The following is a 72,089-nucleotide window of genomic DNA, read 5'->3' as shown; positions in this document are numbered from 1 at the left end:
AGACTGTGCCACCTTCAGAGACCTGTGCCCTAGATAACAGCAGCACTTGCAAACCTATAGTTACGGCCCTTTGCAAATGCACCTGAATTCCTCTGATACTCTTCACAAACTGCAATGGTCTACAAATATATCTGCAACTCAAAAATACTGAATTGAATTGTGTGCATGGCAAATTTTATGTATATGCAAATACAATTGCCCCCTACCCTAATCAGGTCCTATGTGATGTTTTACTAAACCATGCTATCATGTGCAGAATGTGTATTTGGGGAACGGAAGGATAGGCACTGATTTATGCTGTCCTCCAGGAACAAGAAGAAAGGTTACCATAAATGTGTGAACTGGAGAATGTTATGGAATAGTAAAGAATTGTTGTGCTTTCAAGTATAAAAAGAGGAAATTGTGGAATACATTTGTAAATCAACATAGATGTGTAAGTGATCATAGTTTTTTGTGTGCTTGTAGTGTGCTTACATGGTTAAATGTGTATATCCTTCATCAAGACAAACATACGTATACCCTATCTTTATAAAAATGTCTGCTTATTGACAAATGGGAGAGCAATTGACCACTTACTCTATATGGCTTACTTATGCTAGTATGTTTTCTATATTAATCTGGAGTAGATAAAAGGGAACCTCTGATAAGTCAACAATAAACTCTCCTCTTGAGTGATATTAACCTGACAGTTTTAGGAAGTCAAGTCTTAATAATCACATTACATACTATAATGTTATTTTTCCTTTGCTAGTATAGTAGGAGCAGCTTATGGAAAATCACACATCTCTGCCCGGTTTCCACATTGTTTCATTTTCTTCTACATCAACCTATAAATCATATTTCTTCACAGTGTTTCTCCTGTTATATCTGATTGGATGGTTAGCAAACGCTATTATAATTATAGTCATATACATTGATGAGCACTTACACACCCCAATGTAACTATTTCTCAGCAATTTGTCCTTACTAGATCTTTGTTACACAACAGTCACTGTCCCTAAACTGCTGTACATGTTACTGTCTGAGAATTACACAACGTCCTTCATGCAGTGCTTTACCCAGATGTATTTTGTTTATGGATTTGGTAGCACGGAAATTATTCTTTTATCCTCAATGGCCTATGACCGGTATGTTGCTATCTGTAACCCCTTACACTATCACCGAATCTTCAGCTGGAAATTCTGCATGCAACTCATGGCTGCCATATGGCTATCTGGATTTTTAAATTCTTTGCTAATTACATTATCAGCCTCAAATATGTCTCTTTGTTATTCACACATAATCCACCAATACTTCTGTGATATTAAATCTCTTATGAAGATTGCCTGCACCAGTAAGGAAGTGCTTTTTATTGTGGTTTATGTAGAGTTACTCTTGTTTGGATTCTGCCCGTTCTTTTCCAGTTTGATGTCTTATCTAAAGATAATAAGCGCCATCTTGAAGATGAAATCCAGAGATGGCAGGAAGAAAGCCTTCTCCACTTGCTCATCTCACCTCACGGTTATCACCATATTTTATGGGACAGCTACATCCGTGTTCATGATACCATCTAATGGCCACTACAAATTCCTGGTGCTGATCTTCACTGCACTGTACACTGTAGTTACCCCCATGCTAAACCCGTTGATATACAGTCTACAGAATAAAGATGTAAAAAGAGCAATAAAGAAATCCATTCGGATAAAATCATTTTAAAATGAAAATAAGGGAAATTATTTTGATTAAGTAAAAATACTCTAAAAACTTTTATCTTAAAAGATATTGATTGGAAAGCACAGAAAGGGGAATGGCTACCATTTGCATTATTGCACATAGGTCTTTGGTTCAATTCCTACCATAGCCCTAACTGTGTGGAGTTTGTCTATTCTTCCCATGCATGGTTTTCCACCAGGCACTATGGTTTCCTACCATACTGGTAGGTTATTTTACTGCTGATAAAAAATGATCATGTATGTGTGCGTTTATATGTCGTAGGTAATATAGATTGTAAACTCCACAGGGCAACAACTGATATGAATGGGAAAATACTCAAAATGTGAAAATACTCAAAAATACTGTAAAATGTTGTATAATATTATATATTTCATTATTATAGAATGTCATTATACAGATGTATCCTCATACATCATTGCCTGCAAGCAAATAATCCTGGCACAGTGTGGAATTTGCTGGTGCGAGCGTATGCATGCACCCACTATAATATGCACAAAGTCACTATGCGATCATATGCAGTGGGAATAGGATGCACCTGCTGATATACACAGAGAGAGGGAGACAGTTGTATTGTATGGGCATCGGTTGATATACTACCACTGAAAAATAATTAATCCTGGAATTCCCGGGATTGGATTGATGGTTTTAAATTAATTAAATTATTCAATGTCCCCCACTCCCACCCCTTCCACACAACATCTCACCTTCTTCTGTGAGGATGGTAGAAGGGTCCATTTGCAGTGAGGTGTGGGAGGTCTGGGTGGCGTGCATGTCTGGTGTCAGGCATGACCTCTGACATCACGTCACAGTGCAGTGCGTTCAGCTGGGAGCATGGGGAGCCAGGCAGCATCTGAGCCTGCTGAAGATGCTTAAAGCTGCCTGGTGATCAGCACTGCTTGCTCGTCACAGCAGTGGGTTTGTGACACCGTAATTCTGGTGGATGCGGCAGCGTAATCGTAGTGGGTGGACTGACCAGCTGAATATCCCGGCAGTGGTGCTACAGTGCAGTCGCTATCGTGAGCGCATTGTCAATGTGTTTCATCCCAAAATGTCTTGGGACTTCCTCAAGACTGCCACTCATTGTACACTCTCTTCTTTTAAAGCTGACAATGCACATGCACTTTAAATATATTACAATACACATAAAAAATGTGTATGCTAATATATTGAAAATGCATGTGTAGATCCAAAGCATAAGAGCACAGATATACTGAAAGAGTTAAATTAACTATACACAGCTGCAGCTAATTAATCAGCATTGTCAGATTTAAAAGAAGAAAGAGCACAATGAGTGTCAGTCTTCAGGAAGTCCCAAGGCATTGTGGGATGAAACGCGTTGATGATACACTCACGATAGCAATTTCGCTGTACAACCACTACCGGGAGATTCAGCTGGTCAGACCACCCACAACGATTACGCTGCCACATCCACCAGAATTACGGTGTTGAACTCCCGCTGTTGTGATGAGTTAGAGATAGACTATTACAATTTAAAGATATGGCTACATTCAAAGAGAGAAATGAACAAATAAATCTAGAAAGATTTGAAAGAGAATTGGTGTTAAACAAAAAAAGAAAATTATATAGAGATCAGGACGATTATAAAAATAACCAAATTAGATCCTATAATAAACCATTAAGAAGAGACCCCAGCCAGCAAAACAGAAATCTGGAATCTAGGACCCCCAGAAATATAAATAGAGAAAGGGGACATTCATATAGGAGGTACTGTATGTTCATCCTAGAGACACAACTTATAGATATAAAGACCCAGAACATAACAGAACTCAAACCAACAGAGTGAAAGTAAGATGCCCACAGTTACCCTCCCCCAGAAAACAGGAAGGGAGAGAAAGGAGGGATTCCAAGAGGGATTTTTTTCAGAGGGAGAAATACTTCCACCAGAATCCTTATGAAAAATTAACCAATCACACCCCAAAGAGACCAAGAGAAGGAGAGGAAGAAGGGGGAGAGGCAAAAATACCAAGATGGAGCAGGTACAAGTAGATGCAGGTATTTACAACCTGTCTTCATACACGTTAACTATTGAGCAGACGAAACTTCTCCAAAAGGGTTTACATTTTGCCCCTAGTAAGGAACCCAATTTATTTGAGTTATTTTTGGATCTTAAAAAAGTAACACAAGATTTATGCAGAAAGAGATATTTTGCATCTAATTGTTTGGATAAACAGAATGAAGAAGGAATTCCTATTATCCTGGATGAAACAGACCAGGAAGGGTTACAAACAATAGAACAATTACTAAAGGAATATACAGGAGAAGTTCTTCAATATCACCAAACCATTAACCAGTCTACAGAGAAAATACCCAAATTTAAAAGGAAGTCCCAATTTTTTTTCCTATTGATCAGAAGAGTTCAGCAATAACATTATTTTATTACAAAAGATTAACTGATTTTAAATCACTATGTAAAAAGAAGGGGAAAAGTAAGAGCAAAAATAAAAAGAAGTACTGTACTACAGGTTGAGTATCCCATATCCAAATATTCCGAAATACGGAATATTCCGAAATACGGACTTTTTTGAGTGAGACTGAGATAGTGAAACCTTTGTTTTTTGATGGCTCAATGTACACAAACTTGTTTAATACTCAAAGTTATTAAAAATCTTGTATTAAATTACCTTCAGGCTGGGTGTATAAGGTGTATATGTGACATAAATGCATTCTGTGCTTAGATTTAGGTCCCATCACCATAATATCTCATTATAATATGCAATTATTCCAAAATACGGAAAAATCCGATATCCAAAATTTCTCTGGTCCCAAGCATTTTGGATAAGGGATACTCAACCTGTATATCCTTTAAACAAAATCTATCAAGACAAGACAGACCTGCACTCAAAGAGCTGAAGGATATCAACTCTTTGGTCACAAAACCAGCGGATAGGGGGGGGGGGTCATCATACAAGATCGCTCGAATTAATATTCTAGAGGCAGAAAGGCAGCTTTATAATGAGGAGCATTATAAACGGTTACCTAGAGATCCCACCTCCATTTACCAAACTGAATATGGAAGCTTGCTTTTTATGGCTTGGGCAGAGGGTGCGATTACAGAGGATGAATATTAATTTTAAGTGCATTGCCATCCTCTCACTCCCATTTTTAATCATTTATCTAAAATTCACAAATCACTTAGTGCACCTCCTGGACGTCCTATTACTTCTGGTATTGGGTCCCTCACTTCTAATTTATTAATGCCCACTTACAGAGCCATGTCAAAAAATGTAATTCCCATATTAAGGATACAAAACATTTTCTACAGAAAGTCTCTGAGAATTGCTGGATAGAAGGTTCGGCATTCTTAACACTTGATGTTCAAGCATTATATACCAACATTCCGCATGAGGCAGGAATAGAAGCGAATAGTGTTATTTGAATGGAGACATAAATACAACAAAAGAAAGACATTAGTTTGTAACAGAGGCAATATGATTTATATTAACACATCATTATTTTTTGTTTAATGACACGTATAATTTACAGACACTGGGGATGGCCATGCGGACCAGATTCGCACCAAGTTTTGCAAATCTCTATATGGGCCAAGAAAAAAATTCCTCCTATGGCGCTGCAATATGGAGCAGCAACAGATGGTACTAAATAGGTCACCAACCTATAATGCAATGGAATACAAAAGCAAATGTACAATCTCACTTTGCGCTCCAAATGTCCAAGCAATACAAAAAAGTCCTCAAAGACGGGTACAGATGATATTCAAATCAACATGTAACATAAAAACAAAAAACACAACATAGTGTAATACTGTAAAATTGATGAAGTTCTTCCCAACTGTGCAAAGAAAAAATAAGATTTTACTTACCGGTTAATCTATTTCTCGCAGTCCGTAGTGGATACTGGGGACTCCGTAAGGACCATGGGGAATAGACGGGCTCCGCAGGAGACATGGGCACTTTAAGAAAGAATTTAGATTCTGGTGTGCTCTTGCTCCTCCCTCTAGGTCCCTCCTCCAGACCTCAGTTAGAGAAACTGTGCTCGGAAGAGCTGACAGTACAAGGAAAGGATTTTGGAAATCCAGGGCAAGACTCATACCAGCCACACCAATCATACCGTATAACTTGTGATAAACTTACCCAGTCAACAGTATGAACAACAACAGAGCATCAGTTCAACCCTGATGCAACAATAACATAGCCCTTACTGCAGCAATAACTATATACAAGTATTGCAAAAGAAGTCCGCACTTGGGATGGGCGCCCAGCATCCACTACGGACTACGAGAAATAGATTTACCGGTAAGTAAAATCTTATTTTCTCTAACATCCTAGTGGATGCTGGGGACTCCGTAAGGACCATGGGGATTATACCGAAGCTCCCAAATGGGCGGGAGAGAGCGGATGACTCTGCAGCACCGATTGAGCAAACAATAGGTCCTCATCAGCCAGGGTATCAAACTTGTAGAACTTCGCAAAAGTGTTTGAACCTGACCAAGTAGCAACTCGGCATAGTTGTAATGCCGAGACCCCTCGGGCAGCCGCCCAAGAAGAGCCCACCTTCCTAGTGGAATGGGCTTTAACTGATTTAGGCAGCGGCAATCCAGCCGCAGAATGAGCCTGCTGAATCGTGTTACAGATCCAGCAAGCAATAGTTTGCTTTGAAGCAGGACCACCCAGCTTGTTGGATGCATACAGGATAAACAGCGACTCCGTTTTCCTGACTCTAGCCATTCTGGCTACATAAACCTTCAAAGCCCTGACCACATCCAGTAACTCGGAATCCTCCAAGTCACGAGTAGCCACAGGCACCACAATAGGTTGGTTCATATGAAAAGATGACACTACTTTTGGCAGAAATTGTGGACTGGTCCGCAATTCTGCTCTATCTATATGGAAAACCAGATAGGGGCTTTTATGTGATAATACAAACAGATAAATAATCAGCGCTAAGGTCATAAATGAGATGAGTAGGTCTGTAATCATAAACATTTAATTCATATTAAAATTCAATAAAACATCCATATGGAAGCAATAAGATAAATGAAAAAATACCCCTTAAAAAAGTGGGAATATAGAATGTTACTCCCGATCACTTTTCTCTCAAAATGGAGGAGATAATAGGACCTGTTCCTATAATATAGTCCCCTTCTAGGTTTGTGCGGACCAGATAGATAGCCTGAACTAGGCAATAGTTACCACAAGTTTTGTCCAAGGGTTTTTAAGCAGCTCAGCACTCCGCAAGATTGCAGTTCCTTGGTGAGGTGGAAGCAAGGCAATGTCATCAGTTCAGATGGAATATCACCAGCACAAGTCCAAGAAAATCAGTAGTGGGGTCTTGGTTCAGGTCCTCAGGTCTCCAGATGGTACAAATCCAAGAAGTGATCCAAGGGAGCAGCTTACACCAACGCGTTTCGTTGCGTTCACACAACTTTTTCAAGGTGCTTGCTTAGCTGTAGACAAGGGTTTATATACCCAACTAATATGGCTGCTCATTAGCATAAGTGATTGACAGTAACCAACTCATCTCATAATATGACCAAGAAAATGACAGACATAAGTATCGGAGGTGAAGCCCATATTTGTAAATATGATATATATATTAAATAACTAGCAAATATCCAAAACAATCTATTTATTCATATGTATAGTGGTCACATGATCATTTATAGAAGCCTAACCTGGGCTGTGATATCTAAAACCCGGAGTGGCATCTGATTTATTTGTCCTCATGAACACTGGCAGGTCTCCTGGTTAGGAGGGGAAAACCAATCCATTTCTTATACTAAACAAGTGGGGATCCCCTCCTCCTCGTCAATATTAGTGGCATTAGAGTATCAGATGACGCGATCGGATCCCATCCCGTCGCGTCATCAGTCCCCGCCCGGCCGCACGTAATCACGTGATCGGGCTTATTGTGTCGCGTCATTCCCGCGCGCCCGGGTGCGTGTCATTCCCATGCGCCCGGGTGCGTGTCCCATGACGCTGTGGGTGTTTATTTTGGTTGCCAGGGCGGCGCGTCGCTATACACGCCGTCAAAGCCTTACAAATATTGTGGATGGTCTCACAGGGCGACGGCTACGTAATCCCTCCAACCATCATGCCAACCACAATAGTGACACTGTTTGTCATATACAGTATGTATATATTTACATCACTTTAGTTTGCTTGGAGTACACTGTGCAGTGGTCAATGAGGACTTATATACTTTTCATAAAACAAAAAAATATATAGTTAGAGGTAATGCATAATGGGTATATGTAATGATGAGCAATAAACAGTAATGACTCTTAATGAGCCTCCATTAATTTGTCCAATAGCCATCTTTCAAACAATAAAAGTAGATATAGATAAAAATTGAAAATTAATAATGACATTAATAAATAACCCTTTGGTGCTTTACTAATTCTAAAATATATCCAGAGAGATATGTGTCACATAGTACTGATGTATATGGAATAAATCCCAAGAAGGAGAATACACAGGGTCTTGTTAAGAGGCATATATATAGGTAATAGGAGATGAATCGTACTATAATCTGAGAATACTCATATATTAGTATATTACCAAACCTGTATATTTACACTGGATGACAACAGTAGTGTATAGAAACTGCTATCATTAGAAAAGAGGGCAGCAGTCTGAAAAAATGTATATATATATATATATATATATATATTACTGTTGAGAGGTGGTCATAACACAGAGTTGAGTTCCACTGCTTCATTTAGTCCTTTTGGATATATAGTGTTCAATTTGAACATCCAGTACAGTTCTTGTATACACAAGATTTTGTACCGGTCCCCCCTTCTCTTTGTTATGCCCACCTGTTCAACCGCTGTTAGATGGAGGGAGCTAGGATCCCCCTCATGTCTGCTTTTATGTGACAAATCCGCTAAATCTGACACACGCCTAGCCGAAGCCAAGGCTAATAGCATGACCACCTTCCACGTGAGATATTTTAACTCCACCGTTTTAAGTGGTTCAAACCAGTGTGATTTCAGTAAACTTAACACCACGTTAAGATCCCAAGGTGCCACTGGAGGCACAAAAGGAGTCTGAATATGCAGCACTCCCTTTACAACGTCTGAACCTCTGGTAGAGAAGCCAACTCTTTTTGAAAGAAAATGGATAGGGCCGAAATCTGGACCTTAATGGAGTCCAATTTTAGGCCCAAATTCACTCCTGACTGCAAAAAGTGAAGGAAACGGCTTAGCTGGAATTCCTCTGTAGGAGCATTCCTGGCCTCACACCAAGAAACATATTTTCGCCATATACGGTGATAATGTTTAGCTGTCACGTCCTTCCTAGCCTTTATCAGCGTAGGAATGACCTCGTCCGGAATGCCCTTTTCTGCTAGGATCCGGCGTTCAACTGCCATGCCGTCAAACGCAGCCGCGGTAAGACTTGGAACAGACAGGGCCCCTGTTGCAACAGGTCCTGTCTTAGAGGAAGAGGCCACGGGTCCTCTGTGAGCATTTCTTGCAGATCTTGATACCAGGTCCTTCGTGGCCAATCTGGAACAATGAGGATTGTTCTCACTCCTCCTTTCCTTATTATCCTCAGCACCTTGGGAATGAGAGGAAGAGGAGGAAATACATAGACCGACTGGAACACCCACGGTGTCACCAGGGTGTCTACCGCTATTGCCTGAGGGTCTCTTGACCTGGCGCAATATGTAGTTTTTTGTTGAGGCGGAATGCCATCATGTCCACCTGTGGCAGTTCCCACCGATATGTGATCTGTGTGAAGACTTCCTGATGAAGTCCCCACTCTCCCGGGTGGAGGTCGTGTCTGCTGAGGAAGTCTGCTTCCCAGTTGTCCACTCCCGGGATGAACACTGCTGACAGAGTGCTTACGTGATTCTCCGCCCAGCACAGAATTCTGGTGGCTTCTGCCATCGCCACTCTGCTCCTTTTGCTGCCTTGGCGGTTCACCTGAGCCACTGCGGTGATGTTGTCTGACTGAATCAGAACCAGTTGGTCGTGAAGCAAGTGCTCCGCTTGACATAGGACGTTGTATACGGCCCTTAGTTCCAGGATGTTGATGTGAAAGCAAGTCTCCTGACTTGACCACAGACCTTGTAAATTTCTTCACTGTGAGACTGCTCCCCACTCTCGGAGGCTAGCGTCCGTGGTCACCAGGACCCAGTCCTGAATTCCGAATCTGCGTCCCTCTAGAAGGTGAGAACTCTGCAGCCACCACTGGAGTGACACCCTTGCCCTGGGGGACAGGGTGATTAACCAATGCATCTGAAGATGTGATCCGGACCACTTGTCCAGTAAGTCCCATTGGAAGGTCCTCGCATGGAACCTGCCGAAGGGAATGGCCTCGTATGATGCCACCATCCTTCCCAGGACTCGAGTGCAGTGAAGCACTGACACCTGTTTTGGTTTTAATAGATTCCTGACCAGTGTCATGAGCTCCTGAGCTCTCTCTATCGGGAGATAAACCATTTTCTGGTCTGTGTCCAGAATCATGCCTAGGAAAGGCAGATGAGCCGTAGGAACCCACTGCGATTTTGGAATATATAGAATCCAGCCGTGTTGCCGTTACACTTCCAGAGAAAGCAATAAGCTGTTCAGCAACTGCTCTCTTGATCTCGCTTTTATGAGGAGATCGTCCAAGTACGGGATAATTGTGACACCTTGCTTCCGCAGGAGCACCATCATTTCCGCCATTACCTTGGTGAAGATTCTCGGGGCCGTGGAGAGACCAAACGGTAACGTCTGAAATTGGTAATGACAATCCTGTACCGCAAATCTGAGGTACGCCTGATGAGGTGGATAAATGGGGACATGAAGGTATGCATCCTTTATGTCCAGAGACACCACAAAATCTCCCCCTTTCAGGCTTGCGATGACCGCTCTTAGTGATTCCATCTTGAACTTGAACCTTTTCAGGTATATGTTCAGGGATTTTAAATTCAATATGGGTCTGACCGAACCGTCCGGTTTCGGGACTACAACATGGTCGAATAATAACCCCCTCCTTGTTGAAGGAGGGGAACCTTGACCACCACCTGTTGAAGATACAATTTGTGAATTGCAGTTAACACTATTTCCCTCTCATGGGGGGGAAGCCGGCAGGGCCGTCGGTGAGGGGGCATCTCCTCAAAGTCCAGCTTATATCCCTGAGACACAATATCTACTGCCCAGGGATCCAACAGGGAGTGAACCAACTTGTGGCTGAACTTACGAAGACGTGCCCCCACCGTGCCTAGCTCCGCCTGTGGAGCCCCAGCGACATGCGGTGGATTTTGTAGAGGCCGGAGAGGACTTCTATTCCTCGGAACTAGCTGTGTTGTGCAGCTTCTTTCCTCTGCCCCTGCCTCTGGCAAGAAAGGACTCACCTCGGACTTTCTTGTTTCTTTGTGTTCGAAAGCTTTCCTAAGCTGTGCAGGAATATAAGGCAAAATATCAGAATTACCAGCTATAGCTGTGGAGACCAGGTCCGAGATCCCTTCTCCACACAATCCTCAGCCTTCCATATGCCTCTTAAGTCGGCATCACCTATCCATTGCATACTCTACAGGACACGTCAAGCAGAAATCGACATAGCGTTGACTCTAGAACCCAGTAGACTAATGTCTCTTTGGGCATGTTTTATATATATATCCCTTAAGACAGCATCTTTAATATATATATCTCTTTATACCTTTGATAAAGTCACGTGATCGTGACGAAACGCGTCAGGACCCCGCCTTCCATACACCTGGTCCAGGTGAATTTATCCTGTGCAATCCACACAGCTTCTCTTCCATCCAGCTGACCGGCTGACCGCGGCAAGAAACCGCCTTTGACTTTCCGACAGCAGCTTGCTATCACCGCCGGCCAGCGATCACGAGAACAGGAGACGACCGCACATTTCCTCCTGGCGGCAGGTACTCAGCATTGGGTTACCCACCTTGAACCTATGACAATATGATATCCGGGTCAATTGTTGTCAGCTGATTTCCCAACACTGTTTTCCTTCTATGGTACTGCTATCTTGTTCACCCATTTTATATTACTCTAAAATAAAAGAGTTTTTGTTCCTAATTGGAGTTTATTTCTGGCTCTATATTTCGGTATGAGGGACATTCATCTTGTCCTATACGGAGCTAGGAGTGACCAGAGATTCTACCTATCGGGACTGTTCCAACACCGCTATTTTTCTTTGCACATTTGGGAAGAACTTCATCAATTTTACAGTATTACACTATGGCCCTCATTCCGAGTTGTTCGCTCGCATGCTGCTTTTAGCAGCTTTGCACACGCTAAACCGCCGCCTACTGGAAGTGAATCTTAGCTTATCAAAATAGCGAACGAAAGATTCGCAATATTGCGAAAAGACTTCTCTGTGATGTTTCTGAGTAGCTCGAGACTTACTCTTCCAGTGCGATCAGTTCAGTGCTTGTCGTTCCTGGTTTGACGTCATAAACACACCCAGAGTTCGCCCAGACACTCCTCCGTTTCTCCAGCCACTCCCGCGTTTTTCCCAGAAACGGAAGCGTTTTTTCAAACACTCCCATAAAATGGCCTGTTTACGCTCAGAAACACCCACTTCCTGTCAATCACATTACGATCACCAGAACGAATAAAAAACCTCGTAATGCCGTGAGTAAAATACCTAACTGCATAGCAAATTTACTTGTCGCAGTCGCACTGCGGACATTGCGCAGGCGCATTAGCGACTAATCGCTCCGTTGCAAAAAAAATAACGAGCGAACAACTCGGAATGACCCCCACTGTTGTGTTTTTTGTTTTTATGATACATGTTGATTTGAATATCATCTGTACCCGTCTATGAGGACTTTTTTGGATTCCTTGGACATTTGAAGCGCAAAGTGAGATTGTACCTTTTCTTTTGTACTCTATATGGGCCGCTTCGAGGAGCGGTACATTAGGGGCGGTCCATATAGAGATGATCTTGTCCTCTATGGCCGTTTTATTGATGAGTTATTTATTATTTGGAAAGGGGGTCAACACCAAGCACTAGAGTTTGTTAAGTATTTAAACACAAATTAATTTAACTTAACTTTCACTCACAATTTTAGTTTTGACACTTTAGTTTTTCTGGATATCGCACTCTCTGCCAGAGACAATATCATCATTCCATCTAATTACATGAAGCCCGTTGGTGCATATAATTATTTACAGTATATGAGTGGTCACCATAGACCATGGATTAGAAACATCCCAAAAAACCAAATAGTGCATCTAAGGTGGAATTGTGCAGGGGACTAGGATTTATTTTCTCAAATGGAGATCATGTTGGGACATTTAGAAAGAAGGGGCTATCCAGGTAGACTTCTTAATAATGCAAGAGAATATGCTAGGAAACTATGTAGAAAAGATCTATTATTATTACAGGATCCAACAACAATAAAGAGAGGGGGTCCATTTAATCCAAGACATCCACTAGTCAAACAAATAAGTCAAAAAAGCTACGCATAGTGGGGGTCATTCCGAGTTGTTCGCTCGCAAGCGGATTTTAGTAGATTTGCTCATGCTAAGCCGCCGCCTACTGGGAGTGAATCTTAGCATCTTAAAATTGCGAACGATGTATTCGCAATATTGCGATTACACACCTCGTAGCAGTTTCTGAGTAGCTCCAGACTTACTCGGCATCTGCGAACATTTCAGTGCTTGTCGTTCCTGGTTTGACGTCACAAACACACCCAGCGTTCGCCCAGACACTCCCCCGTTTCTCCGGCCACTCCTGCGTTTTTTCCGGAAACGGTAGCGTTTTTTCCAACACGCCCATAAAATGGCCTGTTTCCGCCCAGTAACACCCATTTCCTGTCAATCACATTACGATCGCCAGAACGATGAAAAAGCCGTGAGTAAAATTCCTAACTGCATAGCAAATTTACTTGGTGCAGTCGCAGTGCGGACATTGCGCATGCGCATTAAGCGGAAAATCGCTGCGATGCGAAGATTTTTACCTAGCGAACAACTTGGAATGACCCCCAGTGTCTCATGACACTTTTCAAAACATCATGGATGAGATCCTAAAGGTTTGTTTTAAGGTATCTAAAAATATTATTTTTTCATCTAAATATAACACAAAATCAAGGGAAATCAAGAAGATTGTTTGTGACAATTTTGCAATATTGGAACAAGACCCTATACTAAAAAGTGTAATTAAAAAGAGACCAGCAGTAATCTCTAAAATGAACCCCAATTTGGGGAATATGTTAGCCCCAAGCCTGCTAAAAACTTTGAATGTAACAGAAAATGAAGAATCTTCAATTTGGCTAATAAATAAGACTGTGGGTTGTTTTATATGCCATAAATCTATTTGCTTGACTTGTAAATTTATGGTGAATAAAGCAACCAGTATAACATCTAGTTCTAATGGGGACACTTTTGACATCAAACAATTTATAAATTGTGAATCCAGCTACTGTGTGTATGTTCTCCAGTGTCCATGATCCCTACAATATGTAGGAAGAACTACAAGAAGTATCAAAAGTAGATTTAGGGAACACAAATGTAATATTTTGAACAGAAAAGCCACGCATAGTGTCTCACGACAATATTCAAAACATCATGAAGAAGATCCTAAAGGTTTGTCGATTGTAGCAGTGGAATACCAATACAGAAAGAGGTGGAAATAGATTTAGGCAACTTTGAATAGGTGAGTCCTCCTGAATCTTCAAATTGGAAATGCTTATACCCAAAAGCGTCAATGAGGCACTTGATTTTACATGTTAAGATGATTAAGGACATCTACAATCATGGGTTTTCTTTTGGGGTGGGGATAAGGCTTGAGAGAGCAATATAAATACTTTGGCCTTTAACAGGGTGCTCTAAGGGTGGTGCTGTGTGTGGAAGTAAAATACAGTATAAAATAAATCCATTAGATTGAAGAAAACTTACCCTTATGGGGGGGAGGGGGGGGGATCATATATTATATTATATTTTATAACATACTATACACCATCTAATTAGTTGTGGGGTCCTTGTAGGTGGCACTCATGATTTATAATTGAGTAGAATTTATGTTGTACTGTGGTATATGAATTTTTGTGTATGAAAATGATACATTTTATGTTCATGTGTTTTGTTGGGATATGTAATGAGATGTATATATATATCGTCTTATTATTACCTAGAATCTCTATATTATATTTATAAATATCTGTAAAAATCTCTCTTTTTTTTCTTCATTTGGTTTCTTATACATCTCTTATACCTTCTCTAGCAATATGAGAACATGTAAAGGCTTGGGACCTATATATATATATATATATATATATATATACTTGCAAAGCAGTCGGCACTCCTCAGCTCTATCCACAACTTGCTCCGTGCCATATATATATATATTTATTTATTTATTTATTTTATTTTTCTTATTGTTTTTTTTAATTTAGAAATAAAGAGGTTTAAAAGCCATATACACTTGATTGTAGGAAGCCAGCAGTCTATGTGTGATTTCAGATACGAGCTTTGCTGAAATTTTGCCTTATTAGAAAATCTTAATTATTAATTGTTGCCTGTAAACTGAACAAAAAAAAACTGACAGAGCAACATGGTATAAAAAGAATGTTAAAAGTAGGCGCAAACACCATAAACAAATCCTTACATAAGAGTCCTTTTGGAAAGACAGGAGTGAAATCTCAATTCTATGTATTCAGTGTTCTGGAGTCCCTTGTCCACACAGACTCAATGATGTGAAGTAATTCTTTCTCTCAATAAAGAAGAAAAAGTCATAGTGCAGATCAGCTTGACAGGGACAACGGATTTATTTTACATAGAACACTCACAAGATTCATAATAAAACAAGCATGTAACCACTACAAGTGGATAACAAGGGGGTGCTGATTTCTGATATCTTCTAATTACCCTCCCAGGATGGTACAATGGGAAGCACTGGAGGTCCCGGACACCACAGCAGTACACAGGAAGTTGAAGTATCAGGATCAGTCCACCCACAGTCCAGGCAAAGGCTAGCACCACCTGCTTAGCGCGTTTCGGACCCGTTTGGTCCTTCCTCAGAAGCATATATATACTTGCAAAGCAGTCGGCACTCCTCAGCTCTATCCACAACTTGCTCCGTGCCATATATATATATATTTATTTATTTATTTATTTTATTTTTCTTATTATTTTTTTTAATTTAGAAATAAAGAGGTTTAAAAGCCATATACACTTGATTGTAGGAAGCCAGCAGTCTATGTGTGATTTCAGATACGAGCTTTGCTGAAATTTTGCCTTATTAGAAAATCTTAATAATTAATTGTTGCCTGTAAACTGAACAAAAAAAACTGACAGAGCAACATGGTCATTGTTGGGAGACTTTTGTTTTATTTATTTGTTTATTATTTTTATACATCATATAAAATGTGTACGGTAATATATTGGAAATGCATGTGTAGATCCAAAGCATAAGAGCACAGATATACTGAAAGAGTTAAATTAACTATACACAGCTGCAGCTAATCAATTAGCATTGTCAGCTTTAAAAGAAGAGAGCTCACAATGAGTGGCAGTCTTGAGGAAGTCCCAAGGCATTGTGGGACGAAACGCATTGACGATACACTCATGATAGCGACTTCACTGTACCACCACTACCGGGAGATTCAGCTGGTCAGACCACCCACTACAATTACACTGCCGCATACACCAGTATTACGGTGTCACACTCCCGCTGCTGTGACGAGCGAGCAGCGCTGATCACCTGGCCGATACAAGATGGGACGTGCCTACGGCCACGGTTTGCAAGTACATTTCAGGGACCCGCTGCTCCTATACATGGAGCTACTGTGCACCGACGACAACATCACCCGGGGCGGTGACAGCCTCACCACCGGGAATACAGTGACAGAGGTGCTGCAACAGTGGTAGAGCCTATTCATCCGGTGGTAAATATCCAGTATATGCTCCCTTCTACGTATATGAACCGTTCTTAATTGAAGCTGGGACGCTGGCATACAAAGTAGAACGTGTTCTTTTTTGTGTATACAGTGAAACAGCTTTTGCATTATTTGTTTCTTATTGTCTAAAAAGGACACATTAGTAACAACTTAACATCCAGTTTCCTCACATATATGAAAGTGTGGTGAAACTAAGGATTATACCAACAATCTGTGTTAATATATGACACTCAGGGATCAGTCCTAAATCAGATAGCCTGCTATTTTAGCACATGCTTTTTATGAATTTATATTTTTATGTTTTTTTGTACTTTATGTTTTTCTATGTGTATTTAAAATAAAAGTGTGTTTTTATATCGAATTGAAGTCTCCCAACTTTTTCTAACAGATTCACAGCCAATATATACTGAATATACATAGATGTATATCTCTATTTGAGTATTTTTATAGATAATGAGAAGTGTGATGTTTTAATTATCTACCTAAATCTGCCATGCATTGAAAAAAAAGAAAAGGTGGTGGCAACTACCAAAATCCCATGATTGGAAGCTCCAATCCCGGGATTCAATCCCAGCTAATTTTAGGCCAAAATCCCGGGATTCCGTCAATCCTAACCACATGCTTGGCTAGTGAGGACACTCTGTATTATATTCGAAAAGTTTAGTTGAAATTATAAGAAACCCACTAGATCTATGGCTCGAGTTGTGCGCCTGCGTAGCTTCTCGATAATTGTGAAATTGGCAGGGAATCACAATGGAAGCCAATACTGAATTAGCCCCTGTCTTCATTAGTGGTCAAATACAGGGCTGGGCTGCCCATCTTAGCACTTCTGGAAAATACCAGAAGGGGCGATGGGCCAGTCCTGTCATATAGAAAGCTAGGAAGGCCAAGTGCAGTACAGCCTCCAGTTCTCTGGTCTGCCCACTTCCCCACCCATCCCCATGGAAATGGAGGCATTCCACGAGTCCATGCCCCCTGAGTCATTTCACAAGTCTGTTGGGCCGTGTCGCATTCCCCCGCCCGTCTCCATGGAAATGGGTGTGTGCTGCGAGTCCACGCCCCCATGACTCATGGCATGTACCCATGTGTACTGTCTATATGCCCCATTTCACGGCACGCACGCCCCTTTCATGTGCGCATGCACACACATGCCCGGGCCCATTTTTGGGCCCACTCCATCCCTGATCAGATAGACAATAATTTACATTGAATGTATGTGATTCAAATTACATATGGAGCCTTGCTCATCTAGCCTTCTCTGCTGTGCCATGGTGCACCAAGGTTTATTAGCATAATCCTTTCATCTATTGTTTTCCACTACAATATAATGCAGAGAGAACAATACAGCAGGGGATTAAGTCCGACTCCACGTGCTCAGTTAATCCTATTGAAGAAATAGATGGGCAGGGCTCCATCTGTAATTTCAAAATTTAACAGCCACTATATTTATTCTGACTCCCATTCACTCTTTAGGAATGTGTGTGCATGTGTAACTAAATTTAGATAAAGTGACCTACAGTATATTTGGATAAAATAACTATATTATTATGTACTTCAATATTTTTCTATCTATGCTTATTGTATTTTATTTCAATTAAAGGAACTATTTATTGAAGTTAGCTGATTTATGTCTATCAATATGCATTTACATTTATGCCAGCATCAATTATATGGAAAGTATGTACACATGGACCTTTTAGAAGTAACCAGAGACTTGTAATGCTGTTATTGAGGAGTAGATTGTGGGGAGAGCAGGAGCCAGAGTGCACTTACAGAAGAAAGGTATATAAGGAGATATTGAGCAGCAGGAATAAGTGTAGTGCAGCCATACCTGATAAGTTGGAGGACCTGCTTGGAGAATCAGAAGGGCAAAGCAGCATCATCTTGGAAACAGAGCATTGCTGACTGGTAAAGTCACTGGAGCATTGCAATTGGGTGAGGGAGTTGAAAGTAGAGCCAGCTGGGAGTGTTGGTTGGTGGTGACTTCCCTTTCTCCAGGCAACATCATCAAAACCATTAAGGATGTGGCTTTTCATTCAGGATTGACAGGAGGCAGATTATATGAAGTGAGGGCAGGGCAGGGCCAGAGGCAGCAGCCTGTGGATCTCTCCACTATGCACTGTTGTACTGAAGACTCTATGGGTGCAAGACAACAAGACATTTATTTATGCTAGCCTACCAAGAAACTGTTACCAGTACTGCATACATTCTGTCAATTATTAAAGTAGTGGACTGTTAAACATTAACCTTCAGGGTACAGCTGCATCCCTTCACATCTCAGTTACAGGATTAAGATAACATAAAGAGGTGATATATCGCTGATAACCACAAAATGCCTATTTAACTGAACTAAATACAGCAGTTAATTGCTAGACCCAATGTTTTCATACATTTTCCTATGGGATATTACACAATAAACATGCTACTCACCTTATAGCCCCAGCACTTGTGCACCACACCTATCTTCCAGTTTATGTCATTTAAGACAGATTGTGTCACTCCTGAACAAGCACATGGATAGGACCTAACAGCAACAAAACGTGACCGCTGTCAATCGGTCTTTGAAGCCAGAAGACAACGTACTGGTTCTCGTGCCCACCAGTGAAAGCAAATTGTATGCTCATAGAGGCAGTGAGACCTGTTAATTACATGGTTCAATAGGAGGGTAGAAGGAAGGAGGTACAAATCTACCATGTAAAACCACTAAAACCTTGGAAAGAGAGTGCCAGTCAGCACTTTTTGGTGGCCAAGAAAACCCATAATCCTAGCCAGAAACAGGATATGGTGAATTTAATGGCACGGTACCTGGATGTATTCTCTGCCATTCTAGGAAAAACTCAAATCATCCAGCATGATATTGTTACTCCTACCGGGGTGGTAATAAAACAGAAACCGTACCATATAACTGAGGCAAAATGGGCAGCGGTAAAATGAGAGGTAGAGAAGATGCAGCACCTAGGAGTCATAGAGGAATCAAATAGAAAATGGAATAATCCCATTGGTTTAGTACCTAAGCCTTTAGGTGCTTTAAGATTCTGTAATGATTTTCACAAGTTAAATAAAGTTTCTCAGTTCCTACCCTATGCCCCAGGTGGACGAGCTGGTGGAGAACATAACAAAAAGCCAGTATCTCATTACTATGGACTTGACAAAAGGGTTTTAGCAGATTTCTTTGACTGAGGCTGCTATGGCAAAAAAAGCGTTCTCTACCCTATAGGCCTTATTTAATTACAAAATGCTGCTTGGTTTGCATGGACCCCCAGCAACTTTCCAGAGAGATATGAACAATTTGCTGCAACCTCACAGAGAATATGCAGCTGCATACCTAGTCGACATCCTTATCTTTTGCCCTGACTAAGAGTCACACCTTCCAAGTGTAGAGGCAGTGATATAGGGGTATATGCAATTCCGGGCGAATTGCTGCACTTTTTTGCCCGTTTTTAAATTCGACACAATTCGACCATCGAATTCTGGCCGCGGGTGCCGGAATTCGACATATTCAATAAAAAACGGATTCGATAGTCCCGCTGTTGAAAAACAGACCAATTGACGGATTTTGATGCTATTTTTAAAAATTTAAAAAAATCGGTAAAAAAACCCGAAAAAAAAATTGTGTGGGGTCCCCCCTCCTAAGCATAACCAGCCTCTGGCTTTTTGAGCCAGTCCTGGTTGCCAAAATATGGAAGGGGGAAATTACAGGGGATCCCCCATATTTTAACAACCAGCACCGGGCTCTACGCCTGGTCTTGGTGCAAAAAATATGGGGGACAAAAAGCGTAGGGGTCCCACGTATTTTTTATACCAGCACCGGGCTCCACTAGCTGGACAGATAATGCCACAGCCGGGGGTCACTTTTATACCGCACCCTGCGGCCGTGGCATTAAATATCCAACTAGTCACCCCAGCCCGGGGTACCCTGGAAGAGTGGGGACCCCTTCAATCAAGGGGTCCCCCCAGCCACCCAAGGGCCTGGGGTGATGCCCGAGGCTGTCCCCCCATCCATGGGCTGCGGATGGGGGGCTTAGAGCCTTAAGTAAAATCAAAGAATATTGTTTTTTACAGAAGAACTACAAGTCCCAGCAAGCCTCTCCCACGAACTGGTACTTGTAGAACCAGAAGTACCAGCATGCGGGGGGGAAACTGGCCCGCTGGTACCTGTAGTTCTTCTGCAAAAAAATACCCAAATAAAAACAGGACACAGACACCTTGAAAGCAAAGCTTTATTACATACATGCTGACACATACATACCCACCTATGTTGACACGCCGACTGTGTCCACGTCTCCAAAGGCGATGTCCGGGGTACCTGCAAAAAAAATTATACTCACCTGATCCAGAGCCCGGTGCTGGTTTTAAAATACGGGGATCCCCTGTAATTTTCCCCCCTGTATTTTTACAACCAGGACCGGCTCAAAGAGCCCAAGGCTGGTTATGCTTAGGAGGGGGGACCCCACGGATTTTTTTTCTGATTTTTAACCCATTCCATATTTAAAAAATATATATATTTTAAAAAATATATAAATAAAACTTGTGCCTCTTAAATAGACAAACCAAGTACCTAATCCCTTCTAATATAAATAGATATGCTATTAGCAATAAAAAACACAAAAAACATTTTTTTAATAGATTCCGCCAGCAAAGTGAGGTGGATTGAAAATGACGAATTTACTGACGAAAAGCACTAATGTTGAATTGACATTCTTCAATTGAATATACTATTGTCGAAAAGCCGCATTTGTACCTTTGCAGAAATGTTGAATTTGTCAAATGTCGCATTTCAAAAAGTCGATTTTGAAAAGTACGTTTTTTTGTCGAAAAGTACTGTATTGCATTGTGGATTTTTTAATTTTTTGGCAAAAATGTCCAGTTTTTTTGACATTTTCGGGAATTCAACCGCAATTGCATATGACCCATAGTCTCTACAGGCACATGGGTTCACCGACAACCCTTAGAAATGTGCCATTGGTATGGTCAAGGCAAAGTGCTTGGTATATGTTGTAGGCAGGTTAAACCTGAGCCCAGTAAGGTGGAAGCAGTCCTCACTTGGCCTAAACCCAAACGTAAATCACAACACAGAACATTTCTTGGTCTGTTGGGATATTACCACAGATTTATGCAGGATTTTGCCACTAGAGCAGCTTAATTGAGTGTCTTAAAAAACAGTTCCCAGAGAAGATAATATGGTCTAGGCCAACATAGACTCTTTGGCAGGATTTAAGGTGAGCTTTGTGTGCTGAGCCAGTTTAGTAAGCTCCTGATTTCAAGAAGCAGTTTGTGCTGCAGACCGATGCCTCGGGGACAGGGTTAGGGGCAGTCCTTTTCCAAGTGGTAGAAGAGGTAGAGAAACCCATTATCTACCTTAGCAGGAAATTGCTGCCCAGAGAACTCAAGTACTCAACTGTTGAACAGGAGTGCTTGGCAATTAAGTGGGCAGTAGACTGATTTAAATATTATTTGTTGGGGCAGGAGTTCTTGCTAATTAGAGATCATGCCCCTTACAGTGGATGCACGTGACCCTAACATCAGCTGCGGTTACTACTCAATGCTGCTGATTTTGTGCTAATCAATAGACTGCCTATCACCCCCCAAGGACTATACTAGGAACAGGTCAGTGGCGTGCGGTGAGCTTAGTGGCTGGTGAGGCACTATGCCCATAATGTCTGCCGAATCCTGCCGATGGCTCCTATTGCCGCCGAGCCAATGGCCGTTACTTGCCCTGAGCCGCTGCTTGCTGACACAGCCAATGGCTTACAAACTCACCCACCATCAACTGACCCAGCCCTCCGCCACTAATTTGCATCTCAGTCCACTGCCGCCAATGCCTGCTACCTACCTGCTCATCATACTTGTGATATATTGTACATTTGTATAGAAAAAATGAAATAAACAATTAGTGTTAGGGAAGGGAGTGGGAGGAGGGCATGAATGCAATTTTGTTGTCCAAGGCTTCCATTAACTTAATGGAAAAGGGTCTGAATGGGTTAAAAAATGTAAAAAAAAAAATGCGTCCCCCCTCCTAAGTATAACCAGCCGCGGGCTCTTTGAGCCAGTCCTGGTTTTTTAAATACCAGGAAAATATTGACAGGGGTTCCCCGTATTTAGACAACCAGCACCGGGCTCTTAGTCCAGTCCTGGTTACAAAAATACGGGGGACAAAAGATTTAGGGGTCCCCCGTATTCTTAAAAAAAGCACCGGGCTCCACTAGCCAGGGATATAATGCCACAGCCGGGGGATACATTTATGTAGGTCCCTGCGGCCGTGGCATTACCGCCCCAACTAGTCACCCCTGGCCGGGGTTCCCTGGAGGAGTGGGGACCGCTTAAATCAAGGGTTCCCCCCCTGCAGGCACCCAAGGGCCAGGGGTGGAGCCCCAAGGCTGTCCCCAGCACCCCTGGGCAGTGGGTGCCGGGCTGATAGCCATGTGTGTAAAACAAAAGAGTATTGTTTTTTGTTGTGAAAGTACAAGGCCCAGCAAGCCTCCCCTGCTTGCTGGTACTTGGGGAACCTCAAGTACCAGCGTGCGTGGAAATAACGGCCCGCTGGTACCGGTAGTTCTACAACAACAAAAAAATACCCAAATAAAAACAGAACATACACACCTTGAAAGTGAAAGTTTATTAAAAACACACTTACACACTCACACATACTTACCTACATCCCACGCCGGTCACGTCCACTTGTGCAGTAGAATCCATTAGGGTCGGTACCTGCAAAAACTGAAAGTTCTGCTTATATACATCAATGCACAGACCGGGAAAAGGAGAGAGAGAGAGAGAGAGAGACTCTCTGTACTCATGGCTGCTGAGGCTGGAGGAGGAGAGCGACAGCCGCCGCTCAACTTTCACCACTTACCTTACACACGCCGGCTCCAGGAGTGCTCCCGCTGCTATCTTCTACACAGGGTCCCTGAGATGATCCACAACAGGCAGCAGCAGGTGACGGACTACGGGGGAGATGAAGGGAGGGAGCAGCTAACTGTCCCGCCGCCTCCTATGGATGATTGGACCAGCGGATCCAGCACTGGATCTGCTGTCCAATCATTTCTGCCTTGCTGACAGCGATGTCAGCAAGGCACTTTTATAGGTGCCGCTTTGCCTATCTTTTTCAATGGGCTTATACAGCCCACTTCTTCGCCCCACACCACGCTCGATCCCCGTTTACATTATCTACGGGAGGCACTGCTATCAGTGCCTCCCAAACCTATTTAAACCCCTAAAATTCTTAGAATAACATAAAGAACATACTTATGACACAGAACATGTGTCATAAGTATCTTCTTTTTGTTATTTTAATAATTAATTACAGGGGAGGCACTGCCTCCCCTGCCTCCCCTGACTGAACGTCCCTGGAACAGGTATACTGAAATGTATTATGTATTATTGGAACAGGGGCATAAACTGTTACATATTACTTAATGTACTTTTTAAACATATGTGATTTTAACTCAGATTGCAAGCTTTACTATTTATGTGATATACATGGGATATTTGCCATATTAAAGTGTTTTAATATATTAACCATGCCAACTTTTATATTATTATATCATTATATGTTTATTCTATTATTCTATTGTGTGCTCTTTCATAATTTTTGGTAGGGGAGAGAGATAGAGAGAGACAGAGACTGACATATGGAGGGAGAGAGGCATGGAGAGACAGACACCAGGAGAGACAGAAACAGGGAGAGACAGACATGCATAGAGAGAGAGAGACACAGACTGGTATGGGAATAGACTCAGAGGGCGGGTTGTATTAAAGGAAAAATGTGGTAAAAACACCAAAACAGGGGTTTTATCGCATTTTCAAATCTACTAAGTACCCTACCACCGCATTTTCGCCGTCCAGGGCATCGCCATCTTTGGATGGTGATACTCTATAGAAGCCTATGGGCTTCTTATCGACAACTACCACAACCCGCTGCCTCCACTGCCCCGCCACAGACACCGACCCACCTTCCCCCCCACATACCTTTCTCCAGGCTGCCCTGGATACGGAAGGTAATCTCCGCCTCCCCCTGTCAGCGCAGCCGGAGGTCCTTCCGGCAGCAGGGGGGAGGAGAAGGTGCCGGGGGCAGCATGCTGCTGCTTCTCGGCATCTAGGCAGTGTGAAGATCCTGGGGAGGTAATGGTGACCCACCGCAGACCACCTCACAGGTATTGCGGGGGGCCTCTGTCTCCGCATTGCGATATTGATTGCATATGTTAGTATATATGCAATCTACATCGCTGCGGTAAGCGGCGAGGGGCGTCGGTGTACCTTAAAACATCCCGCCCTCAGAGAGAGGGACAAAGAGAGAGAGAGAGAGACAGAAACAGGGAAAGACAGACATGAAGAGATAAGAGAGTGATATGGGGGAAGGTACTGAGAGAGAGAGACAGGCAGACAGAAACAGGGAGAGACAAGATAGTGATATGGGGAGGGAGACTGTTTTAGGAAGGGACTCAGAGAGAGGGACTGAGAGACAGAGAGACAGAAACAGGGAGAGACAGGCATGAAGAGACAATAGAGTGATATGGGGAGGGGGAGGGAAACTGGTTTGGGATGGGACTCAGAGAGAGGGACAAAGAGAGAGAGAAACAGCTACACACACGGAGAGAGAGAAAAACAGGCATGCAGAGAGAAGACAGTGACTGCTTACCCGATCAGCCGGCAAGCCAGCCCCCCTCCAGGATGCCAGTCACGGACTTGCAACAGAGTCACTTCCTCACCCGACCTCTGAACTCTCAAAGGCCCATGGGAACTTCCTGAGAGGAGCTGGCTCGGTGAGGAAGTGACTGTGCAGCTCCCCCTACATACATCCAGCACAGCCTCCACATAAGTATAATGAGGCTGTGCTGCAGCTGCACATTATGGTCAGAGCCTGCCCTGCTGCCCTGAAGTCACCCGTCTCCGGTAAACATCGGGGGGAACATCGGGGGGGGGGGGGAGTCACAATCGGCAGCCACTGGTGTAAGCTTGGATGGGGGGTGGCCATTGTTTGCGGCAGTCAGCCCGGGAAGGGGGGTAGATCGGTACTCTGACAGTACAATCCACCCCTGCTGCCACTGCCCAATAATTCAGTGACAGGGGCGTGCTCTCATATCTGAAAGCACCCCCCTCTTGTCAAAGCGGCACTCCTAGAGGTGCCACTTGCTGGGCTTTTTTGTAATGGGCTTTTACTGTCCAATGCCTGGCCCCGCCCCTCGATTCCAGACCTCCAGATAGCCAGTGGGATACACCAAGAGAGGTGCCTACGATTCACAAGCAAAACATTTTTTTTTACATAAAAAGATGATTAAAATAATATAAAGGCGAAGCACATACTTATGACACATTATATGTGTCATAAGTATCTTCTTTCTATTATTTTAATCATTTATGACAGGGGAGGCAGTACCTCTCCTGCCTCCCCTGACTGCACGTCCCTGCTAGGAAGCCATTTGGGATGTACTACCAACTTTATTTTTAACCTGTGAACATCTTGCCTCTTATATGTGAACTGCCATGCTGTGAAGCCTATGCTGTTGAAGAGTTTCCTGATGCTATCTTGCTGAGTGTGAAAAATAAAGGAAGTGGCTTGTATTTTACCCAGTGAATGTGAATATATATATATATATATATATATATATATATATATATATCTATGTGATGAGCGGCACTCACGGGACTTTCCCAGAAACAACAGGACATCACCCCATTGGTATCTGCAACGTTTTGGTTTATTTTCATAACCGTCTTCAGGCTTACATAAAAAATACAAAAACAGTTCTTACCTATATACATGTATAACACCATGTGCTGATCAGTCCAGGTGCGTTCAGCTACTCCCACTTCCGCTGACGTCACCCGGACAAAAAATGTGACTTCACATTAACCCTTCACCAATGATTCACATATCTGTAGCACAGTGAATAAATCTGTTATCTTAAGTTAACACATGAAAACGTTGTCGCTACCAATGATGTACATCTGTAGTATTATGCATACCAATCTTCATAAATCATGTATATTGTCATATTGTACAGTATTCAGTAGTCATTATCAAAAAACGACCTATTACATTTAATAAAGAAAACTAGAGAAAGATACATTTTCATTAAGGCCATAAGGTGCTATTGTGTTAAGGGAATAAATCCACTTTGTCTCACAGCGCAACAGAAGTTTATTGTGATCGCCCTGCCTGCGGCTTTCGGGTATATGATCTATCATTTTATACCGCAAACTTGATAGATTGTGCCGCTTTGCCTTAAAGTGTTTGGCCACAGGTTGCTCACTTGTCCTCCCTTCAATAGCCAACTTAATAGCGCTTCTATGCTGTGCCATCCGTTCTCTAAATGTGCAAGACGTTTTACCTACATAAAGTAATCCACAGGGACACTTTATGTAGTACACTACGAAACGAGATGTGCATGTTAAACAATGAGTTATTTTAATAGCTTTCCCTGAATGAGGATGATACAATGTATCTCCTGTTTCCAGGTAGATACATGTGGTACATCCTAAACACCTGTAGTTACCAAATTTCCTACTAAGAACGTTAGAAGGTCTTAATGTGGTAAAATCTGAGATGTCAGCATGAACCAGCATGTCACGGAGGTTACGTCCTCTGCGATAACATGGCATAAGGCGTTTATCTGACAACACTCTTAGATCAGGGTCAGATTGTATAACAGGCCAAATTCTTTTGGCTTTTGATGCTAACCTCTTGCTAGCCATAGAGTATTTATTCACATACACCATTGATGTACTAACTTCTTTACTAGATCTTTCCAATTGGTGTCTAGTTTTGGGTTCCGACAAGGCTTTATTCTTGGCTTGCTGCAGTAATTTGTTAGGGTAACCCCGTTCTAAGAATCTGTGAATCATATGATCCATCTGTGCTAGTTCATCTTGTGGATCACTCCATATACGATGTACACGGAGTAATTGAGAAAAAGGCAAACCCTTTTTAAGAGGTTCAGGGTGATGGCTTGAGGCTGCTAAGTAATTATTGCAATCTGTAGGCTTCCTGTATAATGAGGTGATAAAACTTGATTCAGTGATGGATACATCGACTTCTAGGAAATGAATTTTATGTTCCTGTATGCCATAAGTGAATTTAATGTTTGGATCCCTAGTGTTAATCTCAGCCATCATTTGTACAAATGCTTCACGGGTACCTGTCCACAATAAAAACACGTCATCTATGTAACGAAGGAAAAAAGGTATGTTCTTTTTGTAGTCTTCATTAACAAAAAATAACTGCTGTTCTAATTCAAACATGAATGCATTGGCCTATGCGGGGGTCACTGGGGACCCCATCGCACAGCCAAGCAGCTGCAAATAATAATTCTTATTGAAAAGAAAATAATTGTGCGTAAGTACTAATGTCAATAGATTAACGAAAACATTTACGTCAGGACCCTGATAAAGATTTGGATTATCATTAATTAATTTCCTAACTGTAGGGATTCCTCTCTCATGTGGAATGTTGGTGTACTGTTAGTGTCTCCTGCCCTGTGCTGCCACGTCGTCATGGCAACTGGGAGACAAGAGCTAGCGGAGTAACCTGAGTGCAGCTGATACTCCGGTTCGGGTCTTTTGCTGTGCAGTGGTTACAGGCTCTGTGCACGGCAGGGGATCCGGTGCTGGTTTTTGTGCTCACAGTCTGTGAGGTCTGGGTGGGGTGTGGACAGCACCTGCTATATAAACCCTCTTCTCAGGTTAGGCAAATGCTGCTGAATCTTTGTTGGTTAGTCAGTTCCTGAAAGTTAGCTAGTACTGTGTAACTTTGTATTTGTTTGTTGCTTACTGCAAATAGGCCTGGGAATTTGGTACTACACTCTGCCAATCCAGACCTAGCAGTAAGACAGGAGTCAGTCGTTTAACCTGCTGGGGTTCTTTTGCTACTCTGTGAACCTAGCAAGTTTGCGGCTGTATTTTCAGACTTGCCTGCCAAAATCCTTTCTCACTGTGCAAGGTGTTCAGGTGTCAGTTTAGTGGCAGTAAGCTGAACCAGTGCACTGCAAGTGAGGATTAGGATTGTGGAGACTCTCCTTGTGTCTATTATTCCATCTCTGACCAAGGAGTTTACTGCCACACCCGTTGGTAACCCTTTAGGGTTTTGCTGTTGCCCTTAGCAACAGCATTTCGGGTTCTCTACATATTAAATCACAATATCTCCCTTCTTTCCATCTGAGCATTCCTAATACTAGGGAGACACCCAGTTTCTTTGCCTTTGGGCTTCTCTGTTCACTTCGTGTTTATTTTGTTACTCTATCACCTTCTGTGTATGTAATGTCATATTCCCCAGTCTGTCTGTGAGTTCATTTGTTTTGCATCCCTCTCCGTTCAGACACCAGTACATTCCTGCTGGCACTGGTGTGCATAACATATTCAGCAGCCTAATACTCCTGTTGAAATTTTGTGGGAATATGGAGCATACCCCTCAAAAGACTTTGCAACAGGTGGTCGATCAGGTGCAGGTCCTGACTCGACAATTTAATGATTTGTCCATTAAAATGCACACCTTGCAGACCGCTGGCGGAGCTCCTGCAGCAGCAGCATCTTCAGGGGTTAAGGAGCCGAAAGTAAATCTCCCGGATCGTTTTTCTGGAGATCGCTCGCAGTTCTTTTGTTTCAAGGAGTGCTGCAAGCTATATTTCCGGCTTAGGCCTCAGTCTTCTGGGTCGGAGATTCAGCGGGTGGGCATAGTGATTTCCTTGCTACAAGGAGACCCACAGGTCAGGGCATATGGGTTGCAGCCTGACTGTCTGTTGCTTAAAAGTGTTGATGCCTTTTTTACGGCACTGGGCATGTTGTATGATTATCCTGACAAGACGGCCTCAGCCGAGGCTCAGATTTCGATCCTTAAGCAAGGGCAAAGGCCAGTTGAGGTTTATTGTACGGAGTTTCGGAGGTTGGCCCATGATACCCAGTGGAATGACCCAGCCCTGAGACACCAGTACTGAAGAGGTCTTTCTAACCAGATAAAAGACCAACTGGTACAATATCCCTTGCCTGATAGCTTGGATCAGCTCATGCAGTTATCCATCCGGGTGGATAGACGGCAGAGAGAGCGTAGGCTTGAAAGGGAGACCGAGGTTTCCTTCTTTCCCAAGGGAACCTCAGACTCTGAGGAGTTTTCCGAGGAGCCAATGCAGGGGTTGTGTTTGTACTGTGGGAATAAAGGTCATGTGGTAGTATCATGCCCAGAAAAGCCAGAAAACTTCAGGGCCTGAGGGTGATGGGAAATATCCTGTCAGGCCAGAAGTCAGAATTTCCCAAGAAGACTTTCATCATTCCGGTGACCTTGAAGATCCCCGGTCAAACTGTCAAGACTGAGGCCTTTGTGGACAGTGGGGCCGACGGGGTTTTTATGGACCGCCAATTCGCCCTGAAACACTCTGTTCCCTTAGTACCCTTGGCATCGGAAATTGAGATTTGTGGGTTAAACGGGGAACCATTATCCCAGGGTAAAATTACCTCTTGCTCTAGCCAGATTTCTTTGTTTATTGGAGCCACACACTCTGAAAAATTGTCCTTTTATGTGACTGTCTGTACTTTTGCCCCAATTGGTGTTGGGGTTACCCTGGTTAAGGGCCCACAATCCTCAATTTGACTGGGTCTCTGGGGAGATTCTTAGTTGGGGTACTGATTGTTTCAGGAGTTGCTTGAGCCTTCCAGTCAGGCTTTCGCAGCTAAGTTTGCCAGGATTGCCAGGATGTTATGCAGATTTTGCGGACGTGTTCTCCAAAAAAGTTGCAGAGGTACTACCTCCCCATCGCCCCTATGACTGTGCCATTGATTAGTTGCCTAATGCTAAGCTTCCCAAGAGCAGGTTGTACTTCCTGTCACGTCCTGAGACTCAGGCTATGGCAGTGTACATTCAGGAGAACTTGGATAAGGGATTTATCAGACCTTCACAGTCTCCGGTTGGGTCGGGGTTCTTCTTCGTGGGTAAAAAGGACGGTTCGTTGCGACCCTGCATCGACTTCAGGGAATTGAACCGTATCACGATTAAAAACTCATACCCACTGCCTCTCATTTCGGTCTTGTTTGACCAGCTTCGTACTGCCACCATTTTTTCTAAGATTGACCTACACAGTGCGTACAATCTAATCCGAATAAGAGAGGGGGATGAATGGAAGACTGCCTTTAATACCCACTCAGGGCATTATGAATATTTGGTGATGCCTTTTGGGCTCTGTAATGCCCCGGCAGTCTTCCAGGACTTCATGAACGATGTGCTCAGGGAATATTTGGATAGATTCTTAGTTGTATACTTAGATGACATCCTAACCTTCTCCCATTCCCTGGAGGAACATCGGAAGCATGTACGCTTAGTCCTCCAGAAACTCAGAGACCACCGGCTTGGGGCGAAGCTGGAGAAGTGTGAATTTGAAGTTCAGCAAATCGCATTTCTAGGATATATTATCTCTCCAGAAGGTTTCCAAATGGAGGGTTCCAAGGTACAGGCAGTCCTGGATTGGGTGCAGCCCACTAGTTTGAAGGCGCTTCAGCGTTTTCTGGGCTTTGCAAATTTTTATAGATGATTTATCGCTGGATTTTCGTCTATAGTGGCACCCTTGGTGGCACTCACTAAGAAAGGGGCGGATGTTGCTCACTGGTCTTGTGAGGCCAAAGCGGCTTTTGCCCGTCTCAAAAGGGCATTTGTCTCGGCCAAGGTGCTGCGACACCCAGATCCAGAGCGTCCTTTTGTGGTGGAGGTGGATGCCTCTGAGATGGGTATTGGGGCAGTGCTCTCTCAGATGGGGGTGTCTGATAATCGCCTTCATCCCTGTGCTTACTTTTCCAGTAAATTTTCGCCTGCCGAGATGAATTATGACGTGGGTAACCGGGAATTGTTGGCTATTAAGGATGCACTCGAGGAGTGGAGACACTGGCTTTAGGGGGCTAAGTTTGTGGTCTCAATTCTCACCGACCATAAGAATTTGGCATATTTAGAGTCAGCGAAGCGCCTCAATGCCAGGCAGGCACGATGGGCTTTGTTTTTTGCTCGCTTTAATTTTTTGATAACATATCGCCCTGGGTCAAAAAACATCAAGGCTGATGCGCTCTCGCAGAGTTTTACTCCAATCCAGGAGACCACCGAGGAGCCATTGCCCATTGTGTCCCCATCATGTATTAAAGTGGGCATTACCCAGGACCTCTTGTCATTAGTACTTAGAGCACAGGAGCAGGCTCCTCCAAACCTTCCGGTAGGTCTTTTGTTTGTGCCTCCTAGGTTAAGACAGCGAGTGTTCCTGGAATTCCATGCCAAGAAGTCGGCAGGTCACCCGGGTATTGCCAGAACTCGGGAATTGCTATCTAGGGCGGTGTGGTGGCCCTCGGTGGCTAGGGATGTGGATCAGTGGGTTCGGGCATGTGACATCTGTGCCCGAAATAAGACTCCTAGAGGGGTTCCTGTTGGCCCATTACATCCACTCTCTATTCCATCTAAGCCATGGACCCACATTTCAATGGATTTTGTGGTGGACTTGCCCAAATCCTCGGGGATGACAGCCATCTGGGTTGTCGTTGACAGGTTTTCGAAGATGGCACACTTCGTTCCACTGGTTGGGCTGCCATCGGCCAGACGCCTGTCTGGATTATTTATGCTGCATGTTGTGCGCCTCCACGGGTTGCCACTTGATGTGGTCTCTGACCGCGGGTCCCAGTTTGTGGCCAAATTCTGGAGGGCATTTTGTTCCGATCTCCAGATTTCTGTCAGCTTGTCGTCAGGCTACCATCCGCAGTCTAATGGGCAGACTGAAAGGGTGAACCAGTCCTTGGAGCAGTTCCTCAGGTGTTGTGTCTCCAAGTGTCAGACTGACTAGGTTGCTCATCTGTCCATGGCGGAGTTTGCCTATAACAACGCGGCTCACTCTGCTACAGGGATCTCTCCCTTCCTTTGTGTGTATGGGCATCATCCTAAGGCCGATTCTTTTGACCCCCTGTACTCCACGCCTGGTGGTTCCTCTGTGGTTTCGGTCCTTAGAGGTATTTGGAGGAAAGTGAAGAAAGCCCTTGTGTCTGTGTCATTAGTGACCAAAAGGGTTTTTGATAAGCGGAAAAGATCCTGCAGCTTCAAATTAGGAGACTTCGTCTGGTTATCTACCAAGAATTTGAAGTTGAGACAGCCATCTCATAAGTTAGGCCCCCGGTTCATCGGCCCTTATATGATCACTAGGGTTATCAATCCGGTGGCATTTCAGTTAGATCTGCCTCGTTCTTTGGGTATCAATAAAACATTTCATTGTTCCCTTTTAAAACGGGCGATTGGTAATCCTTCTTCCAGTGGAAGACCTTCCCCTCTTCTGATATGTGGCCAGAGGGAGTTTGTTGTTGAAAGGATTCTTGACTCCAAGATGGTTCGGGGTCGGCTGTCATTTTTGGTGCACTGGAAGGGGTATGGCCTGGAGGAGCGGTCGTGGGTGCGCAGTTGTGATCTTCATGCCCCCAGACTGATACGCTCTTTCTTTTCGCAGTTCCCCGATAAACCCGGTGGTAGGGGTTCTTTGACACCTCGTCAGAGGGGGGGTACTGTTAGGATCTCCTGCCCTGTGCTACCACGTCGTCATGGCAACCGGGAGACAAGTGCTAGCTGAGTAACCTGAGCGCAGCTGATACTCCGGTTCGGGTCTTTTGCTGTGCAGTGGTTACAGGCTCTGTTGCACGGCAGGGGATCCGGTGCTGGTTTTTGTGCTCACAGTCTGTGAGGTCTGAGTGGGGCGTGGACAGCACCTGCTATATAAACCCTCTTCTCAGGTTAGGCAGATGCTGCTGAATCTTTGTTGGTTAGTCAGTTCCTGAAAGTTAGCTAGTACTGTGTAACTTTGTATTTGTTTGTTGCTTACTGTAAATAGGCCTTGGAATTTGGTACTACACTCTGCCAATCCAGACCTAGCACTAAGACTGGAGTCAGTTGTTTAACCTGCTGGGGTTCTTTTGCTACTCTGTGAACCTAGCAAGTTTGCGGCTGTATTCTCAGACTTGTCTGCCAAAATCCTTTCTCACTGTGCAAGGTGTTCAGGTGTCAGTTTAGTGGCAGTAAGCTGAACCAGTGCACTGCAAGTGAGGACTAGAATTGTGGAGACTCTCCTTGTGTCTATTATTCCATCTCTGTCCAAGTAGTTTACTGCCACACCCGTTGGTAACCCTTTAGGGTTTTGCTGTTGCCCTTAGCAACAGCATTTCAGGTTCTCTACGTATTAAATCACAACATCTCGCTTCTTTCCATCTGAGCATTCCTAATACTAGGGAGATACCCAGTTTCTTAGCCTTTGGGCTTCTCTGTTCACTTCGTGTTTATTTTGTTACTCTATCACCTTCTGTGTATGTAATGTCATATTCCCCAGTCTGTCTGTGAGTTCATTTGTTTTGCATCCCTCTCCGTTCAGACACCAGTACATTCCTGCTGGCACTGGTGTGCATAATATGTACAAGCTGACAATGTCAGCTGTGCACAACCAACATTTGTCAGCAGGTAAGGTTACTGTACTTAATTTCTCTAAAAATACAAAGGTATCCTTCAGATAAGTAATTTGGTTCTGAATAATTGGTTGTAGATAATGGTCTAAAAATTTAGACACTTGATAAAACAATGAATCACGTGCAGCAATTATGGGGTGACCGGGAGGTTTGAAAGAGTTTTTATGTAGTTTTGGTATCATATAAAAAACCGGTACTACAGGTGATGTAGTGCTTAATGCCTCTATCGTATATTGATTAATCAAACCATTCCCGGCCGCCTCCTGTAATACCCTATTTAATTTACATATATATGTCTCAGTAGGGTCACAACTCAACTTCATTGTGCTACAGATATGTGAATCATTGGTGAAGGGTTAATGTGAAGTCACATTTTTTGTCCGGGTGACGTCAGCGGAAGTGGGAGTAGCTGAACGCACCTGGACTGATCAGCACATGGTGTTATACGTGTATATAGGTAAGAACTGTTTTTGTATTTTCTATGTAAGCCTGAAGACGGTTTTGAAAATAAACCGAAACGTTGCAGATACCAATGCGGTGATGTCTTGTTGTTTATGAGAAAGTCCAGTGAGTGCCGCTTATCACATAGATATTCAAGCAAGTATCATTGCCAGAGAAGGCACCGGGCAATATTTATTGTTGTGTATCAGGAGTGCCGGGCGTGGAAACGAATATATAGGGAGACTCGGCTGGGTAGGATGCATATCCCCAGTGTACACAGGACGTGTGAGATACCTGATACTACAATAATCATGTTTTACTAATTGCTGAATTTGCACAATTAACCCGTTTGTGATGGCACAAATTGCTGAATTTGCACAGAGAACCAGTTTGTGATGTGTTATTAAATGGCATAAAAACTTTTGACTATATCTGGAGTGCTGGTCTCATCTACAACATAGCCCCAGCTGGAGCCTCATGGTGTGGTTGTATCCGTATTGAAAAGTCTTCGACCGAGCACCCCCCCTCTTTGGAATTCGTTAGTGTTGTGCGGTTTACGCTGTCTGCTATATATATATATATATATATATATATATATATATATATATATATATAAAAGTAGGGAAGAAAGAGTGGCACTCGGCGACTTAACCAGCAAAAAGTGTATTGACAAAACACATCAAGAGGTCCGACGTTTCGGGGCTCACATGCCCCTTTGTCAAGTAGTACAACAAAGAATAAGAGTGTGAAACATACCTTAATAGTGCAGGAGAAGCCCCTTACGTGCACACGGTGAGCGTCAGGGCTGTAAAACACTGGCCGGTTTCTCCCGCATGGCAAAAAGTCCGGCTTTTTGCCATCCGGGAGAAACCGACAGAGTCTGTCACACAGGACGGCCTTGAGCCGTGTGTGATGCTGTGCGCATGCGCAGCATTAGACACGGCTTGGGAAAAAACCATTGTGTGTGAAAGCTCCCCTTCACATACACGGCTCACTGGCTGCAAAGATGGCCAGGCGCCCGCCCGGCAGCCGGAACTTCCAGTGGTGAGACCCGGCTGCAACCCGGCAGCTGGGCCGGGGCCGTGCAGTGTGTAAGGACACTAGTCCTCACACTGTTCATTACAATGCCGGCACAGGAAAAGCAGGACGGCTTTTTCCCAGCCGGCAAAAGCCGGCTAGTGTGTTTTAGCCCTCGAACGGACCCGTCGTCCGGCGCCTACAGCTGAAGTCATCAACAAACGGCCGCCCGATACCATGTCAACTTGGTACGCGTCGATGCCGCACTGTCTAGTGTGAGGTGCAGTGCACTAAAAAAACATAAATATATACAGAACCCCACACCTGTTATAAACCAACAGAGCACAGTCCCCGCAGCATGTGATAGACAAAGTAATTTCTATGATTACGGTTGAATAAGAACACTGGACCATGATTACATATTGCGTTCAGTGAAGAACCAACAGGTTGGCAGTATAGTCCTCTATAGGAAGAGTCCCACCTCAATACTACTACAGTATGCTACAGTATAGCATATCGCAAGGGTCATCTGCTTTGAATGTTTTATTGTAATAAATTAATAAAAAATAATAAATAGTAATAAATAACTAATAATAGTAATAATAATAAATAAAAATAAACATAAAAATAAAGTGGCAGAGGTTGATGATATAGTGATAAACAATATGGTGAAGAAGAAAAATAAAAAATAAACACAGTGGCCTAAGAGGAAGGATTATATCCCAGTATGCATTATACATTAGATATTGGTTCAGAAAGGCATGCAGAGAGATAAACATAAAATAAAAAAAGGTAGGGATGCACTAAGTATAGCGAAGTCCATAGATAGTAATTTTCTGTGGGTGAACAGGTTCCAGGGCATCATCTCATTCAGGCCCCTAGGACTGATGGTTCCCAGTCTATGGATCCATTTGTCTTCTAGCCGAAAAAGCCTAACTTCACGGTCGCCACTTCTCAATGATTTTTCCACATGATCAATAACCATGTGTCTGAGATCGTTAATGTAATGTATATATTAGTGTAATATTTTGTAACAGGAAATTCATATCCCCTTATACACTGTATTATCACTAATGCACTTTAAGTCTACATTTACTACATACACTTTAGTTTTCACATAGGACTAGGAAGGCTTTATAAATTAATCTCCTTCCTCCTCCCTTTTTTCAAGGTGTGTTTATCTGAGGTACTACTTATATCCATCAGTGATTTGGGTTCTTGATTTCACAAATTGGTATGCATAAGGGAAGCTGTGTTTCCTTCAAGCACCTCTGTTTTTTCTACTTTTTGGATTTTGATTGATCTTTAAATTCTATATTTATAGATTATACTCATCACACTCACAGTATTGATGTTTGAAAAGTCTGTTAAAGTTGTAATGGTATGTATTATTTTTATTTACCATCTTCCACCTGCTTCATAACTTTGTATCACTTTAAATTAGCTAAAAATTGTTTTTGAAACTGGCACTTTATTTTTCTCTCTCTCTACCTGTTTCTGCCAACCTGTTCATCTTATGTTACAAAATTTTGTTTAGACAATGTATTGTTATTTTGACATACAGATAAACCCTGGTGAAGTCCATAGGATGAAATGCGTTGGGTTAAAATGCATTGTTTACCTATTCAGCTGGATCTAGAGATTCTGCATCCAAGGAGATTTATCAGAGCAATATCTATCCCAGCGCTGATTGTGGGCATGTATAATTAACCTTTATTATTTATCATAAGGTGTTTTATAATTTATCATTCTTATCATTAAATGTTGTACCTTTTTTAAGAGGCTATTGTTCTTGTGTTCAATAAATACAATAATTTAAGGTTATGTATTAAAAATACTACTACGTCTGGATGACCTTATGTATTAAGGATACTATTGGTATATTATAATACTGTATATATCACCATCATATTTACAGTGCCCTCTAAATCTATTTTTTGTATTGGAGATATATACATATATATATATATATATATATATATATATATATGTATATACTGATAAAGCCACGCTCATCGTTGCCACAATGCGTACGTACATGTGCACATATTGCAGCATAATGTAAATACAGCACACTGCAAATGGCCACAGCAGGCATTCGATCCATTGGTTTTAATGTGTGTGCATGGGCACATTAGCCGCGCCATCGCTGCATCATGGCAATGATGAGCGTGGCTACATCTGTGTGTGCATAGATGATATAAATAACTTGGCTATACAAATATGGCAGCTAGAAAATGCAATTTAAGCACCATATTTGACAGTGAACAAGCCACATACTGGATAAACGGCCGTCTGTACCCGCAGTGGTGTCAGACCTGTGCACAGTTTGACCCACACCCAGCTCATTTGGTGTCATATATGCCCATCTAGGATCTCTCTATTATATTATAAGTGCATACTGCTGCTCTCCTGATCTGCTGAGATCATACAGTATGTGCTTATCTTATGTCTCTAAAGCTTATATGACCGTAGGTTAGTAATTGTACCATCATTGCAATAGCCTGAGTTTTTTATATGTACTAAGAATCTACTTTATATGCATTGACCATTATAGGGACATGTTTTTGCACATGGAACCAGGTTGCATATTTGTTTTACACATACATGGTGACAAATGAATATGGATAGATTTGCAGCACAATAGAATATACGAAGCATGGTTGACAGTTACCAAACAAATGTTTCTATGAACTATGTATGCTTTGTACTTACCTCTTCTGTTTACTAGACAGCCCAGCACACACACCTGTTTAAATAACATTGATAAATTAGGCACCGCCTCATGCCTCAATAGACCTACTGCTAAGTTTTCCTCTTCAATAGGCAATTGTACCTTGTCTCGCTCATCCACTGTCCGCTATACTTTTAATATATGACAGTGGACAGCAGAAGTAGTGGTGCCTTAACCTATTTTTCTGTCACCAGACTTTTCAAGTACTCTCTCATCCATATGCCAGTATATCATTTGTTTCAAATGGATCAATACTGTCACACTTCACTGGCTACGCCCAATCTCATTTGATCTTGGAAGCTAAGCAGTGATAGGCCTGATCAGTTCTTGGATGGGAGACGACCTTGGATAGCAGGTGCAGTAATAATATAACAATCAACAAAAAGCAGAAGTTATGGATAAACCCGTGGCTCATATCACCTTTCCACCAACTTTATCTCTCTCTAGATCAGTCTGGCACAAGGGCCTAGCAGTCATTTAACAGCTAATTACATGCAAGACACTCCCCGTACCTGCTGTGGCTGGATGTCCCAATACCCTATGGCACTTATAGTTTGTTTTATATATATATATATATATATAACACTTTCACATAATTTTATTTCACTCCTCACATCACTCACACATGCAGCAGCAGCTGCTCCTACCTCTTTAACCCTTTATTTGTATCACTCTTGTTTGTTTCACTCTGGGTAGCTCTGGGGTTTCCTGCCCCCCTGACCTGAACCCCTAAAGTTAGTGTTAGGAACTTACCCAATGAGAGGCTACCTTGGCGCGGTGGGTTATGCTAAATGCCTTTGCTTATTACAGGTTGTGCTGGTGTGAGATAATGCACCTGCAACTTTTTCCCCCTTGTATACAGTATTAAGTCTCAAGCAGAGTAGCACCTCATTCATTACTTAATTATGGTGTGCAAACTAGGGCCGCCCTCCTTTCATCACTATTAGACCAAGTAAGAAGTATTTTCTTTCCCTCTCTGCACTATATTATACTTACTCCAGCAACAGAAAAGAGCAGTACCAGAATGTATAATCATCAGTGGTTACCCAGAGAGCCTTCACCACTGGAGCACACTACAAAAGACTATTCTCTTTGTCTTGATTATAGATAATTTGTGCTCCTATATATTAGATATTACAGAGATCTTTGTTTTTTAAATATTTTCATCTAAGGTGCATTCAATGTTGTGTGATATCATAAAGGCAATGCTAGGGATTAACTAAGGTTTATTGAAACCCACACTAATTAAACCTTACCCTCCTTGAGGTGGAGTTCTATGTTACACTAACCTGTGTGTCAAACTATTTTTTATCTATCAAGAATAAAAGTTATATTTTAATGCATTTTCATTGTCCAAGTATGCCCCAACATAGAGTCTTTCTTTTGTTTCCTCCTTTTTTCAGCACCATATTATGCAAGGTTGATCAACAGTATTAATTATACAAAACATATAGAATGAACATATACTGAATATGCCAAAGCTGAAGATACATCAATTATGCAAACATCTATTTTTTATGAGGTAAGTAGCACTAGCATATACAGAAACATTGTTGCAAAACACACAATACTACAGGGGATACAATTAAAATGTCATCAGAATGTAGATGCTGGAATCCTGACAGGTTCTGAGGACAGCCGGTGGAATCTGAACAGCTGGCTCCCGACCGTAACTATAGTGGGTGGGTTAGGGCCCGGTAGGGGGGGTAGGTTTAGGCACCAACTGGTTGGTTAGGCTGTGGGGGGTTAGACTGTGAGTAGAGGGGTTAGGGTTAGGCAACACCGGGGGGAGGTTAAGTGTAGGCACTTAAGAGGGAGTGTTAGACTGTGGGTATGGGGGGTTATGTTTAGGTACCACTGGGGAAGGTTAGGGTTAGGCTGCAGGAAGGGAGAGTTAGGGAAGATTGGATAACATACAGTAGTTACCTCTCCCCTTTCAGGAATTAAAAGATTGGGATGCTGGCATTCCATCTGCCGGTCAAACATACTGAACCCTACTACAGATAATCGCTGAGACTTAAAGATTAATTTAACCATCTAGAGGTCAAAGTCCACTGGTGGTAAATCTGTGTGGTCTCACATTACATGAGAGATTTAGATTGTTTCCCCCCTAAATGGTGTAGAGACATGATCTATTAAAGGGGTTCTCAAAAATTAAAACAGTTATAAATCCTGTGTATATATTGAAAATAAACGTAACTGGCTTTACTGTATAGTTACAGGTCTCTAGGAGACCCTGTGGCTTATTATGGGAGGCATTACTGGAAAAGGCCACCACAGTGGTGCATATACAGTAGGTGTTTGAGATGGCTATGTATACCAGGGTCTCAGAAAGGTAAGTTACTGTTTGGTTTCAGTTTGAGCAGTTATCATAATTAATTGTATAAATAATTTCAAATTATATTCAATTACATGCATTTTTTTAACTAACCGCTGGGGTCATGGCCCTCATTCCGAGTTGATCACTCGCTAGCTGCTTTTAGCAGCTGTGCAAATGCATAGTCGCCCACCACTGGGGAGTGTATTTTCACTTTGCAGGAGTGCGAATGCCTGTGAAGCCACGTGGCAGCAAATACATTTTGTGCAGAACAAGACTTGCCCTGTAGTTATTTATTCTGTGCGATGATTGCTGCGACGAATGACCCGGTACGTCAGATACCCGCCAAGCAAATGCCAGGCCATTCCTGCGTTTTTCCAAACACTCCCAGAAAACGGTCAGTTGCCATTCAGAAACTCCCCCTTCCTGTCTATCTCCCTGCGTTCGGCAGTGCAACTGGAAGCGACGTTAGAACCTGTGCAAAACAACAAAGCTCTTTGTACTTGTATGACATGTGTGCGCATTGCGGTGCATATGCATGCACAGATTACCCCCGTTCTGCCATAATCGCTGCAATGCGAACATTCGTAACGAGCGATCAACTCGGAATGAGCCCCCTATGTGTCAAGTGCAGTTAAAAGAGCATATGGATTTAAATTAAGGATGCAAATACATTCTATCCTAGGGAAGGGATTGGGAATCCCATAAATCTTTGAGATTGAAGACAAACCCCTGTATATACCATGAAGACTGTCATCAAGAATATTGAACCCATGGACATTTTAAGAGAAATATATATTAATCATATTGTAAACTCCCAGTTTGCCTTTTATTAAAGGCTTGTGGCTGAAATAAAGCAGGCAGAGCATCAGGGCCAGTTCTAGCCCTTGTGGAGCCTCAGGTGGAAAATAGGGGCGTGGCTTCATACAAGGGCGTGGTCAGTTATGCCCCCTGTAGAGTCGTGCCCCCACTTGTGCCCCCTGTAGAGTAGCGCTGCTTAAACACACACAAAAAAAAATACTTACTATCCCCGCTCCTGATTCCCAACCGCTGCAGACCTCCGCCGGTGCCGCTCCTCTCCTCGGATCTATGGGAGAGACGTCATGACTTCTCTCCCATAGCACAACATAGATAGACACTAGAGGTCAATTATGACCCCTAGCGCCTGTGCCAGTCCCACAATGCTGTGCGGTGCGCGATGACGCCATTGCGCACTGCACAGCAAATGTCCTCTCCATGAAGTGAAACGAGACGGGTAGCGTCTAGTTCCCTTCACAGCGGGGTGCACAGTATTGGATCTTGCCGTGGTGCGACACCCTCCAGATGGCGCCGGCGCCCTCCGGAAGGCGGTGCCCTGGGCAAAAGTCCTGCTTGCCCGTGGCAAGATCCGCTACTGCAGAGCATTCACATATGAATAGCTTGATGCAGCTTTCTCCATAGAACATTCTAATATTATTTTAAAAATGTATTAAATACTTTTTATTTTGGATAGCATGTTTTATTGAGGTATACAACCACAGACATACCCGGGTGTCTGCAGCTGATGATAATTGTGATATTCAAATGTACACTTTTTTGTTTTGATTTTTTTTTTGATAAATAGGATACTTTTACTCAAACATTATTTTGTATGTACTGTATAAGCAATTTTCAATAAGATTAATTTTTTTTTTACAATATAATATATGGAAGTATGTCTGTTCTGCTCTTTTATCTATACGACTAATTAGCTAAAGCTTTATTTTAATATTTTTATTATATAGAAAGGCCAACAATCCCATTGTGGAAACATTATTTTAATTGCCTGCATGAGATTTACAGGCAAAACTCCCAACACAACACATTGGTAATTTTAGAATTATAGTGTAAACAAATTTATATGGAAAGATCAACAATGATGTAATTTCTCGACTCCATACTGTTCCCCCGAGGTACAATTTATGTTATATATATTCTGCGTTTCACAAGCTGGAACCTGGAGTTCTCTTGTCTGTAATTCCAATTGTAAATCCTGCTGAAATTAATTTTTTTCTATATCTACATATGGTTTGTCCATTCCGGTGCATGTTTACTGTTTCTTGGAGATGGATCATATTATGTGACATGTGTCTTTACCATGTATATGAATTTTTATTGAAATCTTTACAATATTCTTATATGTTTCCCATAAAATTTGAAATATTCAATTGTAAAATCCTTTCACCATCTCTTCTGGACTCAACGTATCTTTCAAGTTTTGTATCTGAAAACACGTGTCCCTAACTGTGTTACAGTTATTTTATCTTATGTTTCATAGCAACAGCTGGTATATTTTTGTAGTATTAGTGTATATTGCAAAATATGTACTGAAATATGTAGCAATATCTGGTGAAATAGTAAGTTACATATTTAGATAATGTAAAAAAATACTGATGCTTTTACCCTACATTGTGGATATTTATTTTTACAAGCAACTAAAAAGCCTGGGGGGGGGGGGAATATGTATTTGTATAAAAATCCCAGCTCTTTTTATAGATTTATTTGACATGATTCTCTTCCATCGCCACCCCATCACAAAAAGCAGACACTACGTGATTCCATTCATTCTAGGCTCATGTTAAACACAGATGGATAATAAAAACAGTTGAGTTACATGTTATTAACTTTGGTTAGTTCTCGTTGCAACATCTCTGTGTTAAATGCAGCTAGGGTAACAGTGTTTCATTATAGGGAAGGAAATGTAAATCCCTAGAGTAAAACGGGTGGTCTTCAGTATGCCGACTGACGGGATCCCGGCGCACAGTATACCGGCGCCGGGATCCCGACTGCCGGCATACCGACACTTATTCTTCTTCGTGGGGGTCCACAACCCCCCTGGAGGGAGAATAAAATAGCGTGCCCGTAGTGTGGCGAGCGCAGCGAGCCCGCAAGGGGCTCATTTGCGCTCGCCACACTGTCAGTAAGCCGGCTGTCGGGCTCCCGGCGCCGGTATGCTGGTTGCCGGGAGCCCAACTGCCGGCATTTCGTAGTGAACCCGAGTAAAACAACTGAAATAAGCAGTTAGCAATTTCTTTGTCCACTCTATATAACCAACCTTACAACTTTAATTTCATCATTCTCCCGTTTTCATCTATTCACTAATTTAGCAAATAAGATTTCTTAACATCTATGCCATGTAATTTTTTGATAGTTTAGAAGAATATATTATTTATTTAGAGCCTAATTCAAGGTTGATTGCAAAACAAATTTTTTCTCTAATGGGCAAAACCATGTACACTGCAGGTGGGGCGGATATAACATGTGCAGAGAGAGTTAGATTTGGGTGGGTTGTATTGTTTCTGTGCAGGGTAAATACTGGCTGCTTTATTACACTGCAAATTAGATTTCAGAATGAACACACCCCACCCAAATCTAACTCTCTCTGCACATGTTACATCTGCTCCATCTGCAGTGCACATGGTTTTTCTACATTAGAGAAAAATGTTGTTTTGCAATCAACCTTGAATTAGGCCCTTGGTCTCTTCATATTACAGTCCTGAAGAAGTCAACTCAGACAAGATGCATTGGGTGGTTCATGTGTGCCAGAAAGGAATTAATGTACACTATGTCCACCAGAACCTCACAACCACTGGAAAGGTGAGGTGGACTCCATAACATCCATGTGAAAAATACTTTAAGCTCCATACTTCTATGTTTGTGCATACAGTATATTATTGCAAAGTGCTTCCTCAATATTGCACATTAATCTGGTATCAGCAATTTATGTTGTAAGCATATCCCAAGGAATAATTATGAACTTTAGGAAAGAGAACATTATAGATAAACATTAATTGGTTTAGAATGGATAATAGGAAGTTGGTAATCGTCAGCAGAGTTCCTTTCCTAAGCTGCCCTAGTTAATAATGCCTGGGATCTCCCATTAGATTCCTAAGTATTAGTAATGGTAAAAGTGATTGGTGTTAAACTAATGGGCACTGGGTATTTTCACATAAATAGAATAAAGAACTTTTGAAATGGGAAAACATGGTGCTGCTCTAGATCCAAAACACAAAGGTAATGTTGTATGTATAATAGGATGTTGGTAAGGGTCAGCAGTAGGGTGTGCTGACTTAAATCATCATGATTTAAATAACTTTTTTTAAAATCATTGATTTAAATCACAATTATTATTTTTCAAAAATCAAGGTGTTTAATGTATTGTTAAAATCAACTTTGATAATTGACATTTTTGACAGTTGTGTTTCAAGAATTCAATATATATATATATATATATATATATATATATATATATATATATTGACCAGGACAAGAAGCGGCACTCAGAGACTTAGTAAAAGTGCAAAACAGCAGGTGCTTTTAATCTACATTTCGGGATCTTACACCTTCATCAGGATAACAATGTGAACAAACACAAACACATTTATACCATACCTTCACCAATCCCATCCTCAGCAGCTCCCGCCAGCCAGCCTGGGACCCGTCCGCCACACTTCCAGTTGCGGCTCCTTCCGGAACCGGAAGTGACGCGAACCTACCCAGCATGCATCAGGAGGTTGCCAGGGAGATGGACCGGCACTTGGTAGTCATGGTAACCCGCCAAGTGGCGGAATCCATTGTGAAACTGGTGAGTGTATACAGATCTGTTTATTTACATCAGTGACAATATATGTGCTCGTATATAGGGCAATAGCTGCCTACAAATATGTGCTTAACTTGGTCAAATATAATATTAGACTATGAGTGCCGGTCTAATCTCACACAAAAATAATAACCAAACCAAAAAATAACATACATAAAAAAGTGCAAATGCATGAAAACAAGTACAAAACATATATAAAAATATATGTAAATATATAGAAATTTATAAATGACAATACATCAGTTAAACCTCATGTAAATATAGAAAACAATACAAGGTGCAGACATGTATATTTCAAACCACTGGGGACACTATGTTACACCCCCAAAATGCCAACAGACATAACAAAATACTAACTTAAAAAGTCTAGATGTACATAGTGGACAGATCTCACAAAAAGCAATTAAGACCCATGTTCTCATTTACACCTCTGGGAGAAATGGTATCAAGTCTGATTTACCATTAACGTGTACATCCAGGTTTTTGGTTTATGTACTGTCTTGCCCCTGCGGCCTGCAATATGTTGGCAAAATGACCTTCTAATTTAAAGAAAGAATGGCCCAACACCGAACTGCGATTAGAGCTGCAGTGGCAACAGGGCAGAGTGATCAGCCGGTGGCTTGACATTTTGCCAAAAGGGGCCATGGGGTTGAGACAGTCTGGTACAAGATTATAGATCATGTACCCCTTTCTATCAGGAGGGGCGACAGACACAGGAAACTTTTGCAGTTAGAGGCTAGATGGATCTTCAGACTTGATACCATTTCTCTCAGAGGTGTAAATGAGAAAAAATATTTTAAATTAACCATAAAATGAATAAAAAATAATTAAAGGTATATATACATAAATACCTAAATAAACCGAGATATTAGAGAATAAAGGAGATTCTTAACTTAATGAGCTGGAGGTCATAGGGGGAAAGCTCATTAAGTTAAGAATCTCCTTTATTCTCTTATATCTCGGTTTTAATTAGATATTTATAGATATATACCTTTAATTAATTTTTATTAATTTTATGGTTAATTTAAAATATTTTTGTGATATTAACTCTGTTCATAATAAAATTCCCTTGTTAAAATGTTATTCTGATCACATATGTTACTTATTACAGCTACATAATAGCATATTGACACCAGTGGTTGCTTGTACCCTTATCTCCTTTTCCTAGTTTCTATAACAGTAGTTCACAAATACTGTGTACTTAAGGGTCAGCTGACGCCTACAATATTTAGGAGTGTCACATAAACAAAAATATCTTATTTGTTTTTACTGGTGGTTAACATCACAAGTGGTGCCGCTTTCTTTTGTTCATTTGGTTATATATATATATATATATATATATATATATAAATGTGTATATAGGTAAACTAACAATGCCAAAGGAGCAGTAGTCTAATTTATCACAATGTGTCAGCAAATTAATACCCTTAATGCTGCAGTCTCTGTATTCCACTCCCTGATGTGTAGAGAGCGTCTGCTAGTATCTTAAATAAGTCCTGCACTAGTACATGTACAAGATTAAAAGTAAAAAATTGGAAAATGTGGATAAGATAATTCTAAGCGACCATTAGTGGCATAAAAATATGCAGAGTCTGCGTAATTAAAAAGGTGTGTACAGGGTTTATTTCACAAATAACAATTAAAATATTAAATACAAAATTAAGAATATATTAGCAGCAAAAATTGGTAATTGTATGTACCTAGATGTTCTTTTTATGTAAGATACACTCTGGGAGATGTAAGAAATAATGTAAAAACAGGGGGGGGGGAATTATAAAAATATAAAAATATATATTAGCTATATGTATCAAGGATAGGAGGATATATATTAAAAATAGCTTAGCTGAGAATTTGTAATAGTATCAGGTATCACCCAACGCGTTTCGTCCAATCTGACTTTGTCATAAATAAAGAAAGAAAAATATCCACATTCAAATCTCCTTCCAACACTAGTCAAGTGCCAAGCAAAAGCAACCGCGTTCAATGACCTCTTGTTTGAACGTGATGTTGTGTCAACAGTGGCACCAATAGATTGGTGGAAAATGCAAATTGGTTCAGAAACTGTAGCTGGTAATCAAAATATCATGGTAGCAGTAGAGCAATTGGTGCAGTCAAAACTGAGAAACCGCTTGGGTACTGACAAAGCTGCAAAACTTGTGTTTCTTTTTAAGGCGATCAAAACCTAGTGTGTAGGCTTATTCAGATCAGGCAAGGCAATTACCAACGAATGTAACTTTTAACATCGCTGCTGTTTCTTTCCTTTTGCAGATTGTGTGATTTGTGTGTAGTTTGCTGTGCCATGCCATGATTCATAGTGACACTATCAAGTCATTTAAATTAAATGTATTTTACAGTTACATTGGCCCTCATTCCGAGTTGATCGCTCGGTGTTTTTCATCGCATCGCAGTGAGAATCCGCTTAGTGCGCATGCGCAATGTTCGCACTGCGACTGCGCCAAGTAACTTTACTATGAAGAAAGTAAGTTTACTCACGGCTTTTTCATCGCTCCGGCGATCGCATTGTGATTGACAGGAAATGGGTGTTACTGGGCGGAAACACGGCGTTTAAGGGGCGTGTGGCTGAAAACGCTACCGTTTCCGGAAAAAACGCAGGAGTGGCCGGAGAAACGGTGGGAGTGCCTGGGCGAACGCTGGGTGTGTTTGTGAACTGATCGCACAGGCAGAGTAAGTCTGAAGCTACTCTAAAACTGCTAAGTAGTTTGTGATCGCAATATTGCGAATACATCGGTCGCACATTTAAGAAGCTAAGATTCACTCCCAGTAGGCGGCGGCTTAGCGTGTGTAACTCTGCTACATTCGCCTTGCGAGCGAACAACTCGGAATGAGGGCCATTATTTTAAAAGAACATTCTATAATTGTTTTTACTTTGTTTATTTGTTTACTTGATCATTTTTAGAAAAATCCAATTTAAATAAAAAAAATGTAAAAAAAATATCTGATTTAAATAAAAAACTCAGATTTAAAAAAAACAAATCTGATTTTTTTTTAAATAATCATGATTTTTTTTCACACACTGGTCAGCTGAGCTCCTTTCCTAAACTGCCCCTAGTTAATAATGCCTGGGATCTCTGAATAGATCCCAAGTGTTAGTATTGGTAAAAGTGATTGGTGTTAAACCAATGGGCACTGGGTGTTTCCACATAAATAAAATAAAGAACTGTTCTGAATAAAGAATAGTTCTTTATGTATGTGGAAACACCCAGCGCCCATTGGCTTAACACAAATCACTTTTACAGTTAATTGGTTTAGTGTTCTGGTCTTCAGCCCTGAGATCCAAAATTGTGCAGGTTATCAGTCATTTTGCTTCTCGCTGTAAAATGTAACCACTAACAGAGATATTCACTTAGGGAAAAGAATGGCTTGCAATGATGTATGCTGCCCTCCAGGACTGTAACTAGGGTGGTGCCGAGGGTGCCCTGGGGGCAGAACAGCAGCCGCCACAATGCCCATTTTGCTGGGTGCCCACTGTAATGTTTTTATTAGTATTGCGCTGTGTCTGGCTATTTCTCGGTACAGCAGTCAGCCCCCGCAACTTTCAAGCTCCTGCACAGTGCCTAGTAGGCAGAGACATTATGTAGCCAAGAGAGTGTCAGTGATCAGTGTATGAGGTGCAGCAGCTTATTGAGCAGCTGGGAGCAATAGCAGATTGTGGCATTCAGTGATTACCTCAGCCATCTCTGCAGCATGCTCATATTCATTCAGCTTCCACCCTATCCTGATTCAATGCTGCCCATGCTGAACCTGCATACAGTCCATCAAGAATATCCATTACATAGTGTATTCATATAGTTATTTTATTATTCCGCTGTTCTGTCTCTGGTTTTTAAACAGGACAGTGCTTCAGGTGACTTTTTTGCTGAGGGTCTTGACTAAGGGTTGCTCCGATGTCTCTGATTTTTGATCCCATGGTCTTGGGGGTCTCCGGTTCTTTGATCTCCTCAGCTGCAGAGCTGGATTTCTTTGAGCTGGGGTGGTAACTGTAGGTCACAGGGTGATCTACCATTTAGCTGCTCACCCTGCAATTCCTATTTCCTCTATCAATAGTAGGTACTAGGAGACAGAGTCCAGGTTCAGTACTATGCCACTCTGAGTTTCCAAAGCAGACTACCTAATACCATCCTGGTTAGGGTACACCCTGCTGGCATTCCAGTCCTTCATCCTGGTATTGATTCTATGCTTGACTGTCTTCACGAAATTGCCAGGATTACCTCTGACTTCCAAGTATAGTTACACTTCATCTATTCACTTCATGATGAGATCTATAATAAGAGATATAAGGGATAATTGTTTAGTGTCTTGCATATAGTGCACCAGTGAACAAGACCCCCAAGGGTGAAACGGTCATTTGGAAAAGGAGTACTGGACACTTTTGATTAGGCATTTATTCAACCCAAAAATTATAGACACCTTAATTATTTAGAGCACACTCTGCAAAGGTGATATACATGCTTTGAAAACCTTACCCTATCTCCATTTCGAAATATATTGAGAGTTAACATCTAGATATACTGTATATGCTCTGGAAATCCTACCATATTTCTTTTGTTATGTGCTGAAAACAGACCATCAGGGACAATCTGTGACTAAAACTTCCGATCAGGGTTTGCTTTCTTCTTGCAAAACATTTTTACATCTCCAGTGTATTATCAGTACATGTATCTTCCATTCTTCTCCTCTTCCTAAATATCTTCTCTTCTCTTTTCCTTCTTCTCTTTTTTTCTCTCTTATTACTTTTACATATCTGAGGGGTACACACTGCATGCCCTTTCATCCACTTCTCCAGAACTTTTATGTATGATGATTTAAAAGAAGAAACAGCATAGTGGATTTTCAAATGTCTTTTCTATTCTCTTTTGTTTTTCACATCAGTATGCTCTCTCATCCATGTGTGCTAAGAATCTCGGCAATGCCCAGGTAATAGAGACACACATGCACAGCTTTTAGAAAAAAGAAGCATACCCCTCTCTTTTCTCTCATCTGGTGGACTAAGTACTTTCTCATCCAGCAGATTACTGCCACAGTTCACAGGACATGCCCAATATCATCCGATATTGGAAGCAAATCAGTGATAGGCCTGGTCAGTATCTGGGTGGGAGACCCCCTGAGAATACCAGGTGCAGTAAATATACTCTGGAAAGCTGAGGTAAGAAATTTGAAGTCTTATTTGAGAGAATTCCAGACTTTTTCCTTTTCTTTTTCTATACCTTTCCTTTCTTTTTGATCAAAATTGTAACAAAGACACAGCTTTTATCAAACTGTGCTATTTATACTGTAAAAATTATCATGATTTGTTTCTCTGATTTTGGAGGATAGTCCTCTTATTGTATAATTTGAACACCTGTACAAAAACTTTGGGTATTATTACACTGTTATTTATTGCTGTACAGTTTTATCCTTAAAGTCTAAAAAATTACACTTCTGCTGTTTGAGGGCAGAGAGTGATTATTGAACACTAAAGGCAACAAAGGATCTTTTTAACTTGGGTATGTGACCAGGAATTGTGTACGAGATACTTTAACAAGATTTCTGCATATACATGCCATTTCTTTCTTCATTGTGGTATAGGAGGTTTATTGCATAATTTCACCATTACCTGATTGGTGACCAATAGTCCGAGAATTAAGAATCTAGTAACACCAGATGAACATAGACTACACCATTTGTTATTTTACTTAATATTTTACCCCAGCTTATTCAAGCTATTTTTCTGGAAATTCACTTACCCCCTATCCGAAGGGTGCATGTTAGACAAACAAGTTACATACTATCTTACACATGATTCAGTACTTTTTGCCTTTGTATTGATACATTTTATAATAAATAATTAAAAGTTGTACTTGCTTTATAAGAGTGCCTCATCAAAAAGTCTTTATTTTCCTCTCTTGCATAAAACTATAATAAGACCTTCCAGCTTCACTCATGAGTCCCCTTCAGTTGTGCCCAAGGGTCTCAAAATGCATCACAAACATACTCATTCCATGATATTGATATCTCCAACACAATCCATTTGCAACAAATGTAGTCTTAAAAAATAAACACAGATTATATAATGCCTTTCCTTTTTTTCTAGAGGAATCTGAACGGCTTATGGACAATCACACATCTCTTCCCGAATTCTTTATTGTGGCTTTTTCTACTTTTTCAGCCTATAAATCATATTTATTCACTGTGTTTCTTTTAATATATCTGATTGCTCTGCTAGCTAATTCTGCTATAATTACAGTCATATATATTGATCAGCACTTACACACCCCAATGTATCTATTTCTGTGTAATTTGTCCTTACTAGATCTGTGTTACACAACAGTCACTCTCCCTAAACTTTTGTACATGTTACTGTCTGGGAATTACACAGTGTCCTTCATACAGTGCTTTACCCAGATGTATTTTTATTGGGAAAGTGTCAGCACAGAAGTAGTCCTTTTATTCACAATGGCCTATGACCGGTATGTTGCTATATGTAACCCCTTACACTATCACCGAATCTTCAATAGGAAACTTTGTGTAGAACTCACGGCTGCTATATGGGTAACTGGTTGTTTAAACTCTTTGCTAATTCTGATAGCAGCTACACATATGACTTTCTGTAATTCATATATAATCAACCAATTCTTCTGTGATGCTAAATCTCTCATGAAGCTTGCCTGCACCCATAAGGAGGAATTTTCTATTGTGATTTATGTGGAAGTGTTTGTATTTGGGATCAGTCCATTCTTCATCAGCTTGACATCTTATATAAAAATTATTAGCACCATTTTAAATATTAAATCCAGAGATGGCAGGAAAAAAGCCTTCTCCACCTGTTCATCCCACCTCACAGTCCTCACAATATTCTATGGGACAGCAATAACTGTGTATTTGATGCCACCTTCAGACCACAACAAAGTCTTGGAACTGATCTTTACCGTACTGTACACTGTAGTTACACCCATGTTAAATCCACTAATATACAGTCTACAGAATAAAGATGTAAAGAGGGCACTAAAGAGATTCACTGGGATACAAAAAAGATAAATAGTTCTAAAATGTTCACTTAATATTATAGTGGGATAGGCACTATATCAGTAAATGCTAATAAATAAATAAATGTTACTAAATTTGGTGTTTAAAATAATAAAATATTTATTTTCCTTCCAGCTGTAGGACTATCTAGCAGTTCATAAATTATCTGCTCTATGATCAAATGCAGGGTGTTTTTTCTTTTCTACTGAAGCGTGTGTGTGTATCTTATGTGTCTTATGTGTTACAGTAGACGTTGAGTAACTGACAATATGCAACAGTATGCCATCCAGAAAGTGCATGGTGTAAGGAACACTATTTTTGAAGTTACGGGACAGGAGAGAACGGTGGGCATTCCCTGGCATCTGTAACAACTGGGTGCCAGGACAGTTTCCAGACACCTACACCACCAAACAAAACTACAGTACAGTATCCTGTTTTGAGTGAAAATGCTCTGGCAAACAGGGCCCATGGCTAATCAATATAAAGGACATTCTGGCAGACCCCGCGGCACCAAGAGCAATGTGTGTGAATGTAAAAAAGTTTCAGTAACCTTTTTGTTTAAACACCCTGTAGAATCAAACATTTTTTTAATTGAAAAGGTAATTCAAGTAACTACCTGCTGCAAATATGTTTCTATACATTTATTGGGTAGATTCAATTAGCCATTTTGTCTCAAGAGCTGCCTTGAGGCAGCAGAAAACATTGATGGCATGAAATAAAAATTCTCAAGAACATTAAGACCCACATGTAATTCTAATCTTAACCATTTTCTTTCATAAATAATTTACATACTGAAACATAATTATTCTTTAATGTGCATATGGTACCACATAAACAATCTGCCTTTCCCAATATGCAGTCTGTGAATACTAAACACCCATACATTAAAAACACCCTTGGACAGTTGGGAGGGGTGGTAATCCAAGCTGAAGGAGTCTCCACATTCAAGTGTACTGTACCATGTGGTCTTTTCTGACTTGGTGGAGTCCTGCACCCCTGGACTTGAACCTTAGTGTTATGGACCCATAAGATGAGGTCTCCTGGATGTTGTTTTGTGGGCTGATATTCTATTTTTTGCCCAAAAAGTATGCCAAGCACCTCGATTTGCTCTATGTTACATTGCAGAGTTCGGTAAAATTATTCTGATTAGCATTGCCTGGTACTGTGGAGTGTGGATCTGCATTTTTTCTTTCTGTGTCTTCCTGTTCTTACACAGATTCATACATACAGTACTACAAAGCACTATCTGTGGAATAGCTACAGTAATTTGCATAATATCACCTGGTGGTCATAATAATTTGGCCACAATGTGTATAAATCTGGGACTGTTCCCTACAGTAATTTAATTTGCAAAAAGCCAAATTATGCCTAGAGAACTGAAAAACATAAAAGTAAGGAGTTTATCCTAATTTTTCTCTGAACAAATCTTTTAAACATCACTGTCATGGAACTATGAAGTTGCTAGATTAAGTCAATATTCTGAAGATGGTTAACTGACATCCTAGCTGAGCAAATGTTCAAGAGTTTCAGTATCCTTTCCATTAGTCATGACATGAAATGTGTACACTGATCTATATAGCTTTTAGTCCTGCAGATCCACTTAGTATAAAGACGCTAATATACTGTAAATCTCTCCCTTTGAAGATGCCCAGGCAAATCATCCCATGGTTTTTTTTGTTAATGTAACCTGTCATATTGAGAGATAATTTAAGAGGAAGGGATATAATGCCTAAATTATTATTATGTATTATATATTTTAGTCCACAGGGAGTCGGGCAGAAATATGACAACCTAGACAGGTGACTCTGAATTTATGTACCTCAGTATTAATGCCATGACAGCTAAGAGGACTTTGGCAGTGTCAATAGCTTTGCCCCTTCACAGATGATGTCATTATGTTATAATACAGACCAACTCTGTACCTGCCTCCTTAAGTGCTAGAACAATTCTGTATTTTTTATATTTTTGCAAAATAAATGTATATAATATTGAAAATACAGTAAAGCAATGGTTTCCAGATGCAGCAACATTAAAGGCAGGCTTATAAATTGCAAACACACTGGTCGGAAACAAGATCTGCCTCACACAGCAGCCTCAGCCATCATGGTCTTATATCCTGCTCCTGTAGGCCCCTGCCACTCCACAGCCCAGGATATACAGTATTATATATAACTTATATCACACAGTAAATAGCAGCAAGCACCTCTGTTTTTCTTTTTTACATTAGGTGCGTCCCAGCTCCTCTCCTATCCAGTATCACCACACGCCGGTGCGTGTGTAATCATGACATCACAGGCACTACTTGGGAGCGCAGAGAGAGGGAGGCTCACTCTACACCCCTGGTGATGGTCTCTGCTCAGCAAGCAGTGCCCCGGCCTTCACCACAGACTATGACGGTGCCCCCACCACTCAACAACGCAGCTGAAACAGTAAACAAGTTCTATGCTGGCTACTGCAGAATAAGATGGGGAGCAACATCCAGCCCTGCAGTTCCTGTTACAGCACTGTTACATGGTAAGGCCATAGTAGTGATGGCAGAGTAGATGTCCATTTTATTGGTGGGAACCCCCACAAATAAGTTGCCTTGGGGCTACCACAAGCATCACTAATTTGTAATGAGCCTAATTTCATCTGTTTTTTTTATTCTGCATGTTTGCAATGTGATTTATTGAAAAAAAGTTGACTCTGCTGACTTATGCTCGCCATTCACTATGAGATACAGTTCACAGACAGACCGACCACTTAAAATGCCACATAATTGGCATGTCTGTTCTATGGTGTCTTTGAAATAACTATACAGCAATATAATTATATCAGGCACCCTAAACAATACAGTATATGTATATGTATAAACAATCTTGGTCACTCTCAAATTATTGTTGCAGCTCCCATATGGTACTCTCGAATAGCAAGCATATCAGCAAATAATGAAAATGAACAAAGAGAGTGCTTATATATGTATAAAAAATTTTTTTTTAATATCACAATTAATAAAAAAATTATAACAATTTAAAAGAATTTATTGGCTGTGCCACAATACCCTGACTGCAGTGTGTTCAGGAAAATATAATTACCGTAAAATATGGCATCTAGTCCATGAATGGTTCAAAGGTCCTCCAAAAGAACAAATAGCTTTTGCACAGTAAGCAATTTAGGGGTTCATTCCGAGTTGTTCGCTCGTTATTTTTTTCTCGCAACGGAGCGATTAGTCGCTAATGCGCATGCGCAATGTCCGCAGTGCGACTGCCCCAAGTAAATTTGCTATGCAGTTAGGTATTTTACTCACGGCATTACGTGGTTTTTTCTTCGTTCTGGTGATCGTAATGTGATTGACAGGAAGTGGGTGTTTCTGGGCGGAAACTGGCTGTTTTATGGGTGTGTGCGAAAAAACGCTACCGTTTCTGGGAAAAACACGGGAGTGGCTGGAGAAACGGAGGAGTGTCTGGGCGAACGCTGGTTGTGTTTGTGACGTCAAACCAGGAACGAAACTGACTGAACTGATCGCAGATGCCAAGTAAGTGTGGAGCTACTTAGAAACTGCTAAGAAGTGTCTATTCGCAATTCTGCTAATCTTTCTTTCGCAATTTTGATAAGCTAAGATTCACTCCCAGTAGGCGGCGGCTTAGCGTGTGCAAAGCTGCTAAAAGCAGCTTGCGAGCGAACAACTCGGAATGACCCCCTTAATGCAATTAGCTTATATTCCACAGATGAGGTTTGATACTTTATAAACGAATGCCATGTGCCAGTAGACAGATTATAATATAGCCCGCACGAGGTGCGCGCTGTGCTACAACCTCCCTGTCCACCATAGGCAGGCTCACCAGTGTAATGGTCTGATTTTCCCGTGTCCAGTCATCTGTGGGACAGTGCGGCTGGAGTACAGTGGAAGCGGCAGTTCTTAGCAGATGTCGGGGAGGGAGAGGGTGGCTCCTGGTGTTAGCTGCAGTGCAGGTGTTCCACGGTGGTGTTCTACGATCTTTAGACGTCCGACCTGAGGATGACACAGTGCGGTACATGAGTGTCCCTTTACACGTTTCTCCATGGTAACGGTTTCATCAGAAGGTGGCAGTGGTGGTAGCCAGAATGATATTTAAATGCTAAGGTGACCAATCATTAGGATTCTTTAGTTAGATTGTTATTATAATTATACACCTGAGTATACAGGTGATTTTCAGTGGAAAGTTCCAGAGGGAAGAGCTATTTAGTACCAATAGATATTTATATAAGAAAAACATAAGCAAAAAACATAAATTCAAATATGGCATCACTGGGAGACATACTGTAGCAAGACTGTTCCACAGAACAGAGGAAATACATCAACTATACTTAAAATTCCTACTTTCCCTGTAGCTTAATGGACTAATGACAGAGACATACATACAGACAGACAGACCAGAGTTCGAGTCCCGCTACAGTATGTGTTAAATTATTTCTTTTTTACTTTTTTACTTCCTTTAAACATTTTTCTAAATAAACAATGTTGTCATTGTGTCTAAGTTTTTTTTATTTATATGTAAGGATTATGAGGTGCTAACATACAGTATGAACCTCTAAAGAGAGCAATTATGGCCCTCATTCCGAGTCGTTCGCTCGGTAATTTTCATCGCATCGCATTGAAATTCCGCTTAATATTCGCACTGCGACTGCGCCAAGTAATTTTACAATAAAGATAGTATTTTTACTCACGGATTTTTCTTCGCTCCGGCGATCGTAGTGTGATTGACAGGAAATGGGTGTTACTGGGCGGAAACACGGTGTTTTATGGGCGTGTGAATAAAAACGCTACCGTTTCCGGAAAAAACGCAGGAGTGGCCGGAGAAACGGGGGAGTGTCTGGGCGAACGCTGGGAGTGTTTGTGACGTCAAACCAGGAACGACAAGCACTGAACTGATCGCAGATGCCGAGTAAGTCTGAAGCTACTCTGAAACTGTACAAACAAGAAGTGAGACAGCGCTACTGACCCTAGTTTAGAGATTAAAATTATATTTTTATACGGTGTACATACACACAGATGACAAAAAAAAAATATTTCTAAATATAAACAAGAAAAGATACCAGCCAGTATCACATTGAATTAATAAAATTTCATCATAAATTAATTGTTTTTACGATATTTAATTTACCATTCAATATTTAATATTAATAATAATATAAACATAAAATTGCCCTAGCGAATTAATAAGAAAATATATATATATATATGCTCTGAACTTTAAATGAGTGCTGTATTGGCAGTCCCGGTATTTAACACAATGACTTATTATGTCCCAATGAACAAGCATATATTGCCTTTATCCAGGCAGCCTTTCAATCATCCAAATATGACAAGGTTAGTATTGTTATGTAGCCACACAAAGTTCACTAAGCAGCAATAGAAGAAGCAGTCCTGTGAGATTTGCAAGAAAAGATTGCCAGTAGCCAATATTAGAAGCAGAATAAGTAGATTAGGTTAGCCCCTGTTGTACATTCCTTCAGGATTAGAGCACATTTTAGCAAAGCACTCAAATAGATGTTATCCTTTCCAGCTGCACAAGCTAGCAGCATGCAGTTATTGGGGTCACCAAAGCTTCACAGCACTCATAACCCTGTGCACTAAGGTATGAGTGATAGCAATTCACCGGCCGGTAAATGAACGTAGTGAGCCACACACCCGATTTTGCAGGGGGTGAGAGACTATCTCTAGACTCTGGACTCACAGTACTTGTCTTTCTCCCTCTCAGACGCGTTTCTCCGCCTCAGGGTCCGTTTTCAGCGGCTTCATCAGTGTCAGATGTGTCTGCCTGTTTCGTTGAATCTTTAAATACCGGACTCGCCGGTTCGCGCATGCGCATTGCGCTCGCGGTTCAAGCCTCACTATCGGCTGTGTGCACTGAGCATGTGCGGCCAGTGTATTGATTGACCAAATACCTTTTTGTTATTTCAAGCCTCCTGTGCATTCCAACAGTGGCTATTTTATACATACAATATCCAGAGCCATATAAACAAGGTCAAGAGCACCCTTTAATCCTATTAATCAAAATAATTTAAATAATAACGATCATAATCATTTCATAGAAATATCAATCGTCATCACTTTAAAAATCTGTACTCAATACAATATCCATTTATTATCCACCTTATTTTTCTATATATACGGACACATACATACACATACACATACATGTATGTATATATGTTCATACGTGTCCATAATAATTCACACACCAGTATTGTCAATCAAATCCCGAACAAATGCCATCTAGTGGCCAATCTTTATATGGACATGACCCAATAAGCCATGACATGACCCAATATATCTGTCTCCACTACAGAGTTTCCAGAATCTCTCCTAAATAATCACTATATCAGACCAATTCACATTATTAATTCTCCAAATATATTCTGCAATACATATTTCTATTAATTAAATCGCAATATAAACATTGTTAATTCTTAATTAGTCAGAATAGTATCACATCTCCTATGACCCCAAATATATATTTTATCCATAATTTTATCCATAATTATGGGGACAACCTGACCCCTGGGGAACGAAAGGCTATGAAAGGCCTTCATCAGAATAAAGAAATTATAATTAAATCTGCGGACAAGGGTGGTGGGGTGGTTATACTAAATGTTGAGGATTATTTGCAGTAATGCTACAGACAACTTAATAATGACTATTTTATATTATATTTTATATTATATATTTTAAATCTCACAGGACTGCTTCTTCTATTGCTGCTTAGTGTACTTTGTGTGGCTACATAACAATACTAACCTTGTCATATTTGGATGATTGAAAGGCTGCCTGGATAAAGGAAATATATGCTTGTTCATTGGGACATAATAAGTCATTGTGTTAAATACCGGGACTGCCAATACAGCACTCATTTAAAGTTCAGAGCATATATATATATATATATATATATTTTCTTATTAATTCGCTAGGGCAATTTTATGTGTATATTATTATTAATATTAAATATTGAATGGTAAATTAAATATCGTAAAAACAATTCATTTATAATGAAATTTTATTAATTCAATGTGATACTGGCCGGTATCTTTTCTTGTTTATATTTAAAAATATAATTTTAATCTCTAAACTAGGGTCAGTAGCGCTGTCTCACTTCTTGTTTGTACATTCTTTACTAGAGGGTGTTTGGATCATCCCTCAGAGATCAGCTGCTCTTTCTCTGGTCAGTGATTAGCGCCAGGTGCATTTCCATTTCTTTGTTACTCTGAAACTGCTAAGTAGTTTGTAATCGCATAATTGCGAATACATCGGTCGCAATTTTAAGAAGCTAAGATTCACTCCCAGTAGGCGGCGGCTTAGCGAGAGCAACTCTGCTAAATTCGCCTTGCGAGCGATCAACTCGGAATGAGGGCCTATATCAAGATTTGTTTTGCATTTATAAACAGTACATTAGTATCAAATGTCCAAAAAAGTTTAAAGTTGATACATGATAATATTTGTGACCATGTCTCAGCTTTTATATAAACGAATGACTACCAATCTTAAGAAAGATATGTATAGATAAGTGTCAGAGGGAGCTTTGTTATAATAACCCATTTGTTATATAGGTGGATCATTGTTACTTGGATTAACAGTTTGGTAATTTACCACAGGTTCTCCTTATATAAAGACAAAGGGGTTTATTTACTAAGATTCGTAATTTCCGAAAATAGGTCAAAGTTCAATCACGAATGACATCGACAGTGTAAAACTGCAACTTTTTGAATGGATTACGACTAATTTACTAAGCTGTCGTATTCGTGTTTTTCTTTGCTTCCGATGTCTATGTCATTCGTGTTTTTTTACCTAATTTTACGGCAGTGATTAGCAAAACACTGCCGTTTTTTTTTACAATCAATCTCGGCTGGATCTGTGTGATCCGTGCTGGGGTTCGTATTTTTTTTTTTTTTAAATAAACAAAGTAAAATTAAAAAAAAAATTGCGTGGGGTCCCCCCTCCTAAGCATAACCAGCCTCGGGCTCTTTGAGCCGATCCTGGTTGCAGAAATATGGGGAAAAAAATGACAGGGGTTCCCCCATATTTAAGCAACCAGCATCGGGCTCTGCGCCTGGTCCTGGTCCCAAAAATACGGGGGACAAAAAGAGTAGGGGTCCCCCGTATTTTTAAAACCAGCACCGGGCTCAACTAGCTGGACAGATAATGCCACAGCCGGGGGTCACTTTTATATAGCGCCCTGCGGCCGTGGCATCAAAAATCCAACTAGTCACCCCTGGCCGGGGTACCCTGGGGGAGTGGGGACCCCTTCAATCAAGGGGTCCCCCCCCCCAGCCACCCAAGGGCCAGGGGTGAAGCCCGAGGCTGTCCCCCCCATCCAATGGGCTGCGGATGGGAGGGCTGATAGCCTTTGTTGTAAAATAAAAGATATTGTTTTTAGTAGCAGTACTACAAGTCCCAGCAAGCCTCCCCCGCATGCTGGTACTTGGAGAACCACAAGTACCAGCATGCGGCGGAAAAACGGGCCCGCTGGTACCTGTAGTACTACCACTAAAAAAATACCCAAAAAAACACAAGACACACACACCGTGAAAGTATAATTTTATTACATACATACACACATACATACATACTTACCTTATGTTCCCACGCAGGTCGGTCCTCTTCTCCAGTAGAATCCAAGGGGTACCTGTTGAATAAATTCTACTCACCAGATCCAGTGGTCCAGGCTCCTCGGCAAATCCAGGGATAATCCACGTACTTGAATAAAACAAAAAAACGGTTGCCCGACCACGAACTGAAAGGTGACCCATGTTTGCACATGGGTCACCTTTCCACGAATGCCAGAAACCCACTTTGCCTTCTGGCTAAGTGGGTTTCTTCAGCCAATCAGGGAGTGCCACGTTGTAGCACTCTCCTGATCAGCTGTGTGCTGCTGTCCTCACTGACAGGCGGCACACGGCAGTGTTACAATGTAGCGCCTATGCGCTACATTGTAACCAATGATGGGAACTTTCTGCTTAGCGGTGACGTCACTTTAGGTCAACCGCAGGGCAGAAAGTTCCCATCATTGGTTACAATGTAGCGCATAGGCGCTACATTGTAACACTGCCGCGTGCTGCCTGTCAGTGAGGACAGCAGCACACAGCTGATCAGGAGAGTGCTACAACGTGGCACTCCCTGATTGGCTGAAGAAACCCACTTAGCCAGAAGGCAAAGTGGGTTTCTGGCATTCGTGGAAAGGTGACCCATGTGCAAACATGGGTCACCTTTCAGTTCGTGGTCGGGCAACCGTTTTTTTGTTTTATTCAAGTACGTGGATTATCCCTGGATTTGCCGAGGAGCCTGGACCACTGGATCTGGTGAGTAGAATTTATTCAACAGGTACCCCTTGGATTCTACTGGAGAAGAGGACCGACCTGCGTGGGAACATAAGGTAAGTATGTATGTATGTGTGTATGTATGTAATAAAATTATACTTTCACGGTGTGTGTGTCTTGTGTTTTTTTGGGTATTTTTTTAGTGGTAGTACTACAGGTACCAGCGGGCCCGTTTTTCCGCCGCATGCTGGTACTTGTGGTTCTCCAAGTACCAGCATGCGGGGGAGGCTTGCTGGGACTTGTAGTACTGCTACTAAAAACAATATCTTTTATTTTACAACAAAGGCTATCAGCCCTCCCATCCGCAGCCCATTGGATGGGGGGGACAGCCTCGGGCTTCACCCCTGGCCCTTGGGTGGCTGGGGGGGGGGGACCCCTTGATTGAAGGGGTCCCCACTCCCCCAGGGTACCCCGGCCAGGGGTGACTAGTTGGATTTTTGATGCCACGGCCGCAGGGCGCTATATAAAAGTGACCCCCGGCTGTGGCATTATCTGTCCAGCTAGTGGAGCCCGGTGCTGGTTTTAAAAATACGGGGGACCCCTACTCTTTTTGTCCCCCGTATTTTTGGGACCAGGACCAGGCGCAGAGCCCGATGCTGGTTGCTTAAATATGGGGGAACCCCTGTCATTTTTTTTCCCATATTTCTGCAACCAGGATCGGCTCAAAGAGCCCGAGGCTGGTTATGCTTAGGAGGGGGGACCCCACGCAATTTTTTTTAGCAAAAAAAAACACTTTCCCACCCCTTCCCACTGATATACATGCACGGATCTCATGGATCCCTGCATGCATCTCAAATCACGGATAAAAAAAGCAGGTCTGTTTTTTTTTAGGACTTTTTTACGAATTGTAATTTTTCACGGCAGTGTTTTGTGTTTTTTTGCTTTGCACTTCTTAGTAAATGACCGAGATTCATACTTAAACAGGCGTAATTTGACCGATGGTGTATTCATTCGTAATTTTTTACCTGAACTAGCAAAAAATTACGAATGCCCTCATCACTGCCGTGATTAGTGTTTAGTAAATGACCGAGATTAACCGAGATGACACTTTGAAGAAAAAACGCCATCTCGGTCAAAATCGGGAGCTTAGTAAATATACCCCAAAGTGTTAAAGATATATAACCACATATGGAGTGGAAGCAATACTAATTTTACATCTCAACAACACTCTACATGGAGAACACACTTCTTGTTTTTATAAAGGCTATCTAGTTCAGAGGTAAAGCCACAGGATCTCTTCTCCCATTGACCCAGGTTCAAATACCACTTAAAACTAAATTTCTCTAACGTCCTAGTGGATGCTGGGGACTCCGTAAGGACCATGGGGAATAGACGGGCTCCGCAGGAGACATGGGCACTTTAAGAAAGAATTTAGATTCTGGTGTGCTCTGGCTCCTCCCTCTATGTCCCTCCTCCAGACCTCATTTTGAATCTGTGCCCGGACGTGCTGGGTGCTTTTCAGTGAGCTCTCCTGAGCTTGCTGTGAGAAAGTATTTTGTTAGGTTTTTTATTTTCAGGGAGCTCTGCTGGCAACAGACTCCCTGCATCGTGGGACAGAGGGGAGAGAAGCAGCCCCACTCTCTGAAACTAGGTCCTGCTTCTTAGGCTACTGGACACCATTAGCTCCAGAGGGAAAGTACACAGGATCTCACCCTCGTCGTCCGATCCCAGAGCCGCGCCGCCGTCCCCCTCGCAGAGCCGGAAGACAGAAGCCGGGTGAGTATGAGAAGCAAGAAGTCTTTGAAATCGGCGGCAGAAGACTCCGGTCTTCACTGAGGTAACGCACAGCACTGCAGCTGTGCGCCATTGCTCCCACACACCTCACATACTCCGGTCACTGTAAGGGTGCAGGGCGCAGGGGGGGCGCGCCCTGGGCAGCATTTGGGCCACTTTTTGGCAAAAGTGAACATATATACAGTTGGGCACTGTATATATGTATGAGCCCCCGCCAAGAAAGTACATATTTAAGCAGGACAGAAACCCGCCGTCGAGGGGGCGGGGCTTCATCCTCAGCACTCACCAGCGCCATTTTTTCTCCACATCTCCGCTGAGAGGAAGCTCCCCAGGCTCTCCCCTGCAGATACACGGTAGAAGAGGGTAAAAAGAGAGGGGGGGCACATAATTAGGCGCAAAAATTAATATAACAGCAGCTACTGGGTTAACATTAAGTTACTGTGTTATTCCTGGGTTTATAGTGCTGGGGTGTGTGCTGGCATACTCTCTCTCTGTCTCTCCAAAGGGCCTTGTGGGGGAACTGTTTTTAAAAAGGGCATTCCCTGTGTGTGTGGTGTGTCGGTACGCTTGTGTCGACATGTTTGACGAGGAAGGCTATGTGGAAGCAGAGCGGGAGCAAATGAATGTGGTGTCTCTGCCGACGGCGCCGACACCTGATTGGATGGATATGTGGAAGGTTTTAAATGATAATGTTAATTCCTTGCATAAAAGGTTGGGAAAAGCTGAAACCTCAGGACAGTCAGGGTCTCAGCCCGTGCCTGATCCTATGTCGCAGAGGCCGTCAGGGTCTCAGAAGCGCCCACTATCCCAAATTGTTGACACAGATACCTGGATTCTGACTCCAGTGTCGATTACGATGATGCAAAGTTACAGCCTAAATTGGCTAAATCCATCCGTTATATGATTATAGCAATTAAGGATGTGTTGCATATCACAGAGGAAACCCCAGTCCCTGACAAGAGGGTTCATACGTATGGGGAAAAGAGGCAGGTGGTGACCTTTCCCCCTTCACACAAGCTTAATGAGTTATGTGAAAAGGCTTGGGAATCTCCAGATAGAAAACTGCAGATTTCCAAACGGATTCTTATGGCGTATCCTTTCCCGCCAACGGACAGGTTACTCTGGGAATCCTCCCCTAGGGTGGACAAAGCTTTAACACGCTTATCCAAGAAGGTAGCCCTGCCGTCACAGGATACGGCTACCCTCAAAGATGCTGCGGATAGAAAGCAGGAGGGTACCCTGAAGTCCATTTATACACATTCAGGTACCTTACTGAGGCCGGCGATCGCGACGGCCTGGGTGTGTAGTGCTGTGGCAGCATGGACGGACACCCTGTCTGAGGAACTTGATACCTTAGACAAGGATACTATATTATTGACCCTGGGGCATATAAAAGACGCTCTCCTATATATGAGAGATGCTCAAAGAGACATTAGTCTACTGGGTTCTAGAATAAATGCTATGTCAATTTCTGCCAGAAGGGTCCTGTGGACTCGGCAATGGACAGGTGATGCCGACTCAAAAAGGCACATGGAGGTTTTACCTTAGAAGGGTGAGGAATTGTTTGGGGAGGGTTTTTCGGACCTGGTCTCCACAGCTACTGCTGGAAAGTCAAATTTTTTGCCATACATTTCCTCACAGCCTAAGAAAGCACCGTATTTCCAAATGCAGTCCTTTCGATCACAGAAAAGCAAGAAAGTCCTTTCTTGCCAGGGGCAGGGGCAGAGGAAAGAAGCTGCACAACACAGCTAGTTCCCAGGAACAGAAGTCCTCCCCGGCTTCCATAAAATCCACCGCATGACGCTGGGGCTCCACAGGCGGAGCTAGGCCTGGTGGGGGGTGCGTCTCCGAAATTTCAGCCACAAGTGGGTTAACTCCCAGTTGGATCCCTGGGCAATAGATATTGTGTCTCAGGGATACAAGCTGGAATTTGAAGAGATGCCCCCTCACCAATACCTCAAATCGGCCCTGCCAGCTTCCCCCATCGAGAGGGAAATAGTGGTAACTGCAATTCACAAATTGTATCTTCAACAGGTGGTGGTCAAGGTTCCCCTCCTTCAACAAGGAAGGGGTTATTATTCGACCATGTTTGTAGTACCGAAACCGGACGGTTCGGTCAGACACATATTGAATTTAAAACCCCTGAACATGTACCTGAAAAGGTTCCGGTTCAAGATGGAATCGCTGAGAGCGGTCATCGCAAGCCTGGAAGGGGGGGATTTTATGGTGTCTCTGGACATAAAGGATGCATACCTTCATGTCCCCATTTATCCACCTCATCAGGCATACCTCAGATTTGTGGTACAGGATTGTCATTACCAATTTCAGACTTTGCCGTTTGGTCTCTCCACGGCTCTGAGAATATTTACCTAGGTAATGGCGGAAATGATGGTACTCCTGCGGAAGCAAGGGATCACAATTGTCCCATACTTGGACGATCTCCTCATAAAAGCGAGGTCAAGAGAGCAGTTGCTAATCAGCGTAGCACGTTCTCTGGAAGTGTTACGGCAACATGGCTGGATTCTAAATATTACAAAGTCGCAGTTGATTCCTACGACTCGTCTGCCTTTCCTGGGCATGATTCTGGACACAGACCAGAAAAGGGTTTATCTCCCAATAGGGAAAGCTCAGGAACTCATGACACTGGTCAGAAACCTATTAAAACCAAAACAGGTGTCAGTGCATCACTGCACTCGAGTCCTGTGAAAGATGGTGGCATCATACGAGGCCATTCCCTTCGGCAGGTTCCATGCGAGGACCTTTCAATGGGACTTACTGGACAAATGGTCCGGATCACATCTTCAGATGCATCGGTTAATCACCCTATCCCCCAGGGCCAGCGTGTCTCTCCTGTGGTGGCTGCGGAGTGCTCACCTTCTCGAGGGCCGCAGATTCGGCATTCAGGACTGGGTCCTGGTGACCACGGATGCAAGCCTCCGAGGGTGGGGAGCAGTCACACAGGGTAGAAATGTCCAAGGTCTGTGGTCAAGTCAGGAGACTTGCCTTCACATCAACATCCTGGAACTAAGGGCCATATACAATGCCCTAAGCTACAGAGGTATTGCGCCAGGTCAAGAGATGCTCAGGTGATAGCTGTGGAAGCACTGGTGACACCGTGGGTGTTCCAGTCGGTCTATGTATTTCCTTCTCTTCCTCTCATACCCAAGGTGCTGAGAATCATACAAAAAAGAGGAGTGAGAACAATACTCATTGTTCCGGATTGGCTAAGAAGGACTTGGTATCCAGATCTGCAAGAAATGCTCACAGAGGAACTGTGGCCTCTTCCTCTAAGACAGGACTTGTTGCAACAGGGGCCCTGTCTGTTTCAAGACTTACCGCAGCTGCGTTTGACGGCATGGCGGTTGAACGCCGGATCCTAGCAGAGAAAGGCATTCCGGATGAGGTTATTCCTACGCTGATAATGGCTAGGAAGGACGTGACAGCTCAACATTATCACCATATATGGCAAAAATATGTTGCTTGGTGTGAGGCCAGGAATGCCCCTATGGAGGAATTCCAGCTGGGCCGTTTCCTTCACTTCCTACAGTCAGGAGTGACTTTGGGCCTAAAATTGGGTTTCCATTAAGGTCCAGATTTCGGCCCTATCCATTTTCTTTCAAAAAGAGCTGGCTTCTCTACCTGAAGTTCAGACGTTTGTAAAGGGAGTGCTGCATATTCAGCCCCCTTTTGTGCCTCCAGTGGCACCTTAGAATCTTAAGGTGGTGTTGAGTTTCCTGAAATCCCACTGGTTTGAACCACTCAAAACGGTGGAATTGAAATATCTTACGTGGAAGGTGGTCATGCTACTAGCCTTGGCTTCGGCTAGGCGTATGTCAGAATTGGCGGCTTTGTCACATAAAAGCCCCTATCTGGTTTTCCATGCGGATAGAGCAGAATTGAGGACCCGTCCACAATTCCTGACGAAAGTGGTTTCATCTTTTCATATAAACCAACCTATTGTGGTGCCTGTGGCTACTACTGACTTGGAGGATTCCGAGTTGCTTGATGTGGCCAGGGCTTTGAAGGTTTATGTAGCCAGAATGGCTAGGGTCAGGAAAACAGAGTCTTTGTTTATCCTGTATGCTTCCAACAAGCTTGGTGCTCCTGCTTCAAAGTAAACTATAGCTCGCTGGATCTGTAACACGATTCAGCAGGCTCATTCTGCGGCTGGATTGCCGCTGCCAAAATCAGTTAAGGCCCATTCCACTAGGAAGGTGGGCTCTTCTTGGGCGGCTGCCCGAGGGGTCTCAGCATAACAGCTGTGCCGAGCGGCTACTTGGTCAGGTTCAAACGCTTTTGCAAAGTTCTATAAGTTTGATACCCTGGCTGAGGAGGACCTTGTGTTTGCTCAATCGGTGCTGCAGAATCATCCGCACTCTCCGCCCGTTTGGGAGCTTTGGTATAATCCCCATGGTCCTTACGGAGTCCCCAGCATCCACTAGGACATTAGAGAAAATAAGATTTTACTTACCGGTAAATCTATTTCTCTTAGTCCGTAGTGGATGCTGTGCGCCAGTCCCAAGTGCGCCAGTCTTGTGCAATACTGCAATAAGGGTTATGTTATAGTTGCATCAGGGTTGTACTGATGCTCTGTTGTTGTTCATACTGTTGACTGGGTAAGTTTATCACAAGTTATACGTTGTGATTGGTGTGGCTGGTATGTATCTTGCCCTGGATTACCAAAATCCTTTCCTTGTACTGTCAGCTCTTCCGGGCACAGTTTCTCTAACTGAGGTCTGGAGAAGGGACATAGAGGGAGGAGCCAGAGCACACCAGAATCTAAATTCTTTCTTAAAGTGCCCATGTCTCCTGCGTGGTATGTGGGGATTACTGGGTGTGAATGAAATAAAATAGAATACTCCAACTTGGATATTGCCCCATCCACTAGTGCCACATCCAACAGTACCTTGAGCTCATTTAGATATGTAGATGTAGGGTCAAATCATAAAGTAGTGTAAAAATGTGGATTACTTAATTGTCTGTAAACCTTTGCTAGATAGTCATTACGGTCTTGAATTACAGTCCCTCCTCCTTTATCTGCCACTTTTATGACAATTGACTTATCTTAAGTAAAGTTTTTAAGGGCTATTCTTTCGTGAGAATGCAAGTTATCTTTCTTGTTAAATTTAGATTTAGATTTTACAGGCACATTTTTTTTAGATTTTTGAGTGTGAGGTCAATGCTTCAATGCTTCCAACCTTGTGTTGTGTTGGATACAATTCGGATTTGTTTTTAAAAATATATTTTTTTCTTTTTGGATATGAAAATCCTCATTTCTGTAGCACATGTATTGTTTCTTTTGTACTAATTCTGAAAGAATTCTAAGGATGGGTAGATCTGATGAATGTAGAATAATAGGGTCACTTATTTGTCTGTTTCTTTAGACTCTTGTTAGCAAAGAACTGCTTTCTGCATAGGTCTCTTGTATACCTGTTTAATTCCACATATAACCTGAAAAGATCTGGTTTTTGTGAGGGTGCAAATTATAGGTCCTTAGCTATTATTGCCTTTTCCCTTTCGGTGAGAGTTCGGGATGACAGGTTAAATAGACCCTTATTCCTTATTATTTTCTTGCATTTTTAGATTGCCTTTCTCTTACCTCCTCTGCTTCCTCTAAATCTAGTGCTTTTCTTTTGGGGGAATCTTGTTGGAGTACATTGTATTTGTTCTTGTTTTTCCAAATGGGGTACAGACCTTGATCTAAAAAAGATTGGGTGTCTGTAAGTGTTTTTTTGTTTGTATTTGTCTGTTGTACTTTAGGTTGTGCTCCCTGTTGAATATACTGCTGTTGTGTTTCGGAACTTCTTTTGTATTAGGATGAATAGAAAGTCTTTTGTGATTCTTCTCTAGTTCTATTTCTAAATTATTGTTTCTGTTTGTTATTCGGTCTTAAATTCTCCCTAAATGTATTTTTTTCTTTGGGGTTATGTTCCCTGATGTCCTGTTTGGATCTATTGTATGATCTAGAATTCTCAGAGTTGTTGCTATGTCTTCTATTAAAGGTTCTTACTTGACCTTGACTATAATCTGAATGATCTCTTCATTGTTTATTTTTGTGAGTGATTATCGACTGTTCAAACTCTTCTATTTTACAATTCACGGTATTGTCAAGGTCTCTAAAGTAAGATCTAACATTATACGATTTTAACAATTTTTGTATTTTTTCTACTTCAGTAGAAATAGCAGACACTTTACTTTCATGGTAGGAAATTAAAAGCTCCATCAATCCAAATGAACATTTATCAAGGGTGTTGTTCCACTTTTGAGTTAAATCAGCATCATCATTGAAAGACCAGGACTTAAAAATTCTTAGGCCTCTGGGTATCATCTTTTTGCTCACATAGTTGGCCAATAATATTTTATCTAACCAATGCCTGGTCTCTGCTTTTAGCAGGATTTCAAATTTATTAAAACGTTTATGCATATCCAGAGGGTTTATTTGTTCACAGTCTACCTCTTTGTTAATAGCTTCATTTAGAATCAAGTTACATCTTGTGTTTCTGTCGCCTATGTCTCTCCGTGATGCCATTACACTAGTGCAGCCTGAAACTAACAGAAAATATACCAACTTTGAAATAACTACACAGCAATATAATTATATCAGGCGCTCTAGACAATATATGTATAAACAATCTTGGTCACTCTCAATTTATTATTGCAGCTCCCATATGGTACAGATGAAACCATGCTCATTGAGCATGGCTGCATCGCAGGCAGGGTCGAGTAGTGTGCCTAGGCGTGCCTGCACCTCAGCCCACCACTGAGTGTACACAGATGTTCCCATTCAAAGTGAATAGGACGTGTGCATGTCTATGATGCATGCACATCCCATTCCTGCCCGGCGGGGCGCCCCTATCGCAGGTGGAGCCACTATTAGCATGGCTCCATTTGTACTCTGGAATACCAAACATATAAGCAAGTAATTAAAATAGACAAAGGTAGCGCATATATATGCATAAAAAGAATGTTTTTTTAATATCAAAATTATTAAAATAATTTATCGGCTGTACCACAATACCCTGACCACAGTGTGTTCATGAAAATATAATTACCATACAATATGGCGTCTAGTCCATGAATGGTTCAAAGGTCCTCCAAAAGAACAAATGGCTTTTGCACAGTAATCAATTAAATGCAATTAGCTTATATTCCACAGATGTGCCAGTAGACCGATTTTTTTTAACCATTCATGGACTATACACCATATTGTGTGGTATTTCTGTTTTATGGTGAGTATACCCAATGATTACATCAACTGGGCATGTTGGAAGATGTATCATGCCTGACCAATAATTGCTGCTCAATCGCGGCCATTGAAAGAGCAGGACATAAAAATTCTTATCCCTCTGGGTATCATCTTTTCACTCACATAGTTGGCCAACAACATTTTATCTAACAAATGCCTGATCTCTGCATTAAGCAGGATTTTGAATTTATTAAAAAGTTGATGCATATCCAAAGGGTTTATTTGTTCACAGTCTACCTCTTTGTTAATAGCTTTATTTAGAATCAAGGAGCTGCAACAATAATTTGAGAGTGACCAAGACTGTTTATAAATATATTGTCTAGAGCAGAGGTTCTCAAACTCGGTCCTCGGGGGCACACACAGTGCATGTTTTGCAGGTAACCTAGCAGGTGCACAGGTGTATTAATTACTCACTGACACATTTTAAAAGGTCCACAGGTGGAGCTAATTATTTCACTTGCGATTCTGTGAGGAGACCTGCAAAACATGCACTGTGTGTGCCCCCGAGGACCGAGTTTGAGAACATCTGGTCTAGAGAGCCTGATATAATAATATTGCTATATACTTATTTCAAAGTTGGTATATTATCTGTTGGTTTCAGGCTGAGTGTAATGGCATCATGTAGATACATAGGCGACAGAAACACGAGACGTAACTCCATTGTCAATCCCTCCATTGGTTACCGGTATTCTATCATATTAAATATAAAATACTTTTACTTACATACAAGGCTATTAACCAAACTGCACCAACATACATCTCTTCACTCATCTCAAAATCCTGTATCTCCCTAGCAGACCTCTCTGCTCTGCATAAGATCTGCATCTCTCATCCACACGTATTACTTGTTCCCACTGAAAATTGCAGGACTTTAACTGGGCTTCACCCACTCTGTGGAATGCCCTCCTATGCACAATAAGACTCAACTGTAGACTCAACTTTAAACGTTCCATGAAAACTCACCTCTTCAGACAAGCCTATCAAATTCCAAACCCATCCACATAACCTTCAATGATTCCCTATCTAATTACATCCTCTTCGTACAGTACACATAACCTCACTTATTTTGTCTTTCTTTACTCTCACACCCTCCTGACTCTTGACCAACATTGCTGGGTGATCATATCATACAACCCATTAAGAAACTAGCAACCTGGTGGACCATTATGCAATAGGCAGCATCTATCCTTGTGTATCAAAGCCTATTTCACAATAGATTGTAAGCTTGCAAGCTAGGACCTTCGTACCTCAGTGTCTGTCTGTTTTTGCCCAGTTTTGTTATATTACTGTTGCATTCTGCCATTTGTCAGAGATTTATTATGATTATAGTCAGGAAAAGCCTCAAGAACACTTACATGTTACAAAGATATGATACTAAAATCAATAGCAAAACAAACACAGAGGTAAATACATAACAATACTTAGTTTTTTATATTATATACTAGCTGAATACCCAATCTTCACTATGGAATTTCAAGTATTTATGTGCTAATTAGACATACAACAGAACATGCTCCGCCAGCAGCAGCCAATCTTTTTCAGTCGACACCTCCGGATGGGCCTTCCCCAGATTGATGCTGTCAAAAGACTGGCACTGAGGAGAATAATCTGCCTCCTTCTCTGA

The 72,089-nt window shown here is 41.9% G+C and overlaps 1 protein-coding gene across 1 annotated transcript; it reads left to right on the top strand.

Moving 5' to 3' along the window:
* Positions 1–51,237: 51,237 nt before the first annotated feature.
* LOC134944324 (olfactory receptor 1-like) lies at positions 51,238–52,164 on the top strand. The gene has a single exon (XM_063932905.1). The coding sequence runs from the start codon at positions 51,238–51,240 to the stop codon at positions 52,162–52,164; it is 927 nt and encodes a 308-aa protein (XP_063788975.1).
* The last annotated feature ends 19,925 nt before the right edge of the window (positions 52,165–72,089 follow it).

Source organism: Pseudophryne corroboree, chromosome 7 (assembly GCF_028390025.1).
Source record: "Pseudophryne corroboree isolate aPseCor3 chromosome 7, aPseCor3.hap2, whole genome shotgun sequence".
Lineage (NCBI taxonomy): Eukaryota > Metazoa > Chordata > Amphibia > Anura > Myobatrachidae > Pseudophryne > Pseudophryne corroboree.
Note: the sequence above shows the minus strand (reverse complement) of the source record. Positions and strands in the feature narration are given on the sequence as shown.

What these genes read in the sequence shown, in the direction of transcription:
- LOC134944324 (XM_063932905.1), top strand. Translation starts at nt 51,238, where the DNA reads ATGGACAATCACACATCTCTTCCCGAATTCTTTATTGTGGCTTTTTCT.